General features: G+C 44.7%; 3 protein-coding genes across 4 annotated transcripts; 2 read left to right on the forward strand and 1 right to left on the reverse strand.

Moving 5' to 3' along the window:
* The first annotated feature begins 6,505 nt into the window (after nucleotides 1-6,505).
* On the forward strand, nucleotides 6,506-15,926 carry LOC311105955 (neutral amino acid transporter B(0)-like). Its single transcript, XM_084148195.1, has 8 exons — nucleotides 6,506-7,164; nucleotides 13,179-13,221; nucleotides 13,679-13,747; nucleotides 13,900-14,066; nucleotides 14,384-14,617; nucleotides 14,873-15,067; nucleotides 15,273-15,407; nucleotides 15,611-15,926. Exons 1-8 carry the CDS (start codon nucleotides 6,635-6,637, stop codon nucleotides 15,846-15,848), a joined length of 1,611 nt encoding a protein of 536 aa, XP_084004321.1. The 5' UTR covers nucleotides 6,506-6,634; the 3' UTR covers nucleotides 15,849-15,926.
* Nucleotides 15,927-19,875: 3,949 nt separating this feature from the next.
* LOC311105595 (ribitol 5-phosphate transferase FKRP-like) lies at nucleotides 19,876-24,274 on the reverse strand. 2 transcript variants are annotated; one of them, XM_084147789.1, is made up of 2 exons: nucleotides 24,066-24,274; nucleotides 19,876-23,201 (listed from the first exon to the last, which is right to left on the reverse strand). In XM_084147789.1, exon 2 carries the CDS (start codon nucleotides 23,014-23,016, stop codon nucleotides 21,409-21,411), a length of 1,608 nt encoding a protein of 535 aa, XP_084003915.1. In that variant the 5' UTR covers nucleotides 23,017-23,201; nucleotides 24,066-24,274; the 3' UTR covers nucleotides 19,876-21,408. The 2 variants fall into 2 exon arrangements, with proteins under 2 accessions (XP_084003915.1, XP_084003916.1); XM_084147790.1 differs by having other exon boundaries at nucleotides 24,080-24,247.
* A 131-nt stretch (nucleotides 24,275-24,405) lies between these two features.
* Nucleotides 24,406-59,823, forward strand: strn4 (striatin, calmodulin binding protein 4). Its single transcript, XM_084148365.1, has 18 exons — nucleotides 24,406-24,848; nucleotides 37,959-38,062; nucleotides 38,173-38,249; nucleotides 38,984-39,062; nucleotides 39,193-39,387; nucleotides 39,629-39,812; nucleotides 39,913-40,069; nucleotides 40,924-41,019; nucleotides 41,387-41,505; nucleotides 45,081-45,256; nucleotides 45,546-45,593; nucleotides 45,726-45,847; nucleotides 46,505-46,672; nucleotides 46,846-46,986; nucleotides 49,085-49,183; nucleotides 49,346-49,432; nucleotides 52,990-53,197; nucleotides 53,295-59,823. Exons 1-17 carry the CDS (start codon nucleotides 24,558-24,560, stop codon nucleotides 53,157-53,159), a joined length of 2,313 nt encoding a protein of 770 aa, XP_084004491.1. The 5' UTR covers nucleotides 24,406-24,557; the 3' UTR covers nucleotides 53,160-53,197; nucleotides 53,295-59,823.
* The last annotated feature ends 12,015 nt before the right edge of the window (nucleotides 59,824-71,838 follow it).

The following is a 71,838-nucleotide window of genomic DNA, read 5'->3' on the forward strand; positions in this document are numbered from 1 at the left end:
AGTATAGCCCCCATTATACAAGTAACACTTGCTAATGCTGTATTAGAATATTTTGGGTATCAGTGTATTACAGTGTATTTTGCATATCACTAAGAGTACTCCTGTATCTCTGAATCTGCCTAAATCTTCATACAGGCTGATGAAATTATTTGAGTGTGTCAGTGACTCAGCATATTGGGTCATCTGAAACAGAATGGCTTCGTCAAGCCCTTGGTCAACAGCCTCTATTCATTCTCACTCTCTCTCTCTCTCGCTCACTCTTGCTCACTCTCTCTTCCCGTCTCTCTTTTGACATACACTCTCTCTCTCCACTCTTTCTCGCTCTTTTCATTCTGACATTGACAGTATTGTTAGTGTGGAAAAAAAGAAAATAATGGGGGAAAAAAGATTTTAAAAAGATTGTTCTCTGTCTTAGTAACTTGAGACAATTGTAAGCTACCGTACAAGATTGGCAAGATTGGTAAAATTACAGAATTCTGAGCAACTCATCTTTTTCTGTGCTGACTGACTTTTTTCGGGAACATTCCTCCCCCTTTCTCTTCCTCCTACCTCTTTTTTTATTGTACTTTTAGTCACAGTGGCACTGCCTATGGTAATGACAGTAACCTCCTCTAGCTTTACAGTCAACAAAGCCTCTGTCCTTATACCCTCGTCTACTGTGGGCTAGCACCTGAACAGGAAAAGGGGTATGGGTTGCTGTCAGACTGGAGGACTAAAAACAGAGGATTGTGTTTCTCACCTACATCCTTCCTTCTTTCTGCTGTGCCAGCACTCCCTCACCTGCTTTTCCCATGCCACCTGAGACCTCAGTGCATTGTGTCCGCCCCATTTTCGGTGGTCACATGACAGCCCCATTGCCTTCCCTGACTGTTTTTGTTCTGCCAACAATACATGCATAACATCACTGCTCACATTTAGACTGTAGATTAAGTCACATTGTACTGTGTGCCAAAGTAACACAACATTAACTCAAGGAAGTATCAAGGAGTTATTCAGGGTTTACTGTGGTCTTTTGCTTTGCAAATAGTTCTCGAATTGCCAAAGCAAGTAAGACGATGTAGCTAAACAGACACAAAGACGGTAGAACTCCTTATGTCAGAGAGTGTTTGTGAGTGTCTCTGTTGGTGTCTTGTCAATGCTCTTTTCCTATAGCAGTGACAGTGAGTTAGTTAGGCAGGAGGACGGTGTGTTTGTGTGTGTGTGTGTGTGTGTGTGTGTGTGTGTGTGTGTGTGTACACGTCTGTGCTATTGATCAGACTGAGACAGTAGATCCCCCCTTGGGAGAGAATGGCGTAAATTATGCCTTAGACCTGTCACCATGGAAACTACTAACAGCCATGACCTTAAAGGACAAGTATGTTAGGTTTTCCATAGGACCAAGATACAGTATCTCATGTTTCATGAAATGAAATAAAAGATCCCAGAAATGTTCCATACGCACAAAAAGCTTATTTCTTTACATCCCTGTTAGTGAGCATTTCTCCTTTGCCAATATAATCTAGCCACCTGACAGGTGTGGCATATCAATAAGTTGATTAAACAGTATGATCATTACACAGGTGCACCTTGTCCTGGGGACAATAAAAAGCCACTCTAAAATGTGCAGTTTTGTCACACAACACATTTTTACATTTTACATTTTAGTCATTTAGCAGACGCTCTTATCCAGAGCGACTTACAGGAGCAACACAATACCACAGATGTCTCAAGTTTTGAAGGATTGGCCTGCTGACTGCAGGGAATGTTAATTTCTCTACCACAAGCCGCCTCCAACGTAGTTTTAGAGAATTTGGCAGTACGTCCAACTGGCCTCACAACCGCAGACCACGTGTAATCACACCAGCCCAGGACCTCCACATCCGGCTTCTTCACCTGCGGGATCGTCTGAGCTGATGAAACTGAGGAATATTTCTGTCTGTAATTAAGCCCTTTTGTGGGGAAAAAACTCATTCTGTTTGGCGGGGCCTGGCTCCCAAGTGGATGGGCCTGGCTCCCAAGTGGGAGGGCCTATGCCCTCCCAGGCCTACCCATGGCTGTGTCCCTGCCCAGTCATGTGAAATCCATAGATTAGGGCCTAATGAATTTATTTCAATTTACTGATTTCCTTATATGAAGTGTAACTCAGTAAAATCTGAGAAATTGTTGCATGTTGTGTTTATATTTTTGTTTGGTATATATACAGTGGGGAAGAAAAATATTTAGTCAGCCACCAATTGTGCATGTTCTCCCACTTAAAAAGATGAGAGAGGCCTGTAATTTTCATCATAGGTACACGTCAACTATGACAGAAAAATTGAGGAAAAAAAATCCAGAAAATCACATTGTAGGATTTTAATGCATTTATTTGCAAATTATGGTGGAAAATAAGTATTTGGTCACCTACAAACAAGCAAGTGATCTGGCTCTCACAGACCTGTAACTTCTTCTTTAAGAGGCTCCTCTGTCCTCCACTCGTTACCTGTATTAATGGCACCTGTTTTAACTTGTTATAAGTATAAAAGACACCTGTCCACAACCTCAAACAGTCACACTCCAAACTCCACTATGGCCAAGACCAAAGAGCTGTCAAAGGACACCAGAAACAAAATTGTAGACCTGCACCAGGCTGGGAAGACTGAATCTGCAATAGGTAAGCAGCTTGGTTTGAAGAAATCAACTGTGGGAGCAATTATTAGGAAATGGAAGACATACAAGACCACTGATAATCTCCCTCGATCTGGGGCTCCACGCAAGATCTCACCCCGTGGGGTCAAAATGATCACAAGAACGGTGAGCAAAAATCCCAGAACCACACGGGGGGACCTAGTGAATGACCTGCAGAGAGCTGGGACCAAAGTAACAAAGCCTACCATCAGTAACACACTACGCCGCCAGGGACTCAAATCCTGCAGTGCTAGACGTGTCCCCCTGCTTAAGCCAGTACATGTCCAGGCCCGTCTGAAGTTTGCTAGAGTGCATTTGGATGATCCAGACGTGGATTGGGAGAATGTCATATGGTCAGATGAAACCAAAATAAAACTTTTTGGTAAAAACTCAACTCGTCGTGTTTGGAGGACAAATTATGCTGAGTTGCATCCAAAGAACACCATACCTACTGTGAAGCATGGGGGTGGAAACATCATGCTTTGGGGCTGTTTTTCTGCAAAGGGACCAGGACGACTGATCTGTGTAAAGGAAAGAATGAATGGGGCCATGTATCGTGAGATTTTGAGTGAAAACCTCCTTCCATCAGCAAGGGCATTGAAGATGAAACGTGGCTGGGTCTTTCAGCATGACAATGATCCCAAACACACCGCCCGGGCAACGAAGGAGTGGCTTCGTAAGAAGCATTTCAAGGTCCTGGAGTGGCCTAGCCAGTCTCCAGATCTCAACGCCATAGAAAATCTTTGGAGGGAGTTGAAAGTCCGTGTTGCCCAGTGACAGCCCCAAAACATCACTGCTCTAGAGGAGATCTGCATGGAGGAATGGGCCAAAATACCAGCAACAGTGTGTGAAAACCTTGTGAAGACTTACAGAAAACGTTTGACCTGTGTCATTGCCAACAAAGGGTATATAACAAAGTATTGAGAAACTTTTGTTATTGACCAAATACTTATTTTCCACCATAATTTGCAAATAAATTCATAAAAAATCCTACAATGTGATTTTCTGGATTTTTTTTTCTCATTTTGTCTGTCATAGTTGACGTGTACCTATGATGAAAATTACAGGCCTCTCTCATCTTTTTAAGTGGGAGAACTTGCACAATTGGTGGCTGACTAAATACTTTTTTTCCCCACTGTAAGGTTAAAGGGATACTTTAGGATTTTGACAATGAAGCATTTTATCTACTTCCCCAGAGTCAGATGAACTCGTGGATACCATATTTATGTCTCTGCGTGCAGATTGAAGGAAGTTGCTAACTAGCGTTAGAGCAATTGCTAGTTACCATTGGTGCATGAAACTACCTCTTACTTCCTTCATACTGGATGCAGAGACATAAAAATGCTATCCATGAGTTAATCGGACTCTGGGGAAGTAGATAAAGGGCTTCATTGCCAAATCCCCAAAGTATCCCTTTAACATATTGATGGAGCTGTTGCTGACCTAGCAAATAAAAAATCAAAAAGCTGTTTATGTTCAGTTAGCCTCTTTAAGATTGAGTAAGTCAAGATTTGTGCGTGTGTATATATGCATACAGCCTGTATGAGCTTTTCAGTGACAGTTGGTGACATGTAAGGCAATGTGTGTGTGTGTGCGCACATGTGCAGCATGTGGTTGTTAGTATGGTAGGTGCGATCATGTATGTGTGTATGATTGTGTGTCTCAGGGGGAGGATGGTGTGTGTGCGAGCATGTGCATGTGCAGGATGAGGGGAGGCCAGTGTTGACACAGAGGCGTCAGGGTCAGTGAGGTCGTCTGCGCAAGGGGGACGCACAGTGGGTTTGTGTACAGATGCTCCATCCCTGTGTGTGTTTCAATTAGAGGCGCCCTGCTTCACAAAACTCTGAGCACTTACTCTTCATGCTGCTCTGGCTATCCAATGCACCTCTTTCACAGTCTCACAGAGGAATGCACAATTTCACAGGGACACCACGATTATTCGAAACATCCCTCACCCAGTGGGGTGCAACAAAGATGAAGCCTGAGATAACACAAGCCAGGGGGACGGAGACGAGAGCTTCCAACTGCTCTCTCCTGGCTGAATTTTAATTTCTAACTGTTAAAATGTGCCTTTCCCAACAATGTGCATCCTTGAGAGGTGGGTTCAAAGAGGGTTCTGATTATTTTCTCAGTATAAGCTAACGTGGAGGATACTGGCACCCCGACAGAGACTGCCTACTATCAGAGACGGAGCGCCGTTCTTCCAGACATTGAGATTCAGTCTCTTTTTTTACTCATCCAAAAACATGGCTTGGAAAAGACTAGGTGCGGAGATCAGGTCAGGTGTCATGTCAGGTCTTTCTCTCTCTCTTTCTCTCTCTCTCTCTCTCTCTCTCTCTCTCGCTCTCTCGCTCTCTGTATCAGAGATGAGGGAGGGAGAGCACACAATAACATTTCAAGGATAGCACAGATGTTTTGTTCAGGGAGGTGCTCTGTTTGAAAGCCTGTGATTGGTTATATTCTGCCCCACATTTTCATTGAATGTAGGTAGAGAATATGATGACTCACAGAGTCTAATGGTTCAATATGTGCAGATGTCTCCATCTTCACCCTCCCCTCAAACACACAGATCTACCCTGTTTTGGATTCATATCACTTTGATGATGTACTGAACTGTATCTACACCTTGCATTCTCCGCTCCAGCCACTCCCTACTGCTTCAAGTCCCCAAGACACGTCTCCAAACTATGGGGGACCGAGCCTTCTGCTCTCTTGCCCCTCACATATGGAATGCACTCCCTGACCATGAGAGCGGCTCCATCACTCAGAACTTTTAAAACGGGCCTTATAAGAGTCTAAGCCGTTGGGGGGGAGGGGGGTTCTAAGCTGACATATGGAATTGTTTTAAGATGGTCATACCATGGATCATTTAGCTAATTGATTTTGAATTTTAGGACCCCTTTAGGTATCCCCATTTTTTATTAATTTTTTTACAAATGATTTGATAAAATATTGAATTTGGCCCACTACTAAAGCCCATAGAAACACATTGAATAACACATTCATAAATGGCAAAAAAATACAGTACAAAAAAAAGTTTGTGTAGCATAAAATCAATCAATGTGCATGCTAAAACACACACATTGAAACAAACAATTCTAAAAATCAACTGGCAATAGAGTATGCTGGGAAATATGATAATGATGGGCAGGGTTTTTGAGTGTGATGATTGTACCTTCTTTATATTCAAAATATTGGGTACAAAAATATACCATTATACTAGATTATCTGCACATGTACCCTAAAAGTTACCACACAGTACCATCTGAGATTATGTGTACCTTGAAACGTACATTATGTGTATTTTTATATTTTTGTACCCCTGGGAACAGTACTGTACCCTAACCGTAACCTTTTTTACTGAGAGTGAATAGGAGAGGTTTAATCACTGATGCTGATGCAATCCACTCCTAATGTGTCATCTAGGGCAGTGGTAGGCTACAATGCAGGATTGAGAAACACTGATCTAGGTTCAGGATGATATCCTCATTGTAATGTACTTCTAATTGCTAAAATGTAATTTCATTCGTCATTGAAACATATTTATTTATCATAGGAAAAATATGCATGATTTAATTGCTCATTATGTGTTTACTTATTTGTCCATTTTAATTATTTTAATTGTGCAGTTATGGTTTAGAACATTTAAAATGATATTGCTCTCTTTCTATTTGACTTTTACAATTATTTTGGTATTAGGACAGATGGCCTAGGAAGGTTAAAAATGGCTTTTTAATTAGGAATGGGTGGGGAATGCCACCAACCTGCATGAGCCCGCCCCCTACGTCACGTTTCCGGTGAGTCTTTTTTCCTGGACAGACTGCGCTGGTTGGGTTATAAATTACGGGCAGAGAGGCAAGACCGCAACAATACAAGACCACTACTACCTCGAACAGCTACACCAACAGATCTTATAGCCAAACAAACTTTGACTATAATTTTCTCCATATAATTATTTTGTTTAGGTTTTAAGGTACACTCAGAGCGCACAATGGCAGAAAAGATAGACATGAAGGGGAAGGCATCCAACGGAGAGGCGCATCTCGATGAGCAGGTAGCCAACGGATTCGGCCACAAGAAGTGTTCCAACGAGACAACGGCAGAGAAAATCAAGAGGCTAGTCATGGCCAACTTGCTGGTGATTCTCACCGTGGCCGGGGTGATCATCGGGGTGTTCATTGGACTTGGTGTGCGCCACATGGAGCTGAGCAGGACACAGGTCCTCTACGTGGGCTTCCCTGGCGAGCTGCTCATCCGGCTGCTGAAGATGATCATCATCCCCCTGGTCGTGTGCAGTCTGGTGTCCGGGTCGGCCAGCATCGACCCCAAAGCCCTGGGCAAGCTGGGCGGCTGGGCCATGCTCTTCTTTTTGGTCACCACCTTAATTGCATCAGCCATCGGGGTGATCATGGCGTTCATCATCTCCCCCGGATCAAACACCGGCTCCAAGCCGATTTTGTCGGATGACGGTGAGCTGCCTCAGGCCAAAGAAGTGGTGGACTCATTCTTGGACCTGATCAGGTGAGATTCAAATGTCTGGCAGTGTCGGTGACTTAGGCTAAGCAAAAGGGGTAGACAGGCTGATTTGGCATCTAGCCATTGGGGGGTAGTTCACTGAAGTGGCGGCGCGCGTGCCTTGTTTTGTCCCCATCCTTATTTGTCACAATAACAAAGTGCTCACACGTGGCAGACCTCCCAGCCAGCAGCAAGCTAACGAGGCCACTGTTTGAATTGAGTGGGGCTGATTTGGATGTTGCTTTGTTACCCCAAATTAGGCATAAATTCCAACATATATATTAGAAAACCGAGCCAAGCAGTCTGACTGCACGTGGTCTTGAAAATGTTAGTCAGTGCTCTCATGCTGGGTCAGTACAAATAAGGTCTCTTAAGTTTTGACTGTCAGCCCTTCTTTCTGGGACTGTTGGCGACATGCGCGCCATCCAGTTTCATTAAAGGCACAGTTTCCCCAACCGGCCGGGGTTCCCTTTGCCGTGCGCCCAGAAAAGAAGGTTGCATGCCTCGGTCAAGACCACACACCGTGGCATCATAGCGAGACAGTTGAGAAGGGCACAATGTGCTAGCTATGCTAACCAGCCAATTATTTCCTCGTGCTGTAACGTCCTCGTGCTGTAATGTAGGGGAGTAGCTGCATCAACTCAAGATGCAGCCCGTTAATTTGCGATGTGTGTTCAGTGTCTAAAGACAGATGGCGTGTCTTGACCGGTCCCCTCTTGTCATTCCAACCCTGGATCATCAGAAAACATCACCTGTTTAGCCTACATGCGCAATATTATGTAACACATGTATGTGCTTAGTTTAGCTTCATGTTTCCACTAATACACGTGTAGGAAACGTTGAATAGTGCGTCGTTGTGGGTGTGGGCGGTAGTTCTGAGTATGTTGTGGGCTGGCCCCTTTCGGTCTGGGACAGCCCCTTGTATTTCCAAAAAGGGGCATTACAAAACGTTCCAGCCACGTGTTTTTAGGCACAGACGAGGAAAGATGTCTTGGACAGTCCGTTCTTTCTTGGTTTACCACACTTTGGCAGACTTTAAAAAAGAATAATTCGGAGACCGCATTGTCCAACGAAATGATTGCACAGTTGTTGCTTGTAGCACACATTCCTGAAAAATTTGACAACCTCAGTGCTCCAAGAAAAAAAAAACTATAATCAGAGTACGTTTTTCCATTACTAGGGGTGACATGTTTACTAAGAAATACATGTCAATAATAGTCATTGCAACCTACTGTTCTACATTACCTCTGTCTTGCCAGTCAATGAACAGTAAGTTATATGGAAGTTCAAACAATCACTGCGCAAAATGATTAGCATTGCTTTATTATGGTTTGTGGTCTAGGTTTTAGATTGTAATACAACTAATGTACACTTCTGCTGCTTTGGTGCCTTAAAAGGCTCTCAAGCATAATGCAATGAGCAAAGTCATTTTGCCTGGCAGGGAGAAAATAATGTATTCTAAATATAGAGAACGGCGTTAGTTGGGGAATGTGTGTGTCTCTAACCACTCATCTTTTGTGCCTCACATACTGTACAAACTTACTGACCCTGATCATACTCATACACACTCTCAATGAAACCTCACCATGTAGTTGGATTTAGAAAGGAAGTGATGAACAGTTGGTCAACAGAGCCTCATGTTGGCACATACTCAAAATATATTAAGAATGTGGCAAAGTCAGTGGCATTCTGCCGTGAGCCCTTACTACAACAGAACTGATATCCTGTTTTAAACCATCTCAGTACACTGATGTTCCAAAGCATCAGGTTGCGTTACATAGTTACCCATGACAGTGACTGTTGACAGGAAATACTAAACTGTCAAAACGTAATTTGTGCATGTGTCACAAATACCAGCACCAAAGACTCATCATAGGCGAGGGGAGTCATGCTAGCATAAGAAGCTGGCAACCATGTGACCAAACTCCCCCCTGCCCACCGCTCTGTACCTAGATCAGGTCATTAGGCTAGATTAGGCCTACTAGTTAGGAGTTTTAAAACCTAAACATCTTGCCAATCATTTAGCCTATCACATGTTATGCAACAATGAGATAGGAAAGAATGGCCTATTCTCCAGGGCTTGAACTGAACTAAAAGACCCTGTGTTTTCAGTAGGATTAGAAACTTGACTAGACCGTGCTCTATCTACAGAGATGTCATTTTTTGTGTGCGCTCTCGGCTTTTCACCATAAAAAGAGCCACTCTCAGGTTATTTACATTAATTTAAGGCCCAGTCGTCACACAACCTTAATTAGGCCTATGTCTGTTGCTTTGGGTTTATAAAGAGAAGCGTGTGTAGTGTCTCTAAATTGAAGCCATGCAGCCAGTCAGTCAGTTGCTCTGTTCCTCCTGGTCCAGCATTATGGGCGACCTCTAAACCTAAAAATGAATTGTGATGGTGAAAGTCATAGGCTTCTTTCCAAAATCCCTCTCAGCCACCTGCTAGTCCAAACCCCTAGGTCCCAGTCCAGGAAAACCCCCTAAATACATTTCAAACAGTTAAAGCCAGATTACACAGGTGGGGGTATTGGGGTAATGAATATTGTTTAATTTATAATCCTTCTATAAACGGATTGTAATTCCTTCGCCCATAGTTGTCATTATGATTTAGTAACTCGCTCTTGCATAATACGATCTACAAGTTGAAACCGTGGTCTCCTTCCAAATCCAACGCATAAGGAATCCATTTTGATCTTTTAAAAAATAGAATTAGGCTTTCTTGGATGCGTGTTGGATGCGCCTGGCTCTCGGCAGGGAATCAATGAGAAAGGTTGTCTGTCTCGTGTGGACACACTTACACATATAGGTCACAAAGGATGGTGGTTAATTGTGCAGCTTGCGTGACTCGTGGCTCATTAAAGCGACCACTCTGTCGGGGTCCCGTTTTGGCAACAGCAGCGCCGGGCCGAGGAGCAGTTCACTACAGCGGAAACAAGGAGCCCTTTTTAAAGCATGCACGCTCGCACACTCTTTCACTCCCTCCTCTCTCACCTCCATTCTCTCACACTAACACAATATTACAAAAAGTTGTGACGTGGCAGGTACTATTAGTTACAAATGACCTCTAACTTACCGGCTTAAACCAATAGGTTAAATAAAGGTAATAAACCAACTGAAGAGGAACAAGGCATCACATTTCCCTACCTGGTGCGAAATCCCCTCCCTCCCTTTCAAGTCCTTGTATACTTTGCTTATCTTATCTCCACAGGAGGTTGGTGGCACCTTTAATTGGGGAGGACGGGCTCGTGGTAATAGCTGGAGCGGAATTTGTGGAATGGTATCACACATGGTTTCCATTTGCTCCGTTCCAGCCATTTTATTATGAGCCGTCCTCCCCTCAGCAGCCTCCACTGCTTTCATCCGTTTGCTTTCCCACTTGTCAGTTCAATGCTTCGTTCACAGGTGCCCCTATGCAGGCTGTGTTGTACCACCTGTTTGTTTACTGGTCAAGGTTTGATGTGCCAATAACTAATTTACATAAATGACTGGTAGTGTTGGTCTTCAGTTAAAAGGAGGCCCTTCGCTCTTACTGATCTACCTGCAAGTCATTGTCTGTCCCTTTTGACTTATTAGTCTAACCCTGAGACTAAACACAGAGACAAACATACAGGACAATGGACCATAGCTGTTAAATGTAGATGGCATTAAGAGCTAGAGAGAAGGACGGTACTACAATTCACTCGATTTGAATGGGATAATTTTAAATGCTTTGGGACAAAAGAACGGGTCTGCAGGAACAAAGAAAGGTGGCCGTAAAGTATCAGGTGTGTCACATCAGCCATCCTCTCTGTCCCCCTCCTGTGACATGCCTCTACAGCTCTGTCTCTGTGGCATGCCTCTACAGCGCTGTCTCTGTGGCATTTGGCTCGCCTCCCTAAAGCAGTATTTCAGGAGTGACGGAGAGGGTGTCTACTATCTGCGTCAGTTAGCCACGTACAGCCAGGAGGGACCCATGGGTTCTCATTGGTCTAGAGAGGGCGAAGACGGGGGCGTTTTCACACTGGTATGTAAGTAAGGTGCTGCTGCCATGGTTACCACCTTTCACACGCAGATCCGGTTTGACCAAGTAGAGGCGGTCTCAGGTGAACACGGGGACATAAAAGCGACGTGTCAACACTGAATTGCAGAGGTCTACACCACCCAGGATGGTGTAAATCCAACACACCTACCACCACACTTCGCGTGTACCAAGAAGATCAGGCAGGGTGTGGTGTGTAATTATGCTATTTTTGGACCCTGACAGACAGGAGTTACTATTTTAAAGGAGTGCTGCTGTTGCATATTCACAGTAGTTTAGCGTTCCTGGACAGAGTTTCGCTTTGAGAGGAGGGAGCGTGTCAATTAGGGATCTCTGTAGGACTGGGGTAGAGAAGGAACAAGGCAGTGACTTACTAAATACGAATGCAGAGAATGTCAGGACTGGAGAAACGGGAAATGTCTGAAACAAGAGAAGCCACAAAATGTGTCTTATTTACATTTACATATTAGTCATTTAGCAGACGCTCTTATCCAGAGTGACTTACAGTTAGTGAGTGCATACATTATATATATATATATATATATATATATATATATATACATATACATGACAGAGCCTGGATGAGCCTTTTCCTTGGGTCTTTGGCATAGATACCGCTGCCACACATAATGTTTTTGTGTTTGTTTTAGGGTTTGTCTGTACATGTCAAGGGGTGTGTATTAGGCCTAAAGGTGCAGCCCTATTTGCGTTCGCTTTTTCCGTCTGTGTATTCCAACCGTCACCCATTGTTCTTGCGTCTAGCCTTGGCTATGTTAATTTAGCTTTAATGCATTGGGTTGTCATGACACTGCATACCACGGGGCGCCAGTATGAAAAATGTATGCACTCACTAATTGGAAGTCGCTCTGGATAAGAGCGTCTACTAAAATGTAAATTGGATCATGAAGTATGAAAAGGGAAATGGAGGGTGTAGGTGGAGTCAGCTGGTTACTAAATCTAAACCGAGATGTGAGTTTTGGGCAGGCAGACGGTTGCGCTGCTCGGAGCGTCTGATGAAATCTGACATCCACGTTAACGTCACTGCTTCCTGTTTCTGTGGAACCTTCACTACCAGCGAGAGAGGGTTCTAGAGAGGGCATTTCCTTTCCCTGTTTGACCAAGACCTGCAACAACCATGGAAATGGAGTGTTTTGAATTGACAGGGTTTGTTAGACTGATACACGTCACCTTCCTAGAAATGTGGTTTACGGGCAACTTCTACCTCGAGTCATTCTATCCTCGGTCACATGGTGCGACCGTTTAATCCCACAATGCATTGTTTCCTGTCCCGCATGTATTCAGGTCAGAAAGAGATGCAGGATAAAAACATGAAAGAAGTTAATCCCTTATTACTCTAAATCCATATGGAGGTTGACTAAGAGGGAAGGGTGGGGGTGGCTTAGTGCTCTGAGGAGAGTTGGCCACTATGTTCGCCTATATGTGGCTTTGAGGGGCAGTGGTGGTACAGTAACTCCACTGACGTGTGTCTGTGTACTGTATTGTAGAGCAGTAATCTGCCCACCCCTCTCGGGAGGTCTGGATTTGGGCCTGTAATCCCAGCAGCAGCAGTTTTGGGGGCAGTTGGAGGATTAAAACACTGAAATGCTCCCGCTATTTCCACATGACAGAACTCGTGGTTGGCTCCCTCGTGAGGCGTCGGTGCCAAGGGTATAGGCACCGAGTTCGCATAAAGGAATCCTGAAAAGATGGCTTAGAAGTTAGAACAAGGAGTTCAGTTAGTGGTTGTATCCCGTGGGTTGTTACCTTTAGTCACAGACCTTGGATCAGTTTACCCAAATTCCATTTTTGAAATGATTAAATTAATTATATATATATATATATATATATATATATATATATATATATATATATATATATATATATATATACCCATGATTTTAATTTATAAATGCCTCTTGAGTTTCTGATCATCGCAATGTCACTGTCAGCACAGCTGGTGCCTGTGTAGTGTACTGAATATGTCTCTTGTTCTCTCTCACAGAAACATCTTCCCCTCCAACTTGGTGTCTGCAGCTTTTCAGTCTGTGAGTATCCTCTTATACCACACATATGATAGAAAGAGAGGCAGAGAGAAACCGAGACTTAAAGGAATAATCTACTCAAACTATCTTTTGGCATTTTCTTGCCATTAGTCCACTGTTGATACAGTCCCAAAATGTTTTGCATGTCAGCAATCAAGTTTTCAAGATATAGGACTTTCAAAAAGCAAATTGTAATTTACCACATGATGAAAAACGCATCATCATGATGATGTGGCAAGTTACAATTTGCTTTTTGAAAGTCCTATATCTTGAAAACTTGATTGCTGACATGCAAAACATGTTGGGACTGTATTAACAGTGGATTACTGAAACAAATACACACAAAAAAACTATGTTGGTGTTATTCCTTTAAGGCTTTTTTGGAATCCACATAATTAGTTAGTTGAACAGAACATGTCTTGCATCAGTGTACTAATGAAATATTTTCCTCTGTCTGCAGTATGCTACCAGCTACAAGTTTGTGACCAAGAATGGCACTAATGGCTTGCCCAACATCACAGTTGAGAAGGTGAGTCGACTTAAATGGCAAAATGAGTTGGAAATCTGTATAGGATGTCACATTTGACTTTCTAATACCTATGGCTGTTGACAGTTTGAATGTGTCTAAAATGCATCACTCACGCTGACCAGAGTTATTGTGTTGTGTGTGTGTGTATCTAGGTTCCCTTTGGCACAGACCAGGACGGTATGAACATCCTAGGACTGGTGGTGTTTGCCATGGTGTTTGGTGTAGCCCTGAGGAAGCTGGGAGAGGAGGGAGAGATCCTCATCAAGTTCTTCAACTCCTTTAACGAGGCCACCATGGTTCTGGTGTCCTGGATCATGTGGTAAGGGAGTCGTTTCCCCAACAGCACTGTAGGGAATAGATCTGGGTGTGGGAGAGGATACACGCATGATGTATGAGTTTTGCCACCCCGCGTTTATCTTTCACATGTCAACTCGTAATTGTTATAATAATAATATGGTATTTAAGTAGGGTTTTTTCAAGGACCCGAAGTCACTAATTGTTGTTGTATTGGTACTTGCTTCATATGTGGTAATATTGATGCATATTATTTTTTTTTATTGTATTTGTACTTTTATTGTATTTGCATCTTTACAAATTCATAAGGGTAACCCACCTCTCCCTCCTCCCTCTCTCCAGGTATGCCCCCCTTGGTATCATGTTCTTGGTGGCAGGGAAGATCGTGGAGATGGAGGACGTGGGAACGCTGTTTGCCAGCCTGGGCAAGTACATAGCCTGCTGTATCATCGGCCACTCCATCCACGGCCTGCTGGTCCTGCCAGGCATCTACTTTATCATCACCCGCAAGAACCCCTACACCTTCCTGTGGGGCATCTTCACAGCTCTGGCCACAGCCTTTGGAACCTGCTCCAGGTACTGTTGTAGTCACTAGATCACCATGCTAGAGAGGATGGTAATCCTTAATTGCTCTTATACCAATGTTGCTCTTATGCCGTACCAAAAATGCTAAACTCCATTACTATGCAGTTCAAATACAATTATTCAAGTACTATGTTACCAGTGCAAAAGTGTTACAGAGAAGAGAAACATTGGTAATTATGTCAGAACTGATGGGCATAATTTACGGCTAGAGCTCTCACACACACACACACTCATGCTCACTCTCAGCTCTGCCACCCTGCCGCTGATGATGAAGTGCGTGGAGGAGAAGAACGGCGTGTCGAAGCACATCAGTCGTTTCATCCTGCCCATCGGGGCCACAGTGAACATGGACGGTGCAGCGCTCTTCCAGTGTGTGGCTGCAGTCTTCATCGCTCAGCTCAACAACATCCCACTAAACTTCATCCAAGTCTTCACCATCCTGTGAGTCACGCTTTCTCTAGTCAGTTTGATTCGATTCAGTTTGATTCAACTGTTGGGTAAAGCGGCGCAAATTCAAATGTAGTAGCTACAGTATATATACAAAACAAACTTGTGTAAAGTTTGGGTCAAACTTGCTAGGCTGAGTTTTAGGAAACACTGTGCTCTTGAGTGGCTAATTCTCCCCATGTCCCACCCCCTCTGTCAGAGTGACAGCCACAGCGTCTAGTGTGGGAGCAGCAGGGATCCCTGCGGGGGGTGTGCTGACACTGGCCATCATCCTGGAGGCAGTGGGACTGCCCACCAACGACATCTCCCTCATCCTCGCTGTCGACTGGCTCGTGTGAGTACCTCATGTTTACTGCAGTTCCTCTATAATACTGTTTATATATATATATATATATACACATATGTGTCATAACAGCCATGACCATTTGTGTCTGCTTCACACACTTGACATAGCATTGACATGACATAGTTATGGATGCGATGAAAAACTTGGGTTTGACTGGTTTAACCGTGATTGGACCATTTCTCTGTTTCCAGTGACCGTACCTGCACCGTTCTGAACGTGGAGGGCGACGCCTTCGGAGCCGGGCTGCTGCAGTGGTACGTGGACCGCTCTGCCAAGCCCGAGGAGGGGGCGGAGCTAAGTGAGGTAAAGATGGAGGATGACAAGCCCGCTCTGCAGGAGCAGGAGCCCCTCATCGAGGAGAAGAAGAGCAGGGGTGCGGGCGGCGAGAAGGCGGCAGCTCGCATCTCTGAGAACGAGTCGGTCATGTAGATGGTTCACCGCTATGTCATCGACGACCATCCGTTTGACCCCTCAATCCAGCATCTCCATACGTACTCCCCCCCCCCCCCCCCCCCCCACGAATTCAGAAAGGAGGGGAGAGGACCTTTTTTAGACTTCCATTCAAAGACGATTCCTCTCCTTGTGTCTTCTCTCTTTCTAAGAGAGACTTAGAGATCCAGGTTGGGGGGGGCAAAGGAGAGCGTGTTCAGATTTTAACGTGAAAGTATTTTTTTTAAGGACTAGGTTGGAATCCTTTGCCTCCATTATTTTATTTCTGCTTTGGTTCAGAAGAGCTGGCCTTGACTCTTTTTAACAGTAGCCAGCCTTGAAAAGGCAAATATCCCCATGTTTTCTATATCAATGCCCCATGTACAGTATGTTTCTCTGGGTATGAAGTAGCCTACACTAGTTATCTCACTGCACTCTGTGAGAGTAGATGAAGATTCCTAAGCTATCACACAAGATCCTCTATACCGTATGATGCACCAAATTAAGTTAAATCCTAAGTGAAGTTCTACTGCTGGAAAAATGACCTTTCTCACACAAGAGCTCTCTGTAATATCACACACACGCTACATTTTACATTTAAATTTTTAGTCATTTAACAGACTCTCTTATCCAGAGCGACTTACAGGAGCAATTAGGGTTAAGTGCCTTGCTCAAGGGCACATCGGCAGATTTTTTACCTAGTCGGCTCGGGGATTAGAACCAGCGACCTTTCGGTTACTGGCACAACGCTCTTAACCACTAAGGTACCTGCCGCCCCACTAATGTGGCTCTGGTCAATGCTTCTAATCTGTAGCTGTTTTTAATCCCAAACTGTGTCATGTTAGTCAGTCCGGGAGTCACGCGTCCATGCCAAGCACAAAAGGGTTTGATACAGTCCAAATGAGTGCCCCCATGTTCTTACAATCTCACGTTTTTGCACGGTCCAAATGAAGGCTCCATGTTTTCACAATGTTTTTAAATGTTACAAGAATGTGTGAGAGGTGTTGCCATAGAGATCCTATTCAATTACTAGAAGGGTTATTTCATAATCCCTCAAAGTTACAGAATGGGATGAAAATGGCAGCCATCTTGGTCAGGGAGAAATCCAGAACCAGTTTAATTGGAATTAATGGCAGTAGAGGCATAGGGTGATTCATTTCCTGCTTTTACTTAAGCAGGGGGGGAAAGTAAAGCATGCGATACATCATAAATTGTGCTGTAGAAATACTGTCACCCCAAATTATTGATATATATATATATATATATATATTTATACCAGTTTCTGTATAAATAGCCTCTAAAATATATGTAAACAGACCATAAATATCACAGATTTTGTTTTCTTGGAAAGCTGTAAGTGCTATTATATGATTTAATATCAGTACTTGTTGCATTTACAGTCTTATCAGCTGATTTGAGCTAGTGTATGGCTGTGGATTGATGGCATTGTTTGAATGGAATGTTGGCAGTTAATTTGAAACATTTATAGAATCTTTCCTCAAACTGTCTGGCTAGTTAGATAGCTAATACACACATACAGTGCAGATAAATGTTTTGTTTTACACTTATCACAGCACTGGCAAACCATGGTTGACCAACTACCTGACCAACATGTACAAAGCTAAATAGGACGCTGCCCCTTTAAGTCAATTGTTCCAAAAATATATATAAACCTGGCTAGTATAGTAAACTAGCCTAGATGAATGCTAAAAAGTGTATTTTTGTAGCTTTCTTTTTGTAGCTTTCAGTTGCCCAGTCAGGCCAGTAAGATAAAAGTTAACGTTGGACCTTGACATAGCCTACGAATAGGACCCAGAGTTTTACCTTACCAGATCATGAGATTAGGAAAAACTCCAGGCCCCAGAAAAGACACCTATGAATTCTGCCACACTACTTTTGAACTTGTGGTGCCACCTCTGATTCTGCAGCCTTTTCTTCCTGCTGTCTGTCTTTATGTTTTGTGCAATGCTTTAAAAAAACAGTTATCATTCCACAGGGTCTTCGGAGTGCCGTCACCTTGTTGTATGGGTGTGGTGTGTATCTATAAGTGTGTGAGTCAGCATGTGTACAGATGTATGTGTAGTCAGTCACCATGGCTAAATGATGACATAGTTACCAGAGCTGTAGAGAACCACTGTGTTCAAGAAATAAAATGCTTTTTATTAATATTCACTTGTTGACTTTGCATCTTATTTCACATTTCTAATTAATATATAATAATACTATAATCTGTCATTTAGCAGACACTTTTATCCAAAGTGACTTAGTCATGCGGGCACACATTTTACGTATGGGTGGCCCCGGGAATCAAACCTATTATCATGGCATTGCAAACACCATGCTCTACCAATGGAGCTACAGAGGACCACAATTAATGGTAATAGTGTGTACATCAAAGGTTGATGTATAGACAGTGTACAAAACATTAGGAACACCTTCCTAATATTGAGTTGCAACTCTTTTTGCCCTCAACAGCCTCAATTTGTCAGGGCATGGACTCTACAAGGTGTCAAGCATTCCATAGGGATGCTAGCCCATGTTGACTCCAATGCTTCACACAGTTGACACACTTAAACTTGTGTCTGGCACCTACTACCATACCCTGTTCAAAGGCACTTCACCCTCTGAATGGCCCACTATGTCTCAAGGCTTAAAAATCCTTCTTTACCTGTCTCCTCCCTTTCATCTACACTGATTGGAATGGATTTAACAAGTGATATCAATAAGGGATCATAGCTTTCACCTGGTCAGTCTATGGCATGGAAATGTTTTGTACACTCGGTGTATATGACACATTGTGAATAGGCCCTCCGGACAAGACAAGTTTGTCAGGCTGTGGTTAATGGCAATATCCATGAATGAACACAGACTACCTGGTGCTGTGTTCTGCCTCCATGAGGTGTTGACTGAGAGGCATGTAAAAAATATAGTCTATTCATCCTAATGTAACTTCAAACATGGCCCTGGCTATATAGACCTTTCCCAACACACACACAATGCAGTCACCAACATTACAATATTACATCACCCACCTGGGTTGTGTACACAGTACACACACAAGTTTGGAAAATGCCCACCTTATTGATCCCACACTAACAGATGCTGAGGGATTTTATATAATCATATAATGAGGTTTATTGCTATATGGCCCCCACTGTTCGTGGAAGAATAGCTAGCATTAGGTTTTACAACAGGGGACATTCCTGGGTCTCCTATTAGACCTACTCATTGTTCTTCTGTTAGCAATGTGGTAACTTTACACCCCTCTCAATTGAATTCAGCCAACGGTTCAACTTTACATCCCAAGGGAAAGAAAGAAAAGATGATAGTATATTGAGTACACTGAAATATGTTATGGGTTCTTGTATTTTTAGCTTATCAATGTAGGATTCAGAAATGTAATTTAGTTGTATATATTTTGTCAGGGGGATTTTGCAGCTAGTGACTTTACCACGGCAATATTAATAAGTTACCCCAGGGCTGCCCAACCCTCTTCCTGGAGATCTACCGTCCTGTGGGTTTTCAGTCCAACCCTAATTTAACACACCTGATTCTACTTATTAGCTGCTTTACAAGACCTTAACAAGCTGAATCAGATATGCTAAATTATAGTTGGACTGAAAACCTACAGGACAGTAGATATCCAGGAAGAGGGTTGGGCAGTCCTGAGTTACCCATTCAATGTCCACTACATGCGTCTCTCATTCAGAGGTGGTTAGATGTGGCCAAGGAAATGTTGCAAATGTTAAGGCTATTCTGCCACCTGCTGGTGAGACAGGGGAGTTGCTTACTAAACCCTGCTATTTTTGTCAAACCCAAAGAAAGCTTTAGGCCCTCCTGGTAAATTAATTTCTTAAATTATTCCTGAAACACTGGAATGCATACAAAGCTGCCTCATCAAATCCATAAACCTCAAATGACAAAACACAAATAACAGTAGTGTTATAAATCATTTTTAAAAAATCTGTCCATGAAATTGCGTGACACATTGACAACAATATTCTGGTTAGTGTGCTGGTGAGTTCTTTTATGCATGTTTCGTCACTTGTAAAATGATAGGTGCACTTGTCCTATCAGATATCAGTCTTTCACTCACAATACAGATTACATTTTACATTCCAGTCAAGGCAGGACACAAATGTGACAGCAACACTCAACAGACGACACACATTTAATTTAGTATATTGGATAAACTATTGGATAGTTTAGTTTTTCATAATTCACACCTGGGATTTGAACTCACCTGCATGGACTGATAGAGCTTTATCCATGGCCTCACATGAATATCCAAGTTAGAGTTTAAGAGAAAGCTCCTCATTTTACCACTGGGAAATGGACGGCCATAATAGGCATGCTGATGGATCACGCCAAGGCCTACCCAATGGCATCAGTTGACAGTTCAAAAGGTCAAAAGTCATACATTTCATACACTGAACATGAAGTATACAAATCTCAAATAAGAAAGTGAATCAGTGCAACATATCCACACATGTACAGTACTCCATGAAATATATATTTAGCTTTAGGACAGAATTGACCAACACATTCATATTCATAATATCAATAATAACACAGCTATCAACACTAGTTGTGTCAGATATTGCTTAACAGCAGCTGATATTGTGGTGGAAATGTCATTGGATATCTGTTAGCACTTTGATGATCATCTGATAATTACTAGGAAACTATGTGGTAATAATGGCTAATACTTTCTGGTACTACTTCAAATAATTCAAAACAATTGATAACCACCCTGTACCTAATGGTGCCAAAAACAATTATTGAAAATAACTGATATATAATGACTGTGTAATTACCATTTTACCATATCGTTTCATAATAAATACCTGGTCATTTATGTAACGGAAAATGATGTGCAACAGAATACCGTTTTGAATGTTTAAATACTCTTGTCTCTATACTTAATTTACAGCTTATACAGAATAATGGACCTCTGCAAGGAGTCTTCAGTTGACCAGTCATGTAGGTCAGCAGCAGTCCCCTTGTGTCTCATAAAGTGCTGATCTAGGATCGGTTTTGCCTTTAAGATCATAAAGAATAAGATGACATGGATGATGGGGACCTGGTCCTAGATCAGTACTCCTACTCTGAGACACTTTATGAATACAGGCTCTGTTCCACAGTCTTTCAGACTGTCTCAATAGTAGTGACAGGCACATTCTGACAGAGATCAGTCAGTCACACCTCATGATGTAACATTTAGCGTAATGCAGTCCGTTGCTTCACCCATAATGAGGATATTGTGTTAAAGACAGATAATAAAGGCAGACAGTAAATTAAAAAAACACGTGTCATAGCATCAGTGTGGCTGGCCGGGTTAGAGCGGTAGTGTCTGTTGGCTCTCTCTTAACCACTTCCCTTCAGGGAGTTTTAATTGATCAGTGCATTTTGGCATCCTTAAGGACAGTTATTCCCAAAGGGTACCCACTTGTGACCCACTCATAGATTGCTACTAATATGTTTTGGGTTGTGGCTAGAATCGTTTTGCCCTTTTGGTGGGCCACATGAAAACTCCAAAGGTCCCAGCCACACCGCTCCCTCACAGCCGGCTCCTGTCCAGCCTCTTCTTGGCAGGGTTGGGGTACTGGGGGTTCTCGATGACCCCCTCCCCAAACTTGAGCTCCAGGAAGGCGCGGTGGTTGTTCGGGCCGTAGGCGGTGACGCCGGCGAACGGCATTGGCACCAGCGGCTGCAGGAAGTGCTCTGGGAACTCCACATCCTGTTTGTGCTCCATCCACGTGTCTTTGGTCATGACACCGTTCCGCAGGTAGAAGGGCCACAGGTCCACGTGGAGGTGGTTAGCCTCGCTGTATTGCACCCTATAGAAGTCCCCCTCCACTGCCCGCTCCCACACATAGCCGTTAGAGTCCACCAGAGAACCAGAGTCCAGGTTCTTCAGGTAGTCACAGTTAGGCACGTCCTCCAGGTAGATGCCCAGGTCTACATCATAGTCCCAGGGGATGATGTCCTGGTGGCGGGCCGCACCCAGCAGGGAGCCTCCTTCCAGCCAGTAGCGCACCCCGGAGCTCTCCAGGATATTGATCACATACTTGGTGGTCTCGCGGAGGGCACGCAGGCAGCAGGGAGGGGTCCAGCGCTCCAGGTACAGGTACTCAGGGGTGTCGTCCCGGACCGATCCGAAGCAACGCGCCGTCTCCTTCCCACAACCGTACCACTGCTCCTTCCCATCAGCCAGTAGGAGACGCTTCAGCCCAAAGTTCCTCATCAGCCGGCTAGTGGCCTCCTTCAGATGGCTGTCTGCCTTCCACTGGTTGTGGGCTGAGCTGAAGAGAGGCTGGTGGCTGGCGGAGAAGCAGGGGCTCTCCAGGAGCTTGACCTTCCAGCCATGCAGGGAGGTCTGGATGAAGAGTGAGGGCAGCAGTGGCCTCCCCAGTGGGACAGACAGGTTGAAGAGGTCCTCGGAGCGGATGAGGACCACCGCGTCCCCCTGAAGGGCTGTACACACGCTACCACTGCTCCCAGACGCCGCTGGGTTGTAGGTGGCCGTCCACTCTCTCAGACTGACCCGCAGGTGCAGGCACTGGACGGCCGAGCGTGCCAACACAGGGGCTGCCACCAGTCTCACGGGCCCCCCACCCTCCCCCTCCAGCTCCCGGATCAGCCTCTCCACAGCCCGGCCCTGCTCCAGCTCCACCCCGTCAGGCACCAGCAGCACAAACTCTGTCTGGACGTGGAACTCTGGCCGGTGGGCCTGCGGAGGCTGCTCGGGGCTGGGGGAGAGCACCAAGAGACGGGCCCCCTCGGGGAGAGACAGAGGGGGGTAGGGCGGGGTGTCAGACACAGCCAGGAAGGGCAGCTCAGGTCTCTGGTGCAGGAAGGAGCGTGCCACATCACCAACGTAGTTCTCAAAGTTCTCAAACTCCCTTAAGAGGACCGTCACACGGGGGCCGCGGCTGTTCCCCTCTCCCCCGACACCTCCAGCGCCAATTATCCCCACGCCAACCCCCACCAGGCCCCCTATGCCGCCCCCCAGCCCGGAAGCAGGTAAGGCAGCCTTCCTGGAGCCCCTTCCTGGGTTCCGGCGTTTCTCCATCATCTGCTGCTGGGCTCGGGACACATAGTAGAGGATGAGCAGGTTCAGAGCGATGGCTCCAGTCAGAAGGCCCTGGCAGAAACTCACCCGCATGGCACCTCTCGCTGCGCTCGTCTGGCTCAGGGAAAGGAGAAGGTATAGGATGGAGCTCTCTATTCAGAAAGCCAGTCCATAAACATCAGGACCCCATCAGTAAAGAGCTACAGACATCAGGACCCCATCAGTAAAGAGCTATAGCCTATGTGCATCGGAAGAGTAATGGCCAGCTGCTGGAATAGCTGAAATACACAGAAAACACAGGAATTTTAAACATGTATTTAAAATGAGTCCTAAAAAAAGTGTTTATAAGTACTTCAGATGGCTGTGATAGGCTTTAGAGGCTGTAGTCTAGTTTATTACATTATATTCAAACGTCAAGGAACTTGGTGCAGTGTGTCTCCCAGACTGGATTGCCCTAGTTCTTTTCAGCAAATACTTTGACCTAGATTGTATCCTTGACTATAAATTGCAGCCAAATGAGCTACCGAGATGCTTCAAATTGATGCTTTTGGTGCTGCTACCATGTTGTGCTGCTGCCATGTTGTGTTGCTACCATGTTGTTGTCATGTTACCATGCTATGTTGTTGTCTTAGGTCTCTCTTTATGTAGTGTTGTCTCTCTTGTCGTGATGTGTTTTGTCCTATATATATATATATATATTTATTTATTTTATCCCAGCCCCCGTCCCCGCAGGACGTCATTGTAAATAAGAATTTGTTCTTAATTTTAACTGACTTGCCTAGTTAAATAAAGGTTTAAAACAATTAATACCGTAGGCTATCAAGTATTGCTACAGCATTAATTCCATATTTCCAGTGCCTAGAATTGTCTGCATAATGCAATATACGTTTTATTCTGTAATTTAATGCTGACAGTAGACTACACTTCTATGGAACCAATGCAACCATGATCATTCTCAATAATTGATTTTATCATGACCACTGAATCGTGATAACCACTGAATCATTTCATATAGACCACACCATAAATGACCCTCTAAACGCTTCATATGCAGAACTCATCTGTCTTCAAATGTGAATCATGTTCTCCCCGTTATATAGCTTAACATTCCTTAAATCGTTAGAATAAAACAGCATACAAACCATAATGCACGTACATCGAATTCGCTCTCTGTGTGCAAAGGTGGCTGAGCTAAGCACAACATGGAGTGCAATAGCTCCTACTTAGTGTCAAACACTAATGTTATACTGACAAATTAACTAAAATAGTGTTAATATACTGAGAGTTTTAGATTATTTTCAACACCTCGGTCTGTAACATTGTACCCTCGCTTTTCTGTTTCGGAACGATCACAGGAAGCTTGCGTGAGATCACAATATGGCAGGAAGCGACGTCCCTGGTTACTGTAGTGAAAAAAGGAAACGATTGTAGACGCTGTCGTAGATTTGCTTTTAGCTCATTTTTTGGCACCCTTTCTCCATAGCAGTTCTTGCATTTGCTCTTTACGTGAGAGAGAGAGAGAGAGAGAAAGAAGGTTAGAGTGCTAGTGCTGGGTTTGTGAGGGACAGGGTTGTTGTTATTATTATCGCTGCTTGTTTCCACCTCCTTGTCCTGGCGAAAGCTCGAGCGCTAAAATGGAGGCGGAAAGATCCGGCGGAGTAGCAGGGGGAACGAACCAGAACTCTGGAGGCAGCGGCGTGGGGCGCAACCCGAACGGGCCGAAATCAGTACTCGGGCAGGCGACAACAGCAGCGGCCGCCGCGGCAGCAGCAGCCGGGGCAATGGCTGGATCGTCGCAGCCTAGGGAATCACAAGACTGCGACGCAGGCCTATCGCTTCCTGGGATCTTGCACTTTATCCAGTTCGAATGGGGACGCTTCCAGTCCGAGAAATATCGTTGGGAAGCCGAGAGAGACGAACTCAGGGTAATTATAATGTTCTTATCTAGCTATAGCTATGTAGGCTATTTATTACTAGCTAACTATGATTTAGAAAAAAGCTAGCCTAGCATTGCCATTATCCATATCCCACAGAAGTCACGACCGCTCGTCAATAGTTTCCCCCAATCGGACAGAATTACTGTCCACATAATCACGAATCTATTCACCCTGTGCTCCTGGATTTTAGCTTGGATAACTTCAAACAATGTTGCTATATTTGCGTCCGTTCAAAAGCTTTGATGTGTCTTAGACGCACGCGCTATTTTGTGATCAAAGCAAACACAATATTTGGGGATTCCTAAAATGTCACCATTCTTGACTGGTCCAAAACACTGGATTGTGAATTTACTTAATATCTTGCATCAATCACAAAACTTTCAATTATCGGTGTGTGTGTTAATTGCAGTGTTACATTGAGGCGCAGTCACTGTCAGAGCCACCCCCTGATCTAAACGCAGCCAGACATATATTCGACATTGTCTAATTATAGCGGATCACACAGGTGGGGTCAATAGGCTATGTCGAGCTGCTCCAACGGTAATTAACGCTGTTAGAATTAACGCCAGACGGTTGGCCTCCGCTGTTTCTGAACCCCTTCATGGTTTCTATTTTTCTCTGTGCGAGATTACGGTGGATCAAGTGACTCACTGTCAATTACAGCAGGATTCAGTAATGCGTTTGTAAATCCCGGAGCCACACACACAAAGGCCGATGACGTGATGCGGTCCCTGCCGCCCTTTACACACGTTCACTCTTGCCTGCCTGGGGTGTGCAAAGCGTGTTTTTTCATTGCTTTCCCCATGTGTGGCCTCTCCTGTCAGCACGTTTGCTTATAAGCATGCTGAATGAACATGAGCTGATGAAATAGGAGTTTGCTTGGTTATTTACAGTAGCCTAAAGGCATGTGTAGAAAAACAACACCATTCCTCTGCTGTCAGTGTATTTCACTATCCCTCTCACTCTATCCTATAGGCTATAGACTAGTTGTAAATAGGAACTTTATATAATATGGATGAACCATAACAAACTGGCCATGCTGATCTTATAGCAGTGTGGGGGTGGAAGTCGGAAGGATGTCACCACCACCACCTCTACTGGGAAGGATTACTGTTTGTGTGTGTGCATGCGTGAACGTGAGCGTGTGTGTGTGGTCTGGTTTTCACAGGCCCAATTAGCGGCAGAACTCGGGCCGGAAGAGAGAGAGGGGAGCGGTTGAGTGCCCTTTTCAAACAGTAGCCCAGCAGCTTTAATAAGAGGACCCCAGTGGCTGCTAAAATAGGGAAAGCCCTGTGGCACACACACACACACACACACACACACACACACACAGAAGGCAATGCCTGGTGTGTTTTCTATGCCAACCCTCTTGAGCCTACGATGTGCCAGTACATGACACAAACTTGTACATTGTAACTCACATGTACTATCTCCCACAAACACATGTATGTAGGCCTACATAGCCTCCATGCACATATACACAGAACACACAACACTATACAGAATAATAGCCTACAGTTCCATCTGGGCTACTGCTCTGTCTCAAACCAAAGGTTATTGATTGATGACTGCCTGGTGTGTGGAAAACATAATTGGCCTTCCCTCCCATGTGATTGTGTGCGTGTGTGTATGTGACATTGACAGTGTGTGTATGGTATGCCAGTGGTATCTTTTTTAGGGCTGAATCAGGTCGTTAAATGGGAACACTTGTGGCGCTCTGTCTCCTGTGACAGCCAGGCAGGCTGCGGTGGTGCCGGGCCGAGCAGTTGGCTAGGCCAGGTGTAACCTGACGTAGCAGGCGTTTCTTTCTGGTCCTGACGAGAGATACTGATTTTTAGGAGGAGGTTCTCTTCCACGCTGTTCAACCAATCCAGTGGAGTGTCGCTTTGTTAACGTCCAAAAGCGGAAGTCACGTCACAGGCTCTCTTTCTATTTCCCCTGAAAACCGGATGCATCCAGTTGTTTTACGACCCCGCGGAGGGTGGGCCAAGTGTGATGTCCCTAGAGCAGAGCCAGCAGGACAGGCCAGGAGACAGACAGGTGGCACTGCTCTAGGCCCTGTTATTCATCACTTCTCACATGACTTGGGATAGGCCAAAGCTATTGCTTAATCCTATTCAGTCAGGTAAGATCAGTGATTTCTTCAAGAAGGAGAGGATGAGGGATACTACTATAAAACCTGCAGGCCTCTCAGCTCTGTTAGGCTATATCTGTCCCTTAGAACTGTAGAAGGGGTCCAAATCAAGCAAAGTCATTTCTCTACTGAATATCTGAATATACTACTACTGAGTCTATAGAGAAGAGTTTCTGCTCTTGTCCTACTTACTTCATTATGCTAATACAGTTGGTACTGATCAAGGATTTACAGCACTCCTAGTTGGCTAATACATGTCAGATTAGATTTAAACTTTGCGATCACAGTTGCGACAGTTACTACTTGCCATAAATAGAAGGACAGAGTGCTTTGTAGCCATTGACACTCAAGATCAGTGGCACTCCGACTAGTGGTGACCCAGATGACATCACTTCCTGCTGGGGCAGGAAGCTCAGCTGGTAGAGCACGGCGCTTGTAACGCCAAGGTAGTGGGTTCGATCCCCGGGACCACCCATACACAAAAAAAATGAATGCACGCATGACTGTAAGTCGCTTTGGATAAAAGCGTCTGCTAAATGGCTTATTATTATTTTATTATTATTAAGTGGGGCCCGTAGTGCCCTTCTCTCAGCTCTAATGAAAAGCCCAGTGCTCTCATGCATGACACACATATGTACAGTACTGTGCTTCGCTCGCCCACACCCACTTCTGGGCTCTTACTGTACGTTCCTCCCACTGACTCTCTCTCACACTCATACACACACAGACACACACACATGCACCAAGCTGACTTTCTGCAAAACTTAAGTGCTCTCACACACTCACATATGCACACATGCACTTACACAAACACATGCACAAGCATGCACGCTACCCACACACACACACACACTCCAGTTCCCTGTCCCAGAAAAGTCCTCCGCTCTACTTGTTGGCTGATGGGTCTCAGAGGGATGGAGGATGGCAGAGAGGTAAAGGAGAGCTGCCCTTGACCCTGTTCAGAGGCAGGGGTGGGACTGACTGAGGAAATATGTCAGTCAGAACTCCTCAGCAGGCCAACTTCTGAGATGGCCATACAGGGAACATAGGGAGTACTGCAGTGCTTTTACTTAGGCTAAATAACTACCTTTCTTTCTTTGTGCTAAGACTGTTGTTGGTTTATGTGCCAATGTTCAACAAGCATGTTTATAACATAGTTGATGCCCTTTTATTACAGGTCGCAGCTATTTATTTTGCTTCAGGTTTCAACTTAATTTGTCCCAGAGGGCAATTAGTTTTGCAGCAAGGAGCACATGAGATGTTCATACAATGCTAGTGCATCAAATCAAATCAAATCACATTTTATTGGCCACATGCGCCGAATACAACAGGTGCAGACATTACAGTGAAATGCTTACTTACAGCCCTTAACCAACAGTGCATTTATTTTTAATAAAAAAGTAAAATAAAACAACAACATAAAAGTGTTGAGAAAAAAAGAGCAGAAGTAAAATAAAATAACAGTAGGGAGGCTATATATACAGGGGGGTACCGGCTAGTTGAGGTAGTTGAAGTAATATGTACATGTGGGTAGAGTGAAAGTGACTATGCATAAATACTTAACAGAGTAGCAGCAGCGTAAAAAGACGGGGTGGGGTGGGGGGGCAGTGCAAATAGTCTAGGTAGCCATGATTAGCTGTTCAGGAGTCTTATGGCTTGGGGGTAGAAGTTGTTGAGAAGTCTTTTGGAACTAGACTTGGCACTCCGGTACCGCTTGCCGTGCGGTAGAAGAGAGAACAGACAATGACTAGGGTGGCTGGAGTCTTTGACAATTTTGAGGGCATTCCTCTGACACCGCCTGGTATAGAGGTCCTGGATGGCAGGAAGCTTGGCCCCAGTGATGTACTGGGCCGTACGCACTACCCTCTGTAGTGCCTTGCGGTCAGAGGCCAAATAGTTGCCATACCAGGCGGTGATGCAACCAGTCAGGATGCTCTCGATGGTGCAGCTGTAGACATTTTTGAGGATCTGAGGACCCATGCCAAATCGTTTCAGTCTCCTGAGGGGGAATAGGCTTTGTCGTGCCCTCTTCACGACTGTCTTGGTGTGTTTGGACCATGATAGTTCATTGGTGATGTGGACACAAAGGAACTTGAACTTCTCAACCTGTTCCACTACAGCCCCGTCGATGAGAATGGGGGAGTGCTCAGTCCTCTTTTTTTTCCTGTAGTCCACAATCATCTCCTTTGTCTTGGTCACGTTGAGGGAGAGGTTGTTATCCTGGCACCACACGGCCAGGTCTCTGACCTCCCTATAGGCTGTCTCATCGTTGTCGGTGATCAGGCCTACCACTGTTGTGTCGTCGGCAAACTTAATGATGGTGTTGCAGTCGTGCCTGGCCATGCAGTCATGGGTGAACAGGGAGTACAGGAGGGGACTGAGCACGCACCCCTTAGGGGCCACCTTGTTGAGGATCAGTGTGGCAGATGTGTTGTTACCTACCCTTACCACCTGGGGGTGGCCCGTCAGGAAGTCCAGGATCCAGTTGCAGAGGGAGGTGTTTAGTCCCAGGATCCCTAGCTTAGTGATGAGCTTTGAGGGCACTATGGTGTTGAATGCTGAGCTGTAGTCAATGAATAGCATTCTCACGTAGGTGTTCCTCTTGTCCAGGTGGAAAGGGCAGTGTGGAGTGCAATAGAGATTGCATCATCTGTGGATCTGTTGGGGTGGTATGCAAATTTTGTGGGTCTAGGGTTTCTGGGATAATGGTGTTGATGTGAGCCATGACCAGCCTTTCAAAGCACTTCATGGCTACAGACGTCAGTGCTATGGGTTGGTAGTCATTTAGGCAGGTTATCTTAGTGTCCTTGGGCACGGGGACTATGGTGGTCTGCTTGAAAAATGTTGGTATTACAGGCTCAGTCAGGGACATGTTGAAAATGTCAGTGAAGACACTTGCCAGTTGGTCAGCACATGCTCGGAGTACACGTCCTGGTAATTCATCTGGCCCTGCGGCCTTGTGAATGTTGACCTGCTTAAAAGTCTTACTTACATCGGCTACGGAGAGCGTGATCACATAGTCATCCGGAACAGCTGGTGCTCTCATGCATGCTTCAGTGTTTTTTGCCTCGAAGCGAGCATAGAAGTGGTTTGGCTCGTCTGGAAGTATTGTGTCACTGGGCAGCTCGCGGCTGTGCTTCCCTTTGTAGTCTGTAATAGTTTTCAAGCCCTGCCACATCCGACGAGCGTCAGAGCCGGTGTAGTACGATTAAATCTTAGTCCTGTATTGACGCTTTGCCTGTTTGATGGTTCGTCGGAGGGCATAGCGGGATTTCTTATAATTGTCCGGGTTAGAGTCCCGCTCCTTGAAAGCGGCAGCTCTACCCTTTAGCTCAGTGCGGATGTTTCCTGTAATCCATGGCTTCTGGTTGGGGTATGTACGTACGGTCACTGTGGGGACGACATCATCGATGCACTTATTGATGAAGCCAGTGACTGATGTGGTGTACTCCTCAATGCTATCTGAAGAATCCCGGAACATGTTCCAGTCTGTGCTAGCAAAACAGTCCTGTAGCTTAGCATCTGCGTCATCTGACCACTTTTTTATTAACCGAGTCACTGGTGCTTCCTGCTTTAGTTTTTAGGCAGGAATCAGGAGGATAGAGTTATGGTCAGATTTGCCAAATGGAGGGCGAGGGAGAGCTTTGTATGCGTTTCTGTGTGTGGAGTAAAGGTGGTCTAGAGTTTTTTTTCCTCTGGTTGCACATTTACCATGCTGGTAGAAATGAGGTAGAACGGATTTAAGTTTCCCTGCATTAAAGTCCCCGGCCACTAGGAGCGCTGCCTCTGGATGAGCGTTTTCCTGTTGACTTATGGCCTTATACAGCTCATTCAGTGCAATCTTAATGCCAGCATTGTTTTGTGGTGGTAAATACAGTGGGGGAAAAAAGTATTTAGTCAGCCACCAATTGTGCAAGTTCTCCCACTTAAAAAGATGAGAGAGGCCTGTAATTTTCATCATAGGTACACGTCAACTATGACAGACAAATTGAGGGAAAAAAATCCAGAAATTCACATTGTAGGATTTTTAATGAATTTATTTGCAAATTATGGTGGAAAATAAGTATTTGGTCACCTACAAACAAGCAAGATTTCTGGCTCTCACAGACCTGTAACTTCTTCTTTAAGAGGCTCCTCTGTCCTCCACTCGTTACCTGTATTAATGGCACCTGTTTGAACTTGTTTTCAGTATAAAAGACACCTGTCCACAACCTCAAACAGTCACACTCCAAACTCCACTATGGCCAAGACCAAAGAGCTGTCAAAGGACACCAGAAACAAAATTGTAGACCTGCACCAGGCTGGGAAGACTGAATCTGCAATAGGTAAGCAGCTTGGTTTGAAGAAATCAACCGTGGGAGCAATTATTAGGAAATGGAAGACATACAAGACCACTGATAATCTCCCTCGATCTGGGGCTCCACACAAGATCTCACCCCGTGGAGTCAAAATGATCACAAGAACGGTGAGCAAAAATCCCAGAACCACACGGGGGGACCTAGTGAATGACCTGCAGAGAGCTGGGACCAAAGTAACAAAGCCTACCATCAGTAACACACTACGCCGCCAGGGACTCAAATCCTGCAGTGCCAGACGTGTCCCCCTGCTTAAGCCAGTACATGTCCAGGCCCATCTGAAGTTTCCTAGAGTGCATTTGGATGATCCAGAAGAGGATTGGGAGAATGTCATATGGTCAGATGAAACCAAAATAGAACTTTTTGGTAAAAACTCAACTCGTCGTGTTTGGAGGACAAAGAATGCTGAGTTGCATCCAAAGAACACCATACCTACTGTGAAGCATGGGGGTGGAAACATCATGCTTTGGGGCTGTTTTTCTGCAAAGGGACCAGGACGACTGATCCGTGTAAAGGAAAGAATGAATGGGGCCATGTATTGTGAGATTTTGAGTGAAAACCTCCTTCCATCAGCAAGGGCATTGAAGATGAAACGTGGCTGGGTCTTTCAGCATGACAATGATCCCAAACACACCGCCCGGGCAACGAAGGAGTGGCTTTGTAAGAAGCATTTCAAGTTCCTGGAGTGGCCTAGCCAGTCTCCAGATCTCAACCCCATAGAAAATCTTTGGAGGGAGTTGAAAGTCCGTGTTGCCCAGCGACAGCCCCAAAACATCACTGCTCTAGAGGAGATCTGCATGGAGGAATGGGCCAAAATACCAGCAACAGTGTGTGAAAACCTTGTGAAGACTTACAGAAAACGTTTGACCTGTGTCATTGCCAACAAAGGGTATATAACAAAGTATTGAGAAACTTTTGTTATTGACCAAATACTTACTTTCCACCATAATTTGCAAATAAATTCATAAAAAATCCTGCAATGTGATTTTCTGGAATTTATTTCTCCTTTTGTCTGTCATAGTTGACGTGTACCTATGATGAAAATTACAGGCCTCTCTCATCTTTTTAAGTGGGAGAACTTGCACAATTGGTGGCTGACTAAATACTTTTTTCCCCCACTGTAGACAGCTATGAAAAATATAGATGAAATCTCTCTTGGTAAATAGTGTGGTCTACAGCTTATCATAAGATACTTTACCTCAGGTGAGCAAAACCTCGAGACTTCCTTAGTATTTGATTTTGTGCACCAGCTGTTGTTTACAAATATACACAGACCGCCACCCCTTTTCTTACCGGAGTCAGCTGTTCTATCCTGCCGATGTAGCGTATAGCCCGCTAGCTGTATGTTGTCCATGTCGTCGTTCAGCCACGACTCGGTGAAACATAAGATATTACAATTTTTAATGTCCCGTTGGTAGGATAACCGTAATCTTAGGTCATCCAATTTATTCTCAAATGATTGAAGATTGGCTAATAGGATTGATGGGAGAGGCAGTTTACTCGCTCGCCGTCGGATCCTTACAAGGCACCCCGACCTACGTCCACGATATCTGTCTCTTCCTCATGCGATTGACGGGGATTTGGGCCTTGTCGGGTGTCTGTAGGATATCCTTCGCGGCCGCCTCGTTGAAGAAAAAATCTTCGTCCAATACGAGGTGAGTAATTGCTGTCCTGATATCCAGAAGCTCTTTTTGGTTATAAGAGACGATGGCAGAAACATTATGTACAAAATAAATTACAAATAACGCGGAAAAACACACATAATAGTACAATTGGTTAGAGGGCTGTAAAAAGGCAGCCATCTTCTCCGGCGCCATTCTCTCAATTATGGGTTGGCAGCCATCAATATAAATATAACAATACAAATGATCAACATTAGCAGCAGCAATAGTATAAAGTAAGGCCTACATAGAAGGTAAGTGAAGTGCGCTGTGCACATTCTCAAAAACATCACTTCAACATCATCAAAATATGCTGATAAAAAATGCTGACTACATTAGCTTCATCATCCCATGTAATGACAACCAAGACAATAAAACTAGTTAATACAGACTAACCTACCTACCTCCTCTTCCCTGTATTCAAAAGGCCAATGGCCGTAGGGGTAAAGGGTAAAGGAGTGCTTTTACCTGTTTTAATCTTTACAGTGGGGAATCTACACCGGGAGGGTAGGACATGGAACTCCTGGTGTAGGGGGTGGGCACTGTCAGACAGGATGGATTCTGCCTTCCTCACCACTTGTCTGTTGTACAGGTCAGACAGACTACTCCTGTGATTTTACTGCTCACTTTCACTATTCTAGGTAGTGCATTTTTTGCTTTGATACCAAGGTTACCATACCAACAGATGAAAGAAAATGGTAGGACTCAACGTACGCTTTATAAAAGAGAGTCTTCAAGGTCCTGTCGACCTGGAACTTTGCCCGTTTCCTGACACAAAAAAAGGTGTTGCTGGCCCTTCTTACACAACATGTCAGTGTTACACTCAAAGCTACATTTATCATCAATCATGGTCCCAAGTTACATATAATTGGCTACAGTGTCTACCACCTGGCCCTTAATGATAGTGTTCTGAGGGTTAGGGGGTTGACACCTGAAGTCAATACAAATATCTTTGGTTTTTGTCACATTCAGTTGTAAGAAAGCACTGTGGCACCAATGTACAAAATCCTTAACAACAGGACCTTGGCTAGTTTGATCGGCATGAAGCAGACTGACTATTACTGAGTCATCCGCAAACTTTAGGATGTGTTGGTTCTTGTACTGGCTACGACAGTCATCAGTGTACAGGATATAGAGGATTGGCCAGTACACAACCCTGGGGTGAGCCTGTTGGTGATGACAGCTTCCATGACAGGCACCCATTCACCCTCACCTTCTGGGTTCTGTTAGTAAAAAAAGTCAAGGATTCAGCCCACTACATTAGAGTCTACACCAAAATTATTAGTGAGTTTGTTCATAGACCCTGCGAGATACTTGAACATCTCATTCCAAAACCATGAGCATCAATATGGGAAGGCTTTCCACTAGATGTTGAAACATTGCTCCGGGGACCTGCTTCCATTCAGCCACAAGAGCATTAGTGAGTTCGGGCACTGATGTTGGGCGATGATTAGGCCTGGCTCGCAGTTGGCGTTCCAATTCATCCCAAAGGTGTTCAATGGGGTTGAGGTCAGGGCTCTGTGCAGGCCAGTCAAGTTCTTCCAGACCGATCTCGACAAACCATTTCTGTATGGACCTCGCTTTGTGCATGGGGGCATTGTCATGCTGAAACAGGAAATTGTTGCCACAACGTTGGAAGCACAGAATCGTCTAGAATGTCATTGTATGCTGTAGCGTTAAGATTTCCCTTCACTGGACCTAAGGTGCCTAGCCCGAACCATGAAAAACAGCCCCAGATCATTATTCATCCTCCACCAAACTTTATAGTTGGCACTTTGCATTTGGGCAGGTAGCGTTCTCCTGGCATCCGCCAAACCCAGATTCATCCGTCAGACTGCCAGATGGTGAAGCGTAATTCACTCCAGTTCTACTGCCAATGTTTGTCTATGGAGGTTGAATGGCTGTGTGCTCGATTTTATACACCTGTCAGCAACGGGTGTGGCTGAAATAGCCGAATCCACTCATTTGAAGGGGTGTCCACATACTTTTGTATATACAGTGAGGGAAAAAAGTATTTGATCCCCTGCTGATTTTGTACGTTTGCCCACTGACAAAGAAATGATCAGTCTATAATTTTAATGGTAGGTTTATTTGAACAGTGAGAGACAGAATAACAACAAAAAAATCCAGAAAAACGCATGTCAAAAATGTTATAAATGTATTTGCATTTTAATGAGGGAAATAAGTATTTGACCCCCTCTCAATCAGAAAGATTTCTGGCTCCCAGGTGTCTTTTATACAGGTAACGAGCTGAGATTTAGGAGCACACTCTTAAAGGGAGTGCTCCTAATCTCAGCTTGTTACCTGTATAAAAGACACCTGTCCACAGAAGTAATCAATCAATCAGATTCCAAACTCTCCACCATGGCCAAGACCAAAGAGCTCTCCAAGGATGTCAGGGACAAGATTGTAGACCTACATAAGGCTGGAATGGGCTACAAGACCATCGCCAAGCAGCTTGGTGAGAAGGTGACAACAGTTGGTGCGATTATTTGCAAATGGAAGAAACACAAAAGACCTGTCAATCTCCCTCGGCCTGGGGCTCCATGCAAGATCTCACCTTGTGGTGTTGCAATGATAATGAGAACGGTGAGGAATCAGCCCAGAACTACACAGGAGGATCTTGTCAATGATGTCAAGGCAGCTGGGACCATAGTCACAAGAAAACAATTGGTAACACACTACGCCGTGAAGGACTGAAATCCTGCAGCGCCCGCAAGGTCCCCCTGCTCAAGAAAGCACATATGCAGGCCCGTCTGAAGTTTGCCAATGAACATCTGAATGATTCAGAGGAGCACTGGGTGAAAGTGTTGTGGTCAGATAAGACCAAAATCGAGCTCTTTGGCATCAACTCAACTCGCCGTGTTTGGAGGAGGAGGAATGCTGCCTATGACCCCAAGAACACCATCCCCACCGTCAAACATGGAGGTGGAAACATTATGCTTTGGGGGTGTTTTTCTTCTAAGGGGACAGGACAACTTCATCGCATCAACGGGACGATGGACGGGGCCATGTACCGTCAAATCTTAGGTGAGAACCTCCTTCCCTCAGCCAGGGCATTGAAAATGGGTCGTGGATGTGTATTCCAGCATGACAATGACCCAAAACACACGGCCAAGGCAACAAAGGAGTGGCTCAAGAAGAAGCACATTAAGGTCCTGGAGTGACCTAGCCAGTCTCCAGACCTTAATCCCATAGAAAATCTGTGGAGGGAGCTGAAGGTTCGAGTTGCCAAACGTCATCCTCGAAACCTTAATGACTTGAAGAAGATCTGCAAAGAGGAGTGGGACAAAATCCCTCCTGAGATGTGTGCAAACCTGGTGGCCAACTACAAGAAACGTCTGACCTCTGTGATTGCTAACAAGGGTTTTGCCACCAAGTACTAAGTCATGTTTTGCAGAGGGGTCAAATACTTATTTCCCTAATTTAAAATGCAAATCATTTTATAACATTCTTGACATGTCTTTTTCTGGATTTTTTTGTTGTTATTCTGTCTCTCACTGTTCAAATAAACCTACCATAAAAATGATAGACTGATCATGTCTTTGTCAGTGGGCAAACGTACAAAATCAGCAGGGGATCAAATACTTTTTTCCCTCCCTCAGTGTATATGCTTGAACATTTCATGTTGTGTGGTGAACATCTTTACTCCTTCTCTCACCTATATTGGCCACACTTCCAGACTCAGGATCTGCTCCAATACTTTTGAAATGCATCTTTCCTCCCTTTCACGAGGTCATTGCTAATCAGTATGCGATTGGATGGCCAGGGTGAAGTTCAATTCCTACTTTATTTCTGTCCGCAGTCCAGCTCTTCCAGGAAGGAAGGAAGGAAGGAAAGGTGCATGTCTGAAGTGTTTGAATGGGGCCCTGGATTGGACAAAGTCCTGTTGTTCAGACAGGGACACTCCAAAGAAGTATGTGTAAAGAAGACGTGTGTGTGTGTACAGATAGTTAGAAAAATGCAATAGGAATGACAGGTCACAGCTCGTCCCTCTGTCAGGGAAGGAACAGAACCCTGTGAGAACCCCACCCACATAACGATGAGGTAGATGCATTCCACAATGCCCCCTCTCTGTCTCTCCCAGTGCTCTGCTCTCTTGGCTGCACCCAACACAGTGCATCTACCTTATCGCTACCTTCACTACCTGGCTTGGCTGCTCCCCTGCTACCTCAGACAGACACATCCCTGAGCATGGTGCCCCTCAGGGTCTATTTTAGTACCTGGAGTCTGTAGGCATGACAGTAGCTGCTGCTAAACCAGATAGACAGTTCTAGCTGAAACACACAGGGGATGCTGTGTTCTCAAAATAGCCAGTGTAACAGATATAGCGTGTCCCAGTAATCAAAGTGATGCGCCATCAGCAGAGGTCGTTTTTGCAGTAGCACTGTAACATTATTTTGTTTGCATGAGTACGGTTTGTGTATCCCAGCTTGCTGGCGTCTTGTAGACCTCATATACACCGCATTTTTAGACTGCTCTACTTTTCTGGGGCTCTGTGTGTTAGCGAGTGTGTGTTTTGCTTTCTCGGAAGAGCAATTGGACCACGCATGCAACACACACACACGCACTCTTCTCCTCACGATGGTTTCCCCTCCAGATGTCTGGGTAGGGTTTCCTGGTCAGGAGAAGTTCTAAATACAGAACGCTGCTCCGTCCACAACCCACTACTTAGCCACTGACGTCGGTTGTGAAACCAAACAAACAGTATTTCTGCACTGTAAATTGTATTTGTTTAGATGGTCCAAACAAACTTCACTCAAGATAACTGGGAAATGGTATACTCAATTCAGTTGTGATGATTGGTATTCAATGTAATGTTATGTTTGGTGTTTGTCTGTGCATATCCTTGACGTGTGTGTGTGTGTGTGTGTGTGTGTGTGTGTGTGTGTGTGTGTGTGTGTGTGTGTGTGTGTGTGTGTGTGTGTGTGTGTGTGTGTGTGGGCAGGCTCAGGTGACGTTCCTGCAGGGTGAGCGGAAGGGGCAGGAGAACATGAAGCAGGACCTTGTCAGGCGGATCAAGATGTTGGAGTACGCCCTTAAACAGGAGAGGTCAGACTCATGCACACAGACACATGCACACTCCCACTCACTCTGTAGGGCTTGGGTAACACTGCCATCTTGTGGTTCTTTATTTTGTGGTTCTTTCGCTCTCTCTGCAGGTCCAAACACCAGAAGCTGAAGACAGGCAGTGACCAGAGCCCAGGGGAGAAGAAACCAGAAACAGAGGCAGAACAAGGTATGCAGGCTCTATGTAGACTCTATGTATGCTCTAGGCCAGGGGTGTCAAACTCATTTTGCCCCGGGGGCCGCATTCAGTCTTCAACGATGTCCGGAGGGTGGCACTGAAAATGGTTTATATTTCCTCGACGTCCAAATTTGCAAAAAATAGTCCTCTAGCCATAGTTTTTGATGCTCCCTGACTTCAGTGATCATTAGCGAGCTGGACACGGTCAAGAAACTGTATGAATGTAGGTCCATTATCATTTCTACACAGTTTTAGTAATTTTAAAGTATATTGAGTTCGTCCCCCCCCCCCACTCCCCAAAAAAACAAAAACATTATAAGATATTTTTTACTCAAACTACCAGTGGGCAGGATTGGACCTCTCGGATCCGGCACACGGGCCGTATGTTTGACATCCCTGCTCTAGGCTATCAGAAGACGTTAACATTTTCCATGTAAAACTATCGCGGCATCCCTCTATGTCAGCTCACTATATTTGATACCAGACTTGGGCTTTTCACTGTGGAGAATGTCTGGATGGTCTAATGATTGCATCAGTGATTGGTTCACTGTGTAGCCTAGATCTAATGCATTCTAAAGCAGAACTAGTAACTTCCCCATGCTTCTGTTTCCACATCTGTCCCAGTTAGCTGTTTGGTGGGGGGAGGGGATGGGAGGGGGGGGGGGGTGCTTGCTTCTGTTACATTAGAGCTTCCTCCTCTAATTGACTCTTCCTCTACCCCGCAGTGCCTAATGGGCCAGCAGAGTCCGAATCTGAGCCAGCCAATCAGATGTCCTGGAAGGAGGGCCGTCAGCTACTGCGCAAGTAAGGCTTCCTCCCCATAGCGAGAGCAGCACTGTCCTCAATACTTTTAATGAACTGTTGAGTCTGAATGAAGAGGCTAATCGTGTGTGTCCATGGTTTGCGTGTGTGTGTGCGCTGTGTGTGTGTGTAGGTACCTGGAGGAGGTGGGTTACTCGGACACCATCCTGGACATGCGTTCGAAGCGTGTACGCTCCCTGCTGGGTCGTACCAGCCCCGAGGCTAACGGGACCCCGGCCAGCAGCGAGCAGCAGCCCCCCCCAGACCCCGAGCCCCTGGCAGGGGGGGAGTCACTCCTCATCAGACAGATAGAGGAGCAGATCAAGAGGTGAGACCCCCATACACATACCCCTGTCCTCGGTGTAGGGTGCTGTGGACAGTGATTAATCAAAGCTTGTCTCCATAGTAGTCGCTGTGAAGTTGATCAGTAGTATGTCTGTGGTGGTATATTGCATATTTTTGTCAAATTTCTATAACTGTCAGTAATGTGCTGTCAGTATTGTTGTTGGAGTTGTATGTTGCCTCGGATATGTGTGTGTGGGTTGTCTCTGATGTGTGTGTGTCGGTAGGAACGCGGTGGGGAAGGATGGTTCTAAGGAGCGTCTGGGCGGCTCGGTGCTGGATAAGATCCCCTTCCTACACGGCTGCGAGGATGATGATGAGGATGACAGTGATGAGGAAGATGACTTCCAGGGCATGGGCACGGACTGTATAGACGGGCAGCGCAACAAGAACAAGAAGCCCCGCGTTAAGGTCAGAGTAGGTCAACACGGCAACATTTGTGTGTGTTAGATTATACCCCTGTGTGTGTTTATTTGTGTGTATTAAATCCCTTCTCTCTCTGTGTGTGTAGATGGGGACTGAGCCCATGACCACAGACCTGGACCCTGATGATGAGGAGGATGAAGATGACTCAGAGGATGCCCTGAGCGAGTTTGACTTCCTGGGATCAGGGGAGGAGGGGGAGGGGGCGGGGGAGGCCCGGGTCTCAGGGGACGGCCGGGAGTTAGGTACGCCATCGTCGTAGCAACCGCCTCAACCACACCTGTCTGTCTCTCCGTCTGTCTTCTCTTTCTATCTGTCTGTCTATCCCTCTCTCCCTTCATCCCTATCCGTCTCTCTCTTTCTAGGGAGTTATATGTTCTGTACTCTCACCTCTACTGCCAATAAACCATTGTCTATGGTGAACCAGTGTCTGTGTGTCTCACTATCACATTTGTTGTTTGGATGTGTGCCTTTGTCATCCACGTGTGTCTCTATCTGGAGCAATGTGTTCTGTTAGCATAAAGCATGCTATTTGGTGTCTGTCTACTTTATCTCTTTATCCACCTCTTGGCCTGTCTCTCAGTCCGTGTCTGTTTGTGGGTTTGTGGGTTTGTCTCTTTCTATTTCTCTGTTCGCTCATCATCTCTCCTTCTGTATGCATGGCCATGTGTTATTTCGTCCTTTACTTCTCTCTTTCTCCTTTGTCTCTCTCACGCTCTCTGTCTCTCACGCTCTCTGTCTCTCACGCTCTCTGTCTCTCACGCTCTCTGTCTCTCACGCTCTCTGTCTCTCACGCTCTCTGTCTCTCTGTCTCTGTCTCTCTCTCTCTCTCTCTCTCTCTCTCTCTCTCTCTCTCTCTCTCTCTCTCTTGTCTCTCTCTCTCTCTCTTTGTCTCTCTCTCTTTGTCTCTCTCTCTCTCTCTCTCTCTCTGTCTCTTTGTCTCTCTCTCTGTCTCTCTCTCTCTCTGTCTCTCTCTCTCTCTCTCTCTCTCTCTGTCTCTCTCTCTGTCTCTCTCTCTGTCTCTCTCTCTCTCTCTCTCTCTCTCCCCCCCTCTGCATGACTGTGTGTGTTTGTGTCTCTCTCCTCTGGCCTGGTTCAGAGAACCGCAGGAACAAGTTACAGGGCATGATGTCGGACTTCCCCCCCAAACCCTCCCCGCCCCCCTCTGTGTCGGGACAGTCTCGCTCCGGGGAAGGTAAGACAACACCCGCCCCCAAAAACTCTCTCCCTGTCTGGTTGTGCCAAATGTTCTACAATGTTCTGTGTTATGTCATGTTTCATGTGCTGCGTGGGACCCCAGGAAAAGTAGCTGCTGCTTTTGCAACAGCTAATGGGGATCCTAAAAAAATACAAAATACCAAAGTAGCTCAATTGCTTCTCTCGCTCTCGTCTAAAGGGATACTGCTCTGAAGAGGTCATTGTTTTAGTATTAGAAAAGGGGAAGGGATGTGTTTTTGATAAGATTGTGGGTTAATGTGGTAGTGGGTTTAGTATTGATAAGATTGTGGGTTAATGTGGTAGTGGGTTTAGTATTGAGAGCTGTTCTTCCTCCGCTCCTTAAGGTGGCGCTCTGGGCTTTTCCTCTGACGTCTTCATCCTGGATGCCGTCGGGGGCGGAGACATGAACCTGGGAGAGCTGGCTGACCTCACCGTCGCCAATGACAACGACCTCACCGTGGATGTGAGTACTTGAACACACGCACACACACACACACGTACAACAGAGACGTACAGTACCAGTCAAAAGTTTGTATACACCTACTCATTCCAGGGTTTTTCTTTATTTTTACTATTTTCTACATTGTAGAATAATAGTGAAGACATCAAAACTATGAAAAAACACATATGGAATCATGTAGTAACCCAAAAAGTGTTAAACAAAATATATTTTATATTTGAGATTCTTCAAATAGCCACCCTTTGCCTTGATGACAGCTTTGAACAATCTTGCATTGTCTCAACCAGCTTCATGAGGTAGTCACCTGGAATGCATTTCAATTAACAGGTCTGCCAGTTAATTTCTGGAATTTCTTTCCTTCTTAATGCGTTTGAGCCAATCAGTTGTGTTGTGACAAGATAGGGTTGGTATACAGAAGATAGACATATTTGGTAAAATACCATATTATGGCAAGAACAGCTCAAATAAGCAAAGAGAAAACAGTCCATTACTTTAAGACATGAAAGTCAGTCAATCCGGAAAATTTAAAGAACTTTGAAAGTTTCTTCAAGTGCAGTCGCAAAAACCATCAAGCGCTATGATGAAACTAGCTCTCATGAGGACCGCCACAGGAAAGGAAGACCCAGAGTTACCTCTGCTGCAGAGGATAAGTTCATTAGAGTTACCAGCCTCAGAAATCGGCAATTAACTGCATCTCAGATTGCGGCCCAAAAAAAATAAATAATGCTACAGTGTTCAAGTAACAGACACATCTCAACATCAACTGTTCAGAGGAGACTGCGTGAAACAGGCCTTCGTGGTCGAATTGCTGCAAAGAAACCACCACTAAAGGACACCAATAAGTAGAAGAGACTTGCTTGAGCCAAGAAACACGAGCAATGTAAATCTGTCCTTTGGTCTGATGAGTCCAAATGTGAGATTTTTGGTTCCAACCGCCGTGTCTTTGTGAGACGCAGAGTAGGTGAACGGATGATCTCCGCATGTGTGGTTCCCACCGTGAAGCATGGAGGAGGGGGTGTGATGGTGTGGGGGTGCTTTGCTGGTGACACTGTCAGTGATTTATTTAGAATTCAAGGCACAGCATTCTGCAGCGATACGCCATCCCATCTGATTTGAGCTTAGTGGGACTATCATTTGTTTTTCAACAGGACAATGACCCAACACACCTCCAGGCTGTGTAAGGGCTATTTGACCAAGAAGGAGAGTGATGGAGTGCTGCATCAGATGACCTGCCCTCCACAATCCCCCGACCTCAACCCAACTGAGATGGTTTGGGATGAGTTGGACCGCAGAGTGAAGGAAAAGCAGCCAACAAGTGCTCAGCATATGTGGGAACTCCTTCAAGACTGTTGGAAAAGCATTCCAGGTGACTACCTCATGAAGCTGGTTGAGAGAATTCCAAGAGTGCCTTGATGACAGCTTCGCACAAAGGGTGGCTACTTTGAAGAATCTCAAATATAAAATATATTTTGATTTGTTTAACACTTTTTTGGTTTCTACGAATACACGCGTGTTATTTCATAGTGTTGATGTCTTCACTATTAATCTACAATGTGGAAAATAGTAAAAACAAAGAAAAACCCTTGAATGAGTAGGTGTGTCCAAACCTTTGACAGGTACTGTACGTGCTCGCACACACACACACACACACCAGTGTTTCCTCTTTAAAGCAAATTTCCTGCAATTCTACACATTTTGCCATGGCTTAGGCTGTGTTCTTGCTATCTCAAACATTAAAACAAAATCAATGGCAAATGACATTTGGGGAATTTTATATATTCTCCCTCACTGTCTAGTTTTTATTTTGGTAGTTGTTCGTTTTTAAAGATGATTTTATAAATACATAGCTCCATTATCTTTTTTACGTACTTTATACAGTGGGGGAAAAAAGTATTTAGTCAGCCACCAATTGTGCAAGTTCTCCCACTTAAAAAGATTAGAGAGGCCTGTAATTTTCATCATAGGTACACGTCAACTATGACAGACAAATTGAGCATTTTTTTTCCAGAAAATCACATTATGGTGGAAAATAAGTATTTGGTCACCTAAAAACAAGCAAGATTTCTGGCTCTCACAGACCTGTAACTTCTTCTTTAAAAGGCTCCTCTGTCCTCCACTCGTTACCTGTATTAATGGCACCTGTTTGAACTTGTTATCAGTATAAAAGACACCTGTCCACAACCTCAAACAGTCACACTCCAAACTCCACTATGGCCAAGACCAAAGAGCTGTCAAAGGACACCAGAAACAAAATTGTAGACCTGCACCAGGCTGGGAAGACTGAATCTGCAATAGGTAAGCAGCTTGGTTTGAAGAAATCAACTGTGGGAGCAATTATTAGGAAATGGAAGACATACAAGACCACTGATAATCTCCCTCGATCTGGGGCTCCACGCAAGATCTCACCCCGTGGGGTCAAAATGATCACAAGAACGGTGAGCAAAAATCCCAGAACCACACGGAGGGACCTAGTGAATGACCTGCAGAGAGCTGGGACCAAAGTAACAAAGCCTACCATCAGTAACACACTACGCCGCCAGGGACACAAATCCTGCAGTGCCAGACGTGTCCCCCTGCTTAAGCCAGTACATGTCCAGGCCCGTCTGAAGTTTGCTAGAGTGCATTTGGATGATCCAGAAGAGGATTGGGAGAATGTCAGATGAAACCAAAATAGAACCTTTTGGTAAAAACTCAACTCGTCATGTTTGGAGGACAAAGAATGCTGAGTTGCATCCAAAGAACACCATACCTACTGTGAAGCATGGGGGTGGAAACATCATGCTTTGGGGCTGTTTTTCTGCAAAGGGACCAGGACGACTGATCCGTGTAAAGGAAAGAATGAATGGGGCCATGTATCGTGAGATTTTGAGTGAAAACCTCCTTCCATCAGCAAGGGCATTGAAGATGAAACGTGGCTGGGTCTTTCAGCATGACAAAGATCCCAAACACACCGCCCGGGCAACGAAGGAGTGGCTTCGTAAGAAGCATTTCAAGGTCCTGGAGTGGCCTAGCCAGTCTCCAGATCTCAACCCCATAGAAAATCTTTGGAGGGAGTTGAAAGTCCGTGTTGCCCAGCGACAGCCCCAAAACATCACTGCTCTAGAGGAGATCTGCATGGAGGAATGGGCCAAAATACCAGCAACAGTGTGTGAAAACCTTGTGAAGACTTACAGAAAACGTTTGACCTGTGTCATTGCCAACAAAGGGTATATAACAAAGTATTGAGAAACTTTTGTTATTGACCAAATACTTATTTTCCACCATAATTTGCAAATAAATTCATTAAAAATCCTACAATGTGATTTTCTGTGAAAAAAAATCTAATTTTGTCTGTCATAGTTGAAAATTACAGGCCTCTCATCTTTTTAAGTGGGAGAACTTGCACAATTGGTGGCTGACTAAATACTTTTTTCCCCCACTGTATCTGGTTTTAGTCGCTTAAGTTTACACTGAAAACATTTTAACCATCCCCCCACCACATTTTTAATTTTTTATTTGGCGGCAACAATTTAGCAGTGGCGGCCCAATGCTGCTAAATGAATACCATCACCAACACTCTGACACCTGTGTGCGTGTAGCTGCAGGATAACCGGGAGGAGTTCAAGAAGACGTGGAACCCTCGTTTCACGCTGCGTAGCCATTTTGATGCCATCAGAGCGTTGACATTCCACCCCAGCCAGGCTGTTCTACTCACAGCCTCCGAGGACGGAACCCTGAAGCTGTGGAACCTCAACAAGGCGATACACTCCAAGAAGTAAGAGCCTAAGGAATAGCAGGAACATAACACACGAATATCAGGACCTGTTTTTAAAAAGTGTATCATCAAGTTGGAATGCTTATCTAGGCTCAGGTCCCTCCTGTCCATGTAATCTTATTCAGTGTGATTTAAAGGGCAAAACTGATCCCAGATTAGCACTCACTCCTACTCTGAGATGCTTTATGAATACAGGCCCAGGAGTGGGAAAGAAACTGAATGAGGTCTGGTAGTGTGCTATAACACTGTGCTGTAATGTGTAAATCGTTTTTGGTCTTTGCCTCCACAGAAATGCAGCGCTGGACGTTGAGCCCATCTACACCTTCAGAGCCCACAGGTGAGCTCAGAGCGCACGCGCACACACGCACGCAAACACACACATACACACATTTGATGCAACTATCACGTGTTTTGGTGTGTTTCTGGGTTAATAGCTAATCTTTGAGTAATTGTGTGTGTGTGCGTACAGTGGTGCAGTTCTGTCTCTGGCCATGGGTGAGGACGGCGACTCGTGCTACAGCGGGGGTCTGGACGGAACCGTGCGCTGCTGGAAGATCCCAGACCTCAACGTGGATCCCTACGACAACTACGGTCAGTCCCTGACCCCTGTCTGACCCCTCTGTTACCTTTCACCTCCAGTCAACCAGTCAGGACTAGCCAGGTTTATCCCCAGCTAACGTATTCAGCTCTGAGTCAGTGGATTACACATGATCATCAATCATCACTATCATCTCCATGAAAACAGATTGACTGACATTAGGGCTGTGACGGTCATGGAATTTTTTGGACCTCCACACAGTTCTTTGGAAGAGGTGTAATTTCCTCCATATTAAAGGGATAGTTCGAGATTTTGGCAATGAAGCCATTTATCTACATACTTCCCCAGAGTTGGATTAACAGTAACAGCTAGCATGCTAACTGTTCCTGTAGACATCCAGTCATTGCGCTAATGCTAGTTAGCAATAGCTCGTGAATCTACCTCTTACTTCCTTCATACTGGACGCAAAGACATAAAAATGGTATCCATGATGGTATTCAGTTGTAGCTAGTGATATTCATAAAAGTTATTGTTTAAAAAAAAATACCCCCCAAAAGAAAATCGGGGACCGCGGACCCCAGTTTGAAAACACCTGACCTAGGCAACCGAAGACTCGTTTGCTACAACACCTTGCTTGTTTCAGCAAGGAGCAACAAAGTTTCATCACGTTGTAGAATCCATTTGTGTGTGTGTGTCTCTTTGTTGTGTAGACCCGGGCATAGAGAGCAGTGTGTTGTCGGGTCATGAGGACTCAGTGTGGGGTCTGACGTACTCTGTCCCCCACCATCGCCTGGCCTCCTGCTCTGCAGACGGGACCGTTCGCATCTGGGACCCCCAGAACTCTGCCCCCTGTCTCTCCGTCTTCAACAAGGAGAAAGGTGAGTGTGTGTGTGTGTGTGTGTGTGTGTGTGTGTGTGTGTGTGTGTGTGTGTGTGTGTGTGTGTGTGTGTGTGTGTGTGTGTGTGTGTGTGTGTGTGTGTGTGTGTGTGTGTGTGTGTGTGTGTGTGTGAGAGTGAGTGATATCTTAACTCTCTCCTCCCCCCTCCCTCAGAGCACGGAACACCAACCTCAGTGGCCTTTGTGAACTCTGACCCCGACCAGGCGGTGGTGTCATTTGACGGCGGCGAGACGCTGCTCTATGACCTCAACACAGAGCAGAGCATCATGGTCCTGGAGACCGGGACTAAGGACGGTGAGTCCTAGGGCATGTTCTAATAATGTCCGAATGCTTCCTGTGCCCTGGCTGGTCTAGCGGTAATGGCGCAGCCTCTGGCACATATGTGTACAGTGTTGGCTAGGGGTGTAATGGTTCACCAAACCCACAGTTCGGTACCTATTGCGGTTTTAGGGTCACGGTTCAGTTTTGGTACAACGAGAACATTTTAATGCCATTCACAATGTTTAGCATTCACAATGTTTCTTGGCATTGTCTGTTGAGACAGGATTGTTATGTTCGGCCTCTCAAGTTTCCACACTGATGCTGCGTTTGTAACCATGTGGGAGGTGGGAATTTACCAGTTGTGAGGTCGTAAATACCAGTTAGAGGCATTAATGTGATTTGGACTCGTTGAGGAACGCTGATTGGCTAATGACCAACAAACTGCGTCAACTATAGACTAAAAGTACAGCTATCATGCTTTAAAAAAATGTATAGAGTAAAAAAAAATAGATTGATTTTTATAAATCTTGTTTTGTTGTTGCATTGAACTGCTGAAAATGCTGTTATAGAGGCCGTTTCCTTAGTAGGTGATGTCAGAGGTCACCATGTGGGAGAAGTGGGTGCTCAGAATGATAGACGAGTTTCCCACTAGTAATTACCAGTTGGAGGGCCATTTAAGTGGTTTTTTCCCAGTCATATGTGGTAAATTCCCTCTTCCCATATGGTTACGAACGCACCATGACAACGCACTTGTGACTCTCATAAAGGGGGCGTGTCTGTAGCACAGTACATCTCCAATCCGGGGTAATGTGATGGGCTGTCACTTTTAAGGAAGCACAACACCGGGTGCATTGGCCAATTCATTGAAAACTTTGTCTTTGGCTTGCTTATACAGAGCGGGTACTAGCTGTTTGCTGAAATGAGTGCAAGAGGGAAGTTGGTGATGTTGCTCGAGCACTTTCACGAGGTGCTGAAACACCCTATTCTCAACCACTGAGAATGGGCTCATATCCGCGGCTATAAACCAAAGACTGTAAAAAAATATGAACATAGCCCACCTATCACTCTTGTAATTTCTTTGGCCCAGTCAGAATCTGCTGCCAAGGGCAGAGGGGAGACAATGTTGTGTTGTTGATTCTTTGCGTTTCCGTCTTGCTCCGGTATACTGGGGTGATGTCGGCGTAAATGTGTCAACATATTTGAGTTGTTGGCAGCTGCATAGGCTATTCTCGTTGCACGTAGCGGCATACTGTTAACTTTTTTATCCACAACTCTCTGTCCATCACCGTTGTAATCTACTGGGAGTCTCCTCACAAAATGACAGTTTTAAAATGTGCCAATTTTGATTACCACCGTGCACGTACGCTCTAGACTGGGCCAAAGAAATCCCGGAGTCGCCTCTTCACTGTTGACGTTGAGACCGGTGTTTTGCGGGTACTATTTAATGAAGCTGCCAGTTTGCGCTGTTCTGTGAAGGGAGTAGTACACAGCGTTGTACGAGATCTTCAGTTTCTTGGCAATTTCTCGCATGGAATAGCCTTCATTTCTCAGAACAAGAATAGACTGACGAGGTTCAGAAGAAAGTTATTTGTTTCTGGCCATTTTGAGCCTGTAATTGAACCCACAATTGCTGATGCTCCAGATAATCAACTAGTCTCAAGAAGGCCAGTTTTATTGCTTCTTTAATCAGCACAACAGTTTTCAGCGGTGCTAACATAATTGCAAAAGTGTTTTCTAATGATCAATTAGCCTTTTAAAATGATAAACTTGGATTAGCAAACACAACGTGCCATTGGAACACAGGACTGATGGTTGCTGATAATGGGCCTCTGTATGCCTATGTAGATATTCCATAAAAAATCAGCCGTTTCCAGCTACAATAGCCATTTACAACATTAACAATGTCTACACTGTATTTCGGACCAATTTAATGTTATTTTAATGGACCAAAAAATTGATTTTCTTTCGAAAACAAGGCAAGTTCTATGTGACGCCAAACTTTTGAACGGTAGTGTATATATTGAAATAATTCATCATTCTGTGCCCCTTCCTTGAGAGAAGCCAGGAGGATCTCCCTCAATACTGATCTGTGTGTGTTTGTGAGCTGATCTGTGTGTGTCGCCCCCTGCAGGCAGTGAGCTGATTAATTGTGTGGTCAGCCACCCCTCTGAGCCCATCTCCATCACCGCACACGAGAATCGCACTATCCGCTATCTCGACAACAAGACAGGTCAGCCCCTCTCCACTGCTAAGTCCTATCTTTATGTAACTACGCCAGAATTAGGCCTCGTGCTTGATCTGTTTTATCTGGGTCGAACTAGCCCATAGCGCCATAACTTGTTTTGATCATTTAATGAAATTAAATTGAATGCCCATCTGTGTGTGTTACCAGGTAAAGTGATCCACTCCATGGTGGCACACCTGGATGCAGTCACCTGTCTGACCACGGACCCCAAAGGCACTTACCTCATCTCTGGCAGTGAGTACCCTGTCTTGTATTGGAACTCTAACCCAGTGTTTCTTAATCCTGGTCCTGGGGACCAAAAGGGCTGCAATTGTTTTTGTTTTTGCCCTAGCACTACACACCTGATTCCACTAATCAAAGGTTTGATGATGAGTTGATTAGTCGTGGAATCAGGTGTGTAGTGCTAGGGTAAAAACAACAACAATTGCAGCCCATTTGGGTCCCCAGGAGCAGGAAACACTGTTTCTAAACACATAACATTGATCCAAGATGGCGCCGGAGGAGATAGCTGCCGTTTTCCGGCCCTCTAACCAATTGTACTATTATGTGTGTTTTTTCGCGTTATTTGTAATTTATTCTGTACATGATGTTTCTGCCACCGTCTCTTATGACCAAAAAGAGCTTCTGGATATCAGGACAGCGATTACTCAACTCGTATTGGACGAATACGTTTTCTTCAATGAGTCGGACGCAAAGGATATTCTATAGACACCCGACAAGGCCCAAATCCCCGTCATTCGCATGAAAAAGAGACAGAGATATCATGGACGTAGGCCTTGTAAGGATCCGACGGCGAGCGAATAAACTGCCTCTTCCATCAATCCTATTAGCCAATGTTCAATCGTTTGAAAATAAATTGGACGACCTAAGCTCAAGGTTATCCTACCAACGGAATATTGAAAACTGTAATATCTTATGTTTCACCGAGTCGTGGCTGAACGACGACATGGATAACATACAGCTGGCGGGATATACGTTACATTGGCAGGATAGAATGGCTGACTCCTGTAAGACAAGGGGTGGCGGTCTGTGTATATTTGTAAACAACAGCTGGTGCATAAAATCTAATACTAAGGAAGTCTCGAGGTAGAGTATCTCATGATAAGCTGCAGACCACACTATTTACCAAGAGAGTTTTCGTCTATATTTTTCGTAGCTGTCTATTTACCACCACAAACCGATGCTGGCACTAAGATTGCACTCAATGAGCTATATAAGGCCATAAGCAAACATAAAAACGCTCATCCAGAGGCAGCGCTCCTAGTGGCCGGGGACTTTTAATGCAGGGAAACTTAAATCCGTTCTACTTGATTTCTACCAGCATGTTAAATGTGCAACCAGAGGTAAAAAAAACTCTAGACCACCTTTACTCCACATACAGAGACGCGTGCAAAGCTCTCCCTCGCCCTCCATTTGGCAAATCTGACCATAACTCTATCCTTCTGATTCCTGCTTATAAGCAAAAACTAAAGCAGGAAGCACCAGTGACTCGGTTAATAAGGAAGTGGTCAGATGATGCAGATGCTAAGCTACAGGACTGTTTTGCTAGCACAGACTGGAATATGTTCCAGGATTCTTCCGATAGCATTGAGGAGTACACCACATCAGTCACTGGCTTCATCAATAAGTGCATCGATGACGTCGTCCCCACAGTGACCGTACCTACATATTCCAACCAGAAGCCATGGATTACAGTCAACATCCGCACTGAGCTGAAGGGTAGAGCTGCCGCTTTCAAGGAGCGGGACTCTAACCCGGACCCTTATAAGAAATCCCGCTATGCCCTCTGACGGACCATCAAACAGGCAAAGTACAGGACTAAGATTTAATTGTACTACACCGGCTCTGACGCTCATCAGATGTGGCAGGGCTTGCAAACTATTACAGACTACAAAGGGAAGCAGAGCCGCGAGCTGCCCAGTGACACAAGCCTACCAGACACGCTAAATCACTTCTATGCTCGCTTCAAGGCAAGCAACACTGAAGCATGCATAAGAGCATCAGCTGTTCCGGATGACTGCGATCACGCTCTCCGTAGCTGATGTGAGTAAGACTTTTAAGCAGGTCAACATTCGCAATGCCGCAGGGCCAGACTGATTACCAGGACATGTACTCAGAGCATGCGCTGACCAACTGGCAAGTGTCTTCACAGACATGTCCGTGACTGAGTCTGTAATACCAACATGTTTCAAGCAGACAACCATAGTCCCTGTGCCCAAGAACACTAAGATAACCTACCTAAATGACTACCGACCCGTAGCCATGAAGTGCTTTGAAAGGTTGTTCATTGCTCACATCAACACCATTGTCCCAGAAACACTAGACCCACTCCAATTTGGATACCTCCCCAACAGATTCACAGATGATGCAATCTCAATTGCACTCCACACTGCCCTTTCCCACCTGGACAAGAGGAACACCAACGTGAGAATGATATTCATTGACTACAGCTCAGCATTCAACACCATAGTGCCCTCAAAGCTCATCACTAAGCTAAGGACCCTGGGACTAAACACCTCCCTCTGCAACTGGATCCTGGACTTCCTGACGGGCCACCCCCATGTGGTAAGGGTAGGTAAAAACACATCTGCCACGCTGATCCTCAACACGGGGGCCCCTCAGGGGTGCGTGCTCAGTCCCTTCCTGTACTCCTTGTTCACCCATGACTGCATGGCCAGGCACGACTCCAACACCATCATTAAGTTTGCCGATGACACAACAGTGGTAGGCCTGATCACCGACAATGATGAGACAGCCTATAGGGAGGTCAGAGACCTGGCCGTGTGGTGCCAGGATAACAACCTCTCCCTCAACGTGATCAAGACAAAGAAGATGATTGTGGACTACAGGAAAAATAAGAGGACTGAGCACGCCCCCATTCTCATCGACAGGGCTGTAGTGGAACAGGTTGAGAAGTTCAAGTTCCTTTGTGTCCACATCACCAACAAACTATCATGGTCCAAACACACCAAGACAGTCGTGAAGAGGGCACGACAAAGCTTATTCCCCCTCAGGAGACTGAAAAGATTTGGCATGGGTCCTCAGATCCTCAAAAGGTTATACAGCATCGAGAGCATCCTGACTGGTTGCATCACTGCCTGGTATGGCAACTGCTCGGCCTCCGACCGCAAGACACTACAGAGGGTAGTGCGTACGGCCCAGTGTTTCACTGGGACCAAGCTTCCTGCCATCCAGGACCTCTATACCAGGCGGTGTCAGAGGAAGGCCCTAAAAATTGTCAGACTCCAGTCACCCTAGTCATAGACTCTTCTCTCTGCTACCGCACGGCAAGCGGTACCGGAGCGCCAAGTCTAGGTCCAAAAGGCTTCTTAAAAGCTTCTACCCCCAATCCATAAGACTCCTGAACAGCTAGTCATGGCTACCCAGACTATTTGCATTGTTCTTTTACGCTGCTGCTACTCTGTTTATTATCTATGCATAGTCATTTTAACTCTACCCACATGTACATATTACCTCAATTACCTCGACTAACCGGTGCCCCCGCACATTGACTCTGTACCGGTACCCCCTGTATTTAGCCTTGCTATTGTTATTTTATTTTACTGCTGCTCTTTCATTATTTGCTATTTTTATTTTTTACTTATCTATATTTTACTTAACACTTTATTATTATATATATTTTTTTTGCTGTATTGTTGGCTAAGGGCTTGTAAGTAAGCATTTCACTGTAAGGTCTACACCTGTTGTATTCGGTGCATGTGGCAAATAAAATTTCATTTGATTTGATGATTCCGCTGTACTCGGACTGTGCTCTCTGCTTCCCCCTGCAGGCCATGACTGTTCGGTGCGTCTGTGGATGCTGGACAACAGGACGTGTGTGCAGGAGATCACGGCCCACAGGAAGAAGCATGACGAGGCCATTCACGACGTGGCCTTCCACCCCTCGCAGCCCTTCATCGCCTCGGCCGGCGCCGACGCACTCGCCAAGATCTTCGTCTGAGAGGAGGCACAGACAGGGACTCACCATCATCCTCACTGGTGAGACACTAGGGTACAGAGAGTGTGTGTGTGTGCTTTATATTACAATCTGTTTGTTGAGTTTCTTTTCTTTACTTGTCCCTTCTTTTCATTACAGCCCGACAATCACAACTTGGCCAGAGGAGAGTGATGACTACAATGGACAAACCTCACCTGCCTACACACACAATTCCACATTCACAGTTAAACATACACATCCAGTAACATACACACACAAAACTGTGTCCTGCACCCCACTGGCTGGGTCATTGCCACAGGACACTATTACCCACAGTTCTCTAGCTATCCCATGATGCCTCAGTAACTTGTTGCGATACTAATCATACTGCTTTTCTAACGACTTACCTGGCAGCTCGTTTTATTAGGTCAGTTTACTACACTACAATACTCTATTAATTTCAACTTTTACAGTCCACTCATGGTTATTATAAGGCAGTGTGTGTTGACTTTGATCACTACGCATGCCGATGCATCACCTACTACAATTAGTGACACACACACACACAGGTTAACATTCAGTTTGAAACGTGTTTTTTAGCGATAAGAAGCTTAGCTCACCAGTTGCTAACACACATAAGTACCTAACTACAGTAGAGTCCAGTACCCACCCAGTGATGGCAGTAGCCATTGTCTACTGCAACACAGTGTGGGGGCACAATGCATTTCATTCCAAAGACTTCTGAGGGTTTTAGTTTGTGTGTGTTTTGGAGACGCCTCCTAACCATTGTTGGACAAACAACTTTAATTTTAGCCTCATCGCCAAGACACTAAGTTTGAGTGTTTGTGTGTCCGGTATTGTACGGTCATCCATTTCAGTAGAATTAACTTTGATAGGAATGGTGTGTGTGTTGCACTTGTTTAATCTTGGTGCTAAGACCTCGTCAGTCCAAGTCTGAATCAGGGACCTGTTTGCATTTGAGCTGTGTGTGTGTGTGTGTGTGTGTGTGTGTGTGTGTGTGTGTGTGTGTGTGTGTGTGTGTGTGTGTGTGTGTGTGTGTGTGTGTGTGTACTGTTCTTCTTCACTGGGATATTTGTCATCAACAGTAGCTTGATATGGCTTGCATCATGCGTCACTCTCCAGCCATGCCATCTGTTTGTGTTGAGATACTGTAAGGGTCATTTTGATCTCATAGGAAGACTAACACGCTATGCTAAGCAGACACTTTTCTATTGGTTTACTTTCATATTTTTGTATGTGTGTGTGTGTGAAGTTGGCCTTTGTCATTTCTTCAGGATAGCTGGTTTGTGAAAGAGTATGTGGAGTTGATGCCACAGTGGAGCCCTCTGACTGAAACGGTTGACGTTACCAGAAAGTGGCACTACTCCCAAGATGGCGTCCTGTATTCTCACTCCGTTCCATATGTCGGCATCAAGTCAGAATGGTCCTTGGTGCTGGTGTATTTATTTAGGCTTGTGCTTGGAAACAATCATATTATCCATTGAAATGACTGTTGTTGATTTGGTTTCTGGTGCGAGGCAGGTCGCAGTTGCACTGCACTGACTTGCCCAGCGTGCTCATAGTGGGAAACTGGCCTCCCTCCCGTGTCAATGGAGCCAGCAGGGGAAATTGCCCCCAGGATATGGGAACAAAAGCAACATAAAGAGCCCTCCTTCCTGTCCCTTTCCCCTATGGAGAGGAAACAAGAACAAACACTACCTAACCCCCGAGCCCCGTTACATTGGCCTCCGCGACAAAGACTGAACTAGACAGGGTTGGTGACTGTTCACCAAGCGGTCACTTTGTGCTTGGATTATTGTGGAGCTATTTTTCCTGGATGGCTCTGAGCTGTGGGCGACCGCTAAAGACTGACATTATGGGTGATGTCGTTGGGTAGCCGGCCTCCTGGATCCGTCAAGTTTATTTTCGAACTTTCCGGGGTGGAACAGAGGCGGGGGGAGCCCTGAGGGCAGATCTCTGGCTGTGGAAACATGGTTCAACATGGTTCTACAAGCCAGGGCAGAGCAGGGCATGGCAGTAAATAATGAATGGTCCAGTAGCACCATGTCAATCAGTAACTGGCCCTGAGCTGCCCCCAACCCTACTAATCAACCCCTAGCACACCCCAGAGGGAGGGGGTAGAAGTCATCCCAAACCACTGATTCCAGATCAAATATTTCTTCATCTCCTTAATGGCTAAAGGAAGCATTGGGGTTAGGGTAATCTGATCCTATGTCTGTGGTTAAGGTCAACTTTAACCAAGAGCCCCTACAGTACATGCTACAGGGTCACTACAGGGGTCAGAGAATCAGAGAAATGACTGAGAGGTCAACGTTTTCCTCTCCACTGCAAGACCTTATGGGAAAACACTCTGGTCTGATCAGACAGGTTTCTCTGGACTTGGTTAAGTAAATATCAGCTTCATGTGTTTGCTTTAACATGATTGTTTCAGATGTATTGAATTTGATGAGGCAGAGAGAATGCCTAAGTGCTTCTGTAGCACATTGTGTGCTGTAATCCTTTGTTATTGAGAGGATAACTATAGTACACAGTTGTCAATCACCCAGCTGATGGTATCACCCACACTAACTAACGGTTGGCTATATGCTGCACTACATCAGCTGCACTAGACTCCCAAGACTAGACCAAGAGCTTATCTGTAGCTCGTATGTGTCTTAGTCTGGCTGTGGAGACCAGGGCCCAGTTTCCCAAAAGCATCTTAAAGAGCGACTGCCCCTAAAAAGCAACTTCTTGTTTTGTAAAGGGCCTATATGGCATCGATATGAGTCAGAAACATTTATTCTACTGTCAAAATTGATTACAAAGTGTAAATAGGATCATTTTGGTCATAAAGTCAGTCTCGTCCAAAATGGAGATTTGCGAGATAGGAAAAAATGGTATGTCACGGAATGAAGGGTACCGTAACAGTCTTCCGTAGTTTCCGTTTATTTTAATCAGCAGCACCCAAGTAATCATCAATTCTGAGCGCAGCTGCACACGACCAGATCGTAATGCTCATGGTCAATTTGGTTTGACTTTCGATATTCCAATGGGGCTAGTTAGGGACCATCAGTGGACATGGGACAATATTTTAAATGTTCAACCCAACTATACATTGTAGAAAACCAAATATAAATCATATAGCAATATTGGAAGCATTTAATGAGACACCTAAAAGATGTGCAACATGAAAAAATTGTCCCATTTACATTGTGTAATTTATTGACGGTCCCTAAATATCCCCAGAGATAAGCTATCCAAAGTCAAACCAATTTTGCCACAGTCGCACACCAGCGGCTGAAGCTAATTGGCGAAATGATTTGGCTAACTCTTCCCACCTGTGAACATGCACAAGAGACACCCACATCAAAGCACACCCCGAAACCAACTTGCGTTTGAATTCAGTCGAGGCTGCTAGTGTTTGTTAATTAACCAAATCTAAAACGAGGCTAAATAAGGAAGTGCAGTCACCCTTCAAGTCCAAGTTCATCGTAAGAACCTTCATAGAAGCATTGTCAAATTTCCAAGCTGTTTCCCAAAACCATTGTAACTAAAGTTGCATTTGAAAACACTCGTTATTTTCCCGACACACCTCAGCTAAGTGCGTCGTTAGATGCTTTTTTACCCTTCCTCGTCACTTTATACACAGAACAGAAGATCTCAGCTAAACATAGACTCTATATGTTTATCGGTCTCTCTGTGAACGCAGATAACTTCAAAATGAAGTTGACTGCTAAAAATACAAAGTTGCCAATGTCTTTGCGATTGTTCCAAACAAGCGAAGATACAAAGATGCTTCAAATAAAAACCGAGTTGACTGTGGGGCGCAGAAGGACAAACAAAAATATAAATACAGATAGTAGGCTTATATAGGCTGAATACAAAGGCCTGTTTATTTAAATCATATTGAAATCAATTTCATGTTCAAACAATTGAGTTATATTTTGCTGGCTAGCCTACTTCCTGCAATTTTTGCCTCTATATATTTCATGATGTGTAACGTGCGCAGTGATATGCCAAATCTGTGATTCTTGCATTATTATTGGGTAAGCATTAGAATAAGCCGGCTCAATATTTGCGGCCATTAGGTGATAATCTCTCTAGAAGCTGATCCGTTAAGGTAAAATATAAATAGAGAAAGCTGTTCCGAGAGCAGCTCTGCCTTTCTTTCGATCCTATCAGTATCGACACATGCTCCAACGACACACTTGGCGAACGTTCTTTCTGCGTGGTGTTTTGGGAAATGCATGTTACATCTTCGGCTGTTGTAGGAATGATGCATTGTTAAAACACTTGTAAGCCAAAATTCCATCGCTATTGGGAAACCAGGCCCTGAAGTGTCTCACTGGTATTTCTCCTACCTTCACGTAAATATTAAGACTGCATGAGTGTGTTGGATGAACTCTGCACTCAGTGTCTGTGTGTCAGTCAGTGTACATGTACAGTGGGGAGAATAAGTATTTGATACACTGCCGATTTTGCAGGTTTTCCTACTTACAAAGCATGTAGAGGTCTGTAATTTTTATCATAGGTACACTTCAACTGTGAGAGACGGAATCTAAAACAAAAATCCAGAAAATCACATTGTATGATTTTTAAGTAATTAATTTGCATTTTATTGCATGACATATAAGTATTTGATCACCTACCAACCAGTAAGAATTCCGGCTCTCATAGACCTGTTAGTTTTTCTTTAAGAAGCCCTCCTGTTCTCCACTCATTACCTGTATTAACTGCACCTGTTTGAACTCGTTACCTGTATAAAAGACACCTGTCCACACACTCAATCAAACAGACTCCAACCTCTCCACAATGGCCAAGACCAGAGAGCTGTGTAAGGACATCAGGGATAAAATTGTAGACCTGCACAAGGCTGGAAAGGGCTACAGGACAATAGGCAAGCAGCTTGGTGAGAAGGCAACAACTGTTGGCGCAATTATTAGAAAATGGAAGAAGTTCAAGATGACGGTCAATCACCCTCGGTCTGGGGCTCCATGCAAGATCTCACCTCGTGGGGCATCAATGATCATGAGGAAGGTGAGGGATCAGCCCAGAACTACACGGCAGGACCTGGTCAATGACCTGAAGAGAGCTGGGACCACAGTCTCAAAGAAAACCATTAGTAACACACTATGCCGTCATGGATTAAAATCCTGCAGCGCACGCAAGGTCCCCCTGCTCAAGCCAGCGCACGTCCAGGCCCGTCTGAAGTTTGCCAATGACCATCTGGTCATGTGTTCTGATGAGACAAAAATAGAGCTTTTTGGTCTAAACTCCACTCGCCGTGTTTGGAGGAAGAAGAAGGATGAGTACAACCCCAAGAACACAATCCCAACCGTGAAGCATGGAGGTGGAAACATCATTCTTTGGGGATGCTTTTCTGCAAAGGGGACAGGACGACTGCACCGTATTGAGGGGAGGATGGATGGGGCCATGTATCGCGAGATCTTGGCTAACAACCTCCTTCCCTCAGTAAGAGCATTGAAGATGGGTCGTGGCTGGGTCTTCCAGCATGACAACGACCCGAAACACACAGCCAGGGCAACTAAGGAGTGGCTCCGTAAGAAGCATCTCAAGGTCCTTGAGTGGCCTAGCCAGTCTCCAGACCTGAACCCAATAGAAAATCTTTGGAGGGAGCTGAAAGTCCGTATTGCCCAGCGACAGCCCCGAAACCTGAAGGATCTGGAGAAGGTCTTTATGGAGGAGTGGGCCAAAATCCCTGCTGCAGGGTGTGCAAACCTGGTCAAGACCTACAGGAAACGTATGATCTCTGTAATTGCAAACAAAGGTTTCTGTACCAAATATTAAGTTCTGCTTTTCTAATGTATCAAATACTTATGTCATGCAATAAAATGCAAATTCATTACTTAAAAATCATACAATGTGATTTTCTGGATTTTTGTTTTAGATTCCATCTCTCACAGTTGAAGTGTACATATGATAAAAATTACAGACCTCTACATGCTTTGTAAGTAGGAAAACCTGCAAAATCGGCATTGTATCAAATACTTGTCCTCACTGTACGTCTGCAGCCTTGAGCTATAGACTGGTCCTAATACGCTCAAATATGTCCCTCTTCTGAGAACAGACTAATCGATGTGACAAATCAAAAAAGCGAGAGGAAAATAAAATGACTGTAAATGATAAAAGAGTTGCCATTATGTAATGTACATGTCCATTTTCATTTTTTATTTGTTGCTTTTTCCCCTTTGATTATATTATTATGTAAGAATACTGTAGTATTATAAGTGAAATCATTCTTCTTTGCTAGGCTTAGAACTTGCTTGTGATTGATAATGACAATGTATACCTTGTAAAAAAAAAAAAACGGTTAACAAATCAGAAAAATGACCAAAAAACTAAAAACATCAAAAAGTGATCAGTCCGAGGCCAAGGTAAAGGACTCTTGTTTCTTTGTGTTTTTATTTTTTTAATAGCAACTTATCACTGTGTGATATTTTGTACATCATATTAAGCTGTATTCAAACCATTTCCTCTAACTACAAGGGATAAGAGACCTGCTTTTTATTGAGTTTGTTTTATTATATATATTTTTTGAACTGCATTCTAGCTTGTATCAAATGACAGATTTTCCTTCTCTTTTTTGGTTTTGTTTCATTTGCGGGTCTCGTGTTGTATGTCATTAAAGAAGAAAGACGAAAATAAAAGAACGATTTTGTACAGTGAATTGAGAGCAATGTTGTCATTCATTGTATCTTGTCAATTGTAATTTATTAGTGTATTACTAAATGTTAATGATCAACCTAATGATCCAGGGTTTCCCTGTTATATGTTCCTTGAATAGCAACATAGTAGAGTTGTTCCACGAAATGAGTCCCTTTTGCGTCCCTCTGATATTTTTGCGCCAATATTGAATTTTAAAAGCCTGTTATATTACATGGAAAATTCAAAAACGTTATGAGTAAAGACTTGCTAAAATGATAAAATTCATCATTTTGACATGTCCCTCTGTGCACCCTCTGAGACTTCTAGTCAAATCATAGTGTAAATTAATGACCTGGTTCTACTCTTTTTGGCAGTTTTGTGGTGGAAAACGGAGCATGTTGAGCATAATAGTCAACCCTGTTGCCCATAGATCAACATGCTAGAAACGTTTGAACTTTCCCCCTGTCACAAGGGGATTTATGGCTGATTTAAGATGAAATCGTCAACCCTGTTACTTGCACTTAATAGGCTAGTAATTTTTTTACAAATATAACATCTCTTGAGACGGGAAAACTTGTTTTTTATTAAGTTTATCCTGTCCTCTTTATGACAATGTAAACATTTGGTGAAATCAAACATTACACTACCCAATACATAACAACCCAATACACTCTTCTCTCCCTCACCTGACTTCATGTGACCTCACCTGACTTTTGTCCAGACCAGGAATATCTGACGTACCCCTGTCTTCTAACCAAGTCATCACTAGTTCTGCAACTAGACAGGTTTTACAGGCCTCTGGGATAAGACGCAACAGGACCCACAACAAGCAAGTGACCAAGGGATTGTTCATGAACAAGCCACATTAACATGACAATCTTACATTTACATTTTAGTCATTTAGCAGACGCTCTTATCCAGAGCGACTTACAGTTAGCACATACATTATTTTATCGAACCCACAACCCTGGCGTTGCAAACGCCATGCTCTACCAACTGAGCTACATCCCCTGCCGGCCATTCCCTCCCCTACCCTGGACGACGCTGGGCCAATTGTGCGCCGCCCCATGGGTCTCCCGGTTGCGGCCGGCTACGACAGAGCCTGGATTCGAACCAGGATCTCTAGTGGCACAGCTAGCACTGCGATGCAGTGCCTTAGACCACTGCGCCACTCGGGACACCCACCTGCTACTCATGCTCTGGAGAAGACAATCCAGAAATATCAAGCTTGCAGCACCCCTTCCTGAAGACTAGCAAGGTCAGTTTTATTACTTATGTGATGAAGATCAAAACAGACCTTGGATCAGTCCAGTATTATGATGTCAGACTCCGAGGGATACATTTCCCTCTAGTGGTCCTTAAAGAAGCTACAACTCAGAACAACTGCTGATAAGAATGTGCTTTTTACAGTAGGTTTATTGTGTTCACTTCTCTTATTCCAATTAGCATCATCTATGGCTAATAGATTATCTATATCGAAATTATTGTTGTTCATAATAGGCAATGAGACATTCAACAAACATTCAACAAAGAGTACCTACCAAAAGTCATAAAGTGAGTTAGTTACCTACCAAAAGTTATTTTTACCGCTCTGTTTTTACACCTTTTTTGCAGCTCTGTTCTACTTCACTGAGTATAATGGTAGTTGCACTGTAGGTGCGGTCCTATATTAGAATCAGAGAGAGACCTGCATGTCATTGGCACTGCCAAGACGGAGAGGAGAGAGAACTTATAAAAGAGGGAGAGAAATATTTGTGAGCAGTTCCCCTCCAGCTAGAATAAGAAGAAGAAGTAAAGAAGAGAAATTACCATAAAACACAGAGGGAGGAAAAAGAGAGAAGGGGGGTGTTGCTAGCATGGGAGGAGACCAGGGAGTAGGAGGGACTAACATGGGCTTATGCAGAGCTCCAACTCCCCCCATTGGCAGAGAGCTGTGTCACTCATATCACATCCTCCTTGGCTGTGGCAAGTTCAGAATGGAGGGAGGGGGAGAGGGAGGTAACCTCACATAGCTCTCTCTGTCTTGTTTTTCTACAGAAAATAGTTAACTCGGCTGAAACTGAAACAGGGCAAGACTTGTAAAAGAAAAGCCCCACCAGGCTGTCTCTCTCAGTTTCCTGCTCAAGGAAGCCATTTTGTACAGGCTGGAGTGTAGGACAACAAACTTTTGGTTGTTGTTTTTTCTCCTTCCTCATTGTTTCCTGTGAAAATTTGGATTTTCTCATCTGCAGAACAACTTCTTCACCAGAGAAGGAGGAGGAGAAAGAGGAAAGGTAGGAGGGGATAAGTTTTTCTCAGTATGTCTCTCACGTTTGCCTTGCCAGGATAATGAAAGAACAAGTGTGAGTGCAGATCACAAAAAGCAAGAGGGAGAGAAAGAAAGAAAGGAGCTGTGCTTCCTGGATAGAGATCTCCTATTGACTCCTCTTGGAGAGGGGGTGGACACAGGACAGAGACTCTCTGTAGCAGTGTGTGTTTGTGTGTGGATCAGCGTGTCCACACCCTCACGGTCCTGCTCTCTGAGGGAGGTAGAGCGTGCGTGTGTGTAGCGAAGGATGGCCAACGCCAGCCCCTGCATGTCGTCAGGACCCCTGTCCCAGGTCTTCTTCCACCCAGGGGGCCCCTCTCCCCCAGACTCCCTGGTGATGCAGCAGGGGACCCCCATGGCTGTGCCTCCCACACCTACCCACGGTGGCTTCCCCCCTGTGGACCTGGGGGCTGGACCGGGCCCTGGGGGGGCTGCCATGTCCCACGTGCCCCCCACCCTGGCTGGGGTCTCCTTCATCATCCAGATTGGGCTGACCAGAGAGTCAGTGCTGCTGCCCCAGACCGCTGACCTGGCCTTCGTCAAACAGATCGCCTGCTCCATCGTGGACATCAAGGTGAGAGCACATTCTGTGTGTGTGTGTGTCTGTGTGTGTGTGCAGCCTGGCCTCAGAGCCATACGAAACATACTTGACGTATATCTGAGCATCTCCAACATGTATGATACCTACTAATGGTCTAGTTACTTTAAACAGAATCAAAAGTAGAGAGGTTGATCAGGGAGGATGGGTGGGCGTAATCTGCGACCGTTTGGCAATCGAAAGGTTGCATGTTCGAGTCGCGTTGTATCACATATTTAAGTACAGAATAATATGAATTTCCCTGAGACCACGTTGGTGTGTGTGTGAGATTTACGTACAGAGTAATATATTTGCCCTGAGATCACGTTAGTGTGTGTGAGAGAGTGTGTGTGTGTGTGTTTTTCATGTTTATCTGTTTAGTAATCGATGACGAGCTCTAAGTGCTATAATAGTAATAGTGAAGCAATGTTTATCTTCTGTGAGAAAGTCTTTGCCACCCTTTGCTTTCCAACTGTCTCTGAGATGTCATAAATAATGATGATTGATTTTGGCAGTGAATGTCTCTCTCTCTCGCTCTCTCTCTCACACACACACACACACACACACACACACACACACACACACACACACACACACATCCAAGTGCTATGAAGTGATGTATACGATTTTGTCTAGAAGTAAGTTAATGTTCATGTAATGAACAGTTTATGACATACAGGGGAACACAGTTCCATCACTGTAACAGACTATGAGCTAATGTCACAAAACTGTGACACCTACAAGAACACTAATTGCTACAATTACCCCTGCTTGATTCTCCCACGTCTGAAGGATACCTTCCACAATCTACATCCATAATCCAATTTATGAAACACATTTAAAACTGCTGATCATGTTTCATTTGATCTGGTTGTGCTCAGAGTGGCACCAATTTATGTGCATCGAATAGAAAGTAAAACAATTACTGAGTAACCCTCCATAGTGTTTTACCATACGGCCAGGTTCCACCTGGGTCATGCTTATACAGTACAGGGAATAAGCAAGGCGGCCATTTTGCAGCAGCCAGCAGGAGAAGATTATCCTAAAATCAGTGCCTGGAATAAGAGGCGTGGGTTTATTTATTGATGTATTTTTTGTTGTTGTGTATTTATCCCCTTTTTCTCCCCAATTTCAATCTTGTCTCATCGCTGCAACTCCCCAACGGGCTCGGGAGGCGATGGTCGAGTCATGCGTCCTCCGAAACATGACCCGCCAAACCGCACTTCTTAACACCCGCCCGCTTAACCCGGAAGCCAGCCACACCAATGTGTCGGAGGAAAACACTGTTCACCTGACGACCGAGGTCATCCTGCACTCGCCTGGCCTGCCACAAGAGCGTGATGAGCCAAGTAAATGATGAGCCGAACGACACTGGGCCAATTGTGCGTCGCCCTATGGGACTCCAGATCACGGCCGGTTGTGATACAGCCCGGGATCGAACTCGGGTCTGTAGTGACGCCTTAGACCGCTGCGCCACTCGGGAGGCCCCGAAGAGGCGTGGGTTTTTATCAGCCAATTAGACTGTGAGATGGTTAGATTACCAGATTTCCAAAGCCAGTCACTGGAGGTTGGCCAACGGCAGCTTGAAAAATTTGCCACTGGCTTTTCCAGGAAATGCTGTAAGAAAGATATCTCCCTCAGCCTCCACCACTGCTTTCCCTAATCTGTTATTGTTGTGTGGAACAAAACCAGCTCGATGCCTGCTCTCATATCCTTGTGACAGTTCTATACAGTGGGGGGAAAAAGTATTTATTCAGCCACCAATTGTGCAAGTTCTCCCACTTAAAAAGATGAGAGAGGCCTGTAATTTTCATCATAGGTACACGTCAACTATGACAGACAAAATTAGATTTTTTTTTCCTGAAAATCACATTGTAGGATTTTTAATGAATTTATTTGCAAATTATGGTGGAAAATAAGTATTTGGTCAATAACAAAAGTTTCTCAATACTTTGTTATATACCCTTTGTTGGCAATGACACAGGTCAAACGTTTTCTGTAAGTCTTCACAAGGTTTTCACACACTGTTGCTGGTATTTTGGACTCACCTTGTTGTGCTGTGCTCACTTGAACAGGAAGGTGGCGCGGCGATCCTTCTTGTGGGCTCTAGAAAGAGGCCCGAAATCCCGACTTGGAATTCCGAGTTGGATGACAAAATTATTTTCTGTATTTTCCCAGTTTTATCCGAGTTCCCAGTTGTCTTGAACTCACTGAAGTCTGAGATTTCCCAGTTCCGAGTTTCCAGTTGTTTTGAACACGGCAGTCATCATGCTGGATTGACAGCATGGCCAATGTATTCAAACTTTTCTGGCCCATGGCGTTACCCCCTTTTTCGTGATATCCAATTGGTAGTTACGATCTTGTCTCATCGCTGCAACGCCCCTACGGACTCGGCGAAGGTCGGGATCCAAGCCGCACTGCTTCTTGACACACTTAACCCGGAAGCCAGCCGCACCAATGTGTCGGAAGAAACACTGTCGAAGTGACGACCAAAGTCAGTTTGCAGGCACCACAAGGAGTTTCTAGAGTACGATGCGACAAGGACATCCCGGATGGCCAAACCCTTCCCTAACCCAGACAACGCTGGGCCGATTGTGCTCGGCCTCATGGTTCTCACAGCCTGGGATCGAACCCGGGGCTGCAGTGGCTCCTTAGTACTCATTGTTGAATTTGCGATTCTTAACTTGTTATGTAATGTTTATGTCCAATGGCCGATGAGCACCGATATGTTTTATCTATAATTTTGCTTCATATGACGAGGATTGAAAAGGATTTGCCAGTAGATTGCCGACTTGATGCATGATGATGACTGCTTGTCTAGCTTGCTAGCTAAGATTTTGAAAGTATGATGTTGACATGATCAGTCCAATCAAAGCTACTGTAGATATAATGTGATTTGACGTCATTTTATCTGTGGCCAATGACCTTGATCCTTCTTGGATGGGCACTTCTAATGTAAGTCTATGGCAGCACCCAAGGGGCTTGAATTTTCTAGCTGTACCCGTAGATTTTGCGGTGAAGTAGTGTCCCCGTGAGTGACAGAACACTGAGCCAATCACGGCGTAACTAGAGAACATTACCAACCCCTACGCTCTGTATTTTCCGCTGGCTGCCCCACCACCACAGAAAGCACTGAGCTAGGCTGAAACACCTGCATTTTAGAGCTGCCTTTCTCAAGAAAGCAAAAAAAGAGACCATGTTTGTATGCGGCTTTATTAGTTATTTATTTTACATTGTTTGCAAGCTGATATGTGACACGTATTAATGCCAACATAACATGCAAAACAAGCCCATTTTTTTTGTTTTTGCTAAACAGGTGCTCTTAATGACTTTATCGCCACTGAATGTAGTACTAAAAATAGGTAGAACAAAAACACATTAAGAAATAAGAAGAACACGAGAAAGTAAGAAGCTATATACAGGGTCAGTTCCAATACCATATTTACAATCTGCAGGGATACTGGAGTGAGAAGTAGACATACAATAGGGGTAAGGTGACTAGGATGTATGATAAACAGAGTAGCAGCAACATAAATGAAGATTGTATGTGAGTGTGTGTGTGTCTGTAGAGTCAGTATAAATGGGCGTGCATGTTATGTGTGTGTTGGAGTGTCAGTGTGCATGAGTGTGTAGAGCAGGGGTGTCAAACTCATTTTAGCTCAGGGGCCACATGGAGGAAAATCTATTACTAAGTGGGCCGGACCGGAAAAATCATGGTATATATAACTTAAAAACAACAACTTCAGATTGTTTTCTTTGTTTTAATACGATCAACATACAACATAAAGCTGGAGCCTGAGGACAGTGTGTCCAAAATAGTACAAGCACAACATCACTATTAATCATAAAACACGTCAAGTTTATTTGAAAATTCTAAAGAAAAAGAACACACAAACACACAATGCCTCAGTGATTAACAGAACTGTTTCACAGATCACAGAACTATATCAGGGTGTCATTTCTCAGGCAGAAATGTAGATCAAAATAATGAAGTCCTGTTCCCCAAACAAGTGCAAGAACCACAGAGTCAAGAATAGGTTAAATATACAAATAAAATAAAATCAATTAAAAACAATAGCACATCAACATAAAAACATATAAACATAAAGCTGGAGCCTGAGGACAGTGTCCAAAAGCACAACATCACTATTAATCATAAAACACCTCAAGTTATTTGAAAGTTCTGAGGATAAAGAACACACAAACACACAATGCCTCAGTGATTCACAGAAGTATATCACAGATCACAGAACTATATCAGGGTGTCATTTCTCAGGCAGAAATGTAGATAAAAATTATGAAATCCTGTTCCCCAAACAAGTGCAAGAACCACAGAGTCAATAATAGGTTAAATATACAAATAAAATAAAATAAATTAAAAACAATAGCACATCAACATAAAAACATATAAACATAAATCTGAAAGCGTTGCTCAAACTCCCGTAACAGTCCAGTTATTTTATCTTTGAACCGCTTCATGTCTGCCACATGTTGGGTCGCGCACACATTTTTCAGACAGGGGAAGTGAGCTGCATCACCACCGGCAAGTTGCGTCTCCCACAATGACAGCTTCAACTTGAAAGAACGTATGCTGTCATAATAATGCGTGACAACTTTGTTGCGCCCTTGCAGCTGTTTGTTCAAGTTATTCAGGTGCTCTGTAACATCCACCATAAATGCAAGGTCCGGCATCCATTCTGCGGAATGAAATTCTAACACTGGTTTGCCCTTTTCTTCCATGAACTGTTCAATTTCTTCTCGTAAATCAAAGAAACGCCTCAGCACAGCACCTCGGCTTAACCATCTTACCTCAGTGTGGTATGGCAGGCCATAGATGTGGTCTTTCTCTCTGAGAAGGCTGTCAAACTGACAGTGATTCAGGCTTCTGGATCGGATGAAATTAACAGTTTGGATGACCACCTTCATGACATTATCCATCTTTAATGACTTGCAACACAAAGCCTCCTGGTGCAAAATACAGTGAAAAGTCAAAAAATCACGTCCTCCATTTGCAGATTGCACTTTCTCTCTGAACTTTGTCACAACGCCTGCTTTTTTCCCGATCATTGAGGGCGCACCATCTGTAGCCAGGCTGACAGCGCGGGACCAGTCCACTCCGACCCTGTCCAGCGCGCCGACGAGTGCGGTAAAAATATCAGCTGCTGTCGTTGTATCTGTCATCGGCACCAACTCCACAAACTCCTCGGTGACGGTCAATGTGTCATCAACTCCGCGGTTGAAAAAATGGCCAGTTATGCAACATCTGTAATGTCCGTGCTTTCATCAATTGCAACCGAAAACGCAATAAATGACTTTACTTTTTGCTTCAACTGGCTGTCCAAATCCACTGAAAGATCGGAAATCCTGTCTGCAACTGTGTTTCTTGTCAGGCTGATATTTGCAAAAGCCTGCCGCTTTTCAGGGCACACAATCTCCGCTGCCTTCATCATGCATGTTTTTACAAATTCACCCTCACTAAATGGTTTTGAAGCCACTGCGATTTCATTAGCAATGAGTTAGCTAGCTTTCACTGCAGCGTCACTGATGTCTCGGCTGTGAGTAAACACAGACTGCTGTTTCTTCAGACCCGCCAACAGTTCATTCACCTTCTCTCATCTCCGCTTTCCTTGAAAGTTGTCATATTTGTCGGCATGAAGACTCACATAGTGGCGACGAAGGTTATATTCTTTCAGCACTGCAACATGCTCTGAACACACCAAACATACAGCTTTCCCATTCAATTCCGTGATTAAATAGGATGACCATTTTTCTTGGAACACTCTGCACTCTGCGTCCACTTTTCTCTTTTTTGACAGAGACATATTGGGGCAATGAGGGTGCCAAAGCACATAATGTTAAAAGTAGAAGCCGTAATAAATATCGCGGGCAAAACAAAGTAGCTCATTGGCTGCACGTGCTTGACCTACTTGCTCTGCCCCGGTATAAACAGTTTGCTTGCTTAACACAATTGCTATTGCGCCATCCAGTGGACGCAATTGGAACAGCAGTTTATTTTATTGAAAAATTGCAGCGCATTTTTATACAAAAAAAATAAAATAATAATAATAATAATTATAATTATTTTATTTTTTCAAAATCATCTCGCGGGCCGGATTAAACCCGTTTGTGGGCCTGATCCGGCCCGCGGGCCGTACGTTTGACACCCCTGGTGTAGAGTCCTGTATGTAGCAGTCTTATGGCTTGGGGATAGAAGCTGTTCAGGAGCCTGTTGGTGTCAGACTTGATGCACCGGTACCGCTTGCCGTGCGGAAGCAGAGAGAACAGTCTATGGCTTGGGTGGCTGGAATCGTTAGCGATTTTCCAGGCCTTCCTTTCACACTGCCTGATATAGAGCTCCTGGATGGCAGGGAGCTCGGCCCCAATGATCTATTGGGCTGTCCGCACCACCCTCTGTTGCCATACCAAGCAGTGATGCGGCCAGTCAAGATGCTCTCAATGTTGCAGCTGTAAAACTGTTTGAGGATTTGAGGGCCCATACCAAACTTTTCAACCTCCTGAGGGGGAAGAGGCGCTGTCACGCCTTCTTTACGACTGTACGCAGACCATTTTAGTGATTTGGACACCGAGGAACTTGAATTTCTCAACCCCCCCCCCCCCATTTTCTGTAGTCCACGATCAGCTCCTTGGTTACACTGACGTTGAGGGAGAGGTTGTTGTCCCGGGCCAATCTGCCAGGTCACTGACCTCCTCCCTATATGCTGTCTCATCGTTGCCGGTGATCAGGCCTACCACCGTCATGTCGTCAGCAAACTTGATAATGGTGTTGGAGTCGTGTGTGGCCAGACAGTCGTGGGTGAACAGGGAGTACAGGAGGGAACTAAGCACACACCCCTGTGGGGCCCCCGGGTTGAGGGTCAGTGTGGCGTGCAATTGAAATTGTGTCGTCTATAGATTTGTTGGGGCGGTATGCAAATTGGAGTGGGTCTAGGGTGTCTGGGATGATGGAGTTGATATGTGCCATAACCAGCCTTTCAAGCACTTCATTATTACAGATGTGAGTGCTACCGGGTGGTAGTCATTGTGGCATGAAGCCTTAGAGTTTTTGGGAACAGGAATGATGGTAGTCATCTTAAAACGTTGGGATTACAGACTGGGACAAGGAGAGGTTGCTAATTACCGTGAATATGTCTGCCAGCTGATCTGCGCATGCTCTAAAAACACGCCCTGGAATACCGTCCGTCCCTGCGCACTTATGAGTGTTGACCTGATTAACCTTTTCACACGTACCAACAAACAGGTGTGATCATTCTACAGTGGTCCGTGCAGCGTACGCTCAAACCGGTGTGATTAGAATGCTTATTTAGAACGTCCAGTTTCGATTGACACAACAGTCAGCATTTGAGCTGGCCACAATGGTTTTTCACAGAAAAGTTTTGAACAAACACAGTCCTTACAAAGTTATGTCCTGAATGTGACCAGTTTATTTTTGGATGCAATGTTCAGACATTCACAGAAGTAGCAACAACATACACAATCATCCAAACCGGAAAATGTAGGCTACATTAGTCCTAGCGCTAACTGCGGAAAGATTGACATAACACAAGCGGTCATATTAAGAGAACTCTCGGCTGACAGAAACCACAATATGAATTAGCTAAACATTGATCGAAATGATTGAGTAAAACACTTTCTAGAAATCGCAAGTAATCCGATGATGGGTAGTTTGTGCACGCCGCCATGTTTATTTTTTCGCGTCAACCAAAGATAATAAGAGGAGACAAGATGGAGTTTGGTCTGTTTGCAATATGCATGTTGAAGGGGGTGTGTCGTCTACGATCATTCACTTCCAGAAGTTTATTAGAAAGATGAGTGAACCATTCCTTCACCTCATTATAACATCTTTGGTCTGACAGACGTGCATGGGCGGTGTGTTCAATAGGGCGATATGGGCGACGCACTGCCAAACGGGAAAAGGAAGGGATTTTTTTTCTAATCAATTATATCATGGCAACAGTAGTTCAGTGTTCACGTCTGATCTGCCAGCCACTAAATGTCCAATCAGGCTAAAGTCGTGCTTCAAATGTCCCCGCCCGTTTTGGGGCGATTTCAGTCAGGTTGAAAATCGCCCAGAAGTCTCTCATAGCCTCTAATGTAAAATATTTTTTTTTCAAATTTCGGAGCTTTCAATACATTCTCTATGGGTGTCTGAGGGCTTGCACTTACGCGCTTTCGTCATACGTAACGTAACGTAACCATGAACGGCAGACAGCAACGCTTGGACAGCGACTGGTGTAACCGACATGCACCATCTTTCAGAAAAGATTAAGAAAAATGAGCTGTCAAAGACCCACATTGATAGCTGTTTGAGATTGTCTGCTTTGGTGAGAGTGAATATTGCCACTCAACTGGATGAGGGATACAGGCTAGCTGTCCGCCGCCACAACGATGAGGTTAGCAACAGCAGAGTCGTGAACACTGTCTACGAGAATCGAGACGACCTCATAGAATGTTTTGAAGCCATCCGGACGGGTTCATTGGGTTCATTTGACCAGCCCACCGTACCAGAAGCTACAGAATAAGGACATCGATGCTGTCTTTATCAAACGTGCCCTCGACAGCTTCGCAAGCAGTGTGCAGGCCATAAGGTAAGATAAAGATTAAACAATATCATTCGATCTTTCTCAAAGCAGAGCTTTATTTGAAAATGTATGCATGAAAGGAGACTGCATTTGTGTTTGAAATTACATTATTGTCATTATATATGGCCAGTGGTGTAATCTATCTTATTTTATATACTATGTGTACTGTACAGTGGTGCTCATAAGTGTATGAACACATTCTAAAGCTGACTAAAAAGAGGAATAAAAAAATAAAAAAATCATCTTTTGGAAATTGATCTTAATGACTTAATTAAAAAAGTTGGAAAATCCAACCTTTAAGGACACCAATTTTCTTTTCTTTTTTATTCCTCTTTTTAGTCAACTTTAGCATGGGATCATAAGCTTATGAGCACCACTGTATACTGTGCTGAACATCCAGGCTATGTGAGACACAAAGGCTAACTTAAACACTAAATACTTTATGCATCCCTGCCCATTTTAAGTGGAACTGAAGTATTTGTACTATACATGGATACATTGCATATACCTGTGCATCACATAGACAACAATACTGTACAAAGCCAACAAACA

The sequence above is a fragment of the Coregonus lavaretus genome (assembly GCF_964263955.1).
Source record: "Coregonus lavaretus genome assembly, chromosome: 30".
Classification (NCBI taxonomy): domain Eukaryota; kingdom Metazoa; phylum Chordata; class Actinopteri; order Salmoniformes; family Salmonidae; genus Coregonus; species Coregonus lavaretus.

Excerpts from the sequence above, each read along its gene's own strand:
- strn4 (XM_084148365.1), top strand. The coding sequence starts at position 24,558 with ATGGAGGCGGAAAGATCCGGCGGAGTAGCAGGGGGAACGAACCAGAAC. Across the intron at positions 41,020-41,386 it reads ACAGTCTCGCTCCGGGGAAG|GTGGCGCTCTGGGCTTTTCC; the intron begins GTAAGACAACAC and ends CCGCTCCTTAAG. Across the intron at positions 49,184-49,345 it reads CTATCTCGACAACAAGACAG|GTAAAGTGATCCACTCCATG; the intron begins GTCAGCCCCTCT and ends GTGTGTTACCAG.
- LOC311105595 (XM_084147789.1), bottom strand. The coding sequence starts at position 23,016 with ATGCGGGTGAGTTTCTGCCAGGGCCTTCTGACTGGAGCCATCGCTCTG.
- LOC311105955 (XM_084148195.1), top strand. The coding sequence starts at position 6,635 with ATGGCAGAAAAGATAGACATGAAGGGGAAGGCATCCAACGGAGAGGCG. Across the intron at positions 14,618-14,872 it reads GCCTTTGGAACCTGCTCCAG|CTCTGCCACCCTGCCGCTGA; the intron begins GTACTGTTGTAG and ends GCTCACTCTCAG. Across the intron at positions 15,068-15,272 it reads ATCCAAGTCTTCACCATCCT|AGTGACAGCCACAGCGTCTA; the intron begins GTGAGTCACGCT and ends CCCCTCTGTCAG.